Here is a 72089-nt window from a genome sequence, read left to right on the forward strand (position 1 = left end):
GAGCATTCATGGAGCACCCAATGGGTTTTAGCCTAATCCAATAAACCATGGATCATTAGCCCACTATATCAGAATAAATGATTTACACAATCAACCTAATATATTTAATTAGTCTCTTTTTTTATCACAAAATTAGTTCCAAATTAATTCTTGATCCATACTAATTAAATAATATGATTTCATATTAATATATTATAATGTATAATATATTAACCAATCATAAGTGTTCTTCTTCTCATTTTGTCTATCCAATTATCATGATATCATGCAACCCAAATGGACCATGCCAACCGGGTCAAGTACATACCAGAAATACTTATGGACTTAGACACTTTATCCAACATTATAATCAATCTCGGTCGAAGATTTGTTTCCCGATTTCTGATTTATGATGATTGACTACAATCGAACACATCAATTCAGTCCGGGCTTGGCCAAGCGCTTAAGATGTCATCACTCAATCATCGAAGGGCCCATATATATCGCTTTTATCCAATTTAGGCTAAAAGGAACGAATAAAATTCGACTCATATTCTTGCACTATTCACTCATAAAATCATGCACAACAAGACGTTTTATAACATCAAGTTATTGATTCATTTATGTATTATCAATGCATAACTGACTCGTAAACAACAACTCATATGTCTCCGTTTCAACAATATAAGATATCATCTTATCAAAATAACTCGTGATAAAATCCGTGAGGTAATTCTCTGAGCGTGGGTTAAACCGATACTCAAATTCCCATTTCAGGAGTACTCATGATCACTTTAGCAAACCAGTGCCATGTCTAAGCTCATAGACAATCTACAGTTAGATTCATGACAATCTTAATTCACTACTTACTTCCAAAAGTATGATCGGTTGTAGATGTTTGAATAACCTAGTTATTCGGGAAGTAAATGTAACGCCCCAAAAATAAAGACATAAATTTTTTGTTTTTAGATTGATAAAATGTTAGAACATTTCCTTCCCATAAAAATCAAGGTGAATTAATTTCTAGCATATCATCGACAAATCAGAGTACTTCACAGAAAATGGGAACATGAGGTGGGTGCTCTGCAATCATCACGAGCCTTTCCAATTGAAAACTAGAGTACATGAAACATAAACTGAAAACCGTAAGCACAAAGCTTAACGGTCTGCCAAAATACCGTATAACACACAACCACAAAATATTATGCAATATACATAGTGTTGCCATGGGCTCCCCCCATGGTCTTAACCTGGAATATCATGGGATCCCCCACATGGTCTGATAACCAAGGGTCATAAGCTCCCCCATGGTCTTTACCTAGAATGCCATGGGCTCCCCCACATAGTTTGATATCCAAGTGCCATGGGCTCCCCCCGGGGTCTTCCATGCAAGTATCACAGAGACAACTAGCATACCACATATCACATAAACAACTAGCATACCATATAACACATAATGGTCCGACATTAGTACCTTCGACCCATGGATATAGTGAGAAGACTCACCTCTGGATGGGTTTTGAGCATTCTAAAATTTCCTAAGTGTACATGCAACCCTAATAACCTTGGATCTATGTTTGTCTAATTATCATGCAAATTTGAATTCCAAGGTTATATTCCTATCTAGCATACATGGCGAACAATTTCTAACTTGAATGAAAGATAGAATAACTTACCTTGTTGTTGCTTGTGTTCCTTGAAACCTTGTGAGCCTAGCACCCCAAGTGTGATGCCTCAATGCTTCACACAACACCAAATGCGCTTGGAAATACTTTTGAGAGAACACACACTTCTTAAAATCGGCCTAGCCCTCTTGTTTCATATATGTAGCCGATTTTGGTGGAGAATTGGATTCTTATATAGTGTTGACACATCTAGGGTTACACCATGTAAACCCTAATGTGTCATGACTCTTCATTTCCATGACCCATGGGTTTGTAACTCCCATGGAGCATCCTATGGGTGGAACCTAACTTGATAATCCATGGAGCCTCTTAGCCCACTATACAAGATATGAATGATTTACATAATCAACCCATATATTTAGTTAGTTATCTTTTGATCACTTAATGAATTCTAAATTAATTCTTGATCAAACTAATTAAATAATATTATTAATATATTAGAACTTATAATATATTAATAATCTCCAAGTGTTATTTCTCTCATTTAGTCTATCCAATTGCATGGTGCCATGCAACCCAAATGGACCATGTCGGGTCGGGTCAAGTACTGACCAGAAATAGTTATGGACTTAGACACCTTATCCAACAGTTTCCCACTTGGATAAGTCTAATAACTATAACTCCAGTACTTCAGGAACCAACTGGCAATCGTAGCTCTTTCAAGGTCTTTCGGAACTGAGAAGATGTTGATACGCCATTTAAGATAAGTGATCATATAATCCTCTGTTCTAGATATCAGCCGGAAAAATACATGGAACAATGTCTTACTTATTGTCCAACAGTTTGTTTCTCGATTTCCGATTTGTTTGACAAAGAACTTAATTGAACACATCAACTTAGTTCTGACCGAGCCCGGTACATAGGTCAAAACAAAATCATCGAGGGGCCCAGATATCAACTTCTAATACAAGAAGGAACAGATAAACTTCGACTCATATGTTTGTTCTACCACTCATAAAATTATACACAAAAGCACGTTTTATAACATCGAGTTAATAATGCGTTTTCATACAATCAATGCATAACCAACTTGTAAGTAACAAACCATATCTCTAGGTTTGATGACTTATATGATATTACCGTATCACGATCACTCGAGATAAATTCCATGAAGTGATTCCAGTGAGCGTGGGTTGAGTCTAATGCTTAGAACTTATGAGCACTCATGATTGTTGTAGCCTTGTCCAACACCTTAGACCTCTGCAACCAATCATGACAGTCTTGATTCATACCTACTTCTGACATATGACCGACTGTGGAAGTTTGAATAATATGTTATACCAAACACCTTTTATTCATCATCTAATGTCAATTACACTTTACAAATTTCTAGGTTATCTAACTACTAAATCTAATATCATCCTTCAGCCCTATGCTCCGAGCATGCTGGAGATGCTTAACCCGAGTTAGTCACTTCGTGAGGGGATCTGTTAGGTTCTCATCTGATGATACCCTCTTTCCCACGAAGAGTCCTTCTTCTATCCGATGTCTGATAAAATGGTATTTTCTGTTGATGTGTCTGGATCTCCCGTGATCCCTTGGTTCCTTGGCTAAGGCAACAACGCTTTCACTATCACAGAAAATTTCCATTGGCTCTTTAATAGCTGGTACAACTCCAAGGTCTCCAATGAAGTTCTTCAGCCATATCGCCTCTTTTGCCGCCTCGCTAGCTTCAATATACTCTGATTCACAAGTTGAATCAGCCACTGTCTCTTGCTTGGAACTCTTCCAAGAAATTGCTCCTCCGTTTAAGGTAAAGACCCAGCCCGACTGAGAGCGGAAATTATCCCTATCAGTCTGGAAGCTAGCATCACTATACCCTACAATTCTCAAGTCATCACTACCACCGAGGGTAAGGACCCAGTCCTTAGTCCTCCGTAGGTACTTGAGGACATTCTTTACCGCAGTCCAGTGTGCCGTGCCAGGGTTCCCCTGATACCTTCTAACCATGCTTAGTGCAAAGGCTACATCAGGTCGAGTACACGTCATTTCATACATGATCGATCCTACAGCCGAAGCATAAGGTATTCGACTCATTTCTGCAATTTCATCATGAGTGCTAGGGCTTTGTGTCTTACTCAATCTGGCATTACTCTTGAAGGGTAACTCTCCTTTCTTGGAGTCATGCATGCTGAATCTCTTCAGCACCTTATCCAAGTAGGTACTCGGACTAAGTCCAATTAGTCTTTTACTCCGATCTCTCAAGATCCTTATCCCTAGAATATAGGCAGCTTCTCCTAGGTCCTTCATAGAGAAACACTTCCCAAGCCAGGACTTAACTTCCTGCAGAGTTGGGATGTCATTTCCTATGAGTAGTATGTCATCCACATACAATACCAAGAAGCTAACTATACTCCCACTAGCCTTTACATACACGCAAGACTCATCTTCACTTCTAGAAAAGCCAAATTCCTTGACCGTTTCATCAAAGCAAAGATTCCATCTGCGAGGTGCTTGCTTCAATCCATAAATGGATTTCTCAAGCTTACACACTTTATTAGGGTACTCGTTGCTGACAAAACCCTCTGGCTGACTCATGTAAACATCTTCAGCCAACTTTCCATTAAGGAAAGCGGTTTTGACATCCATTTGCCATATTTCATAGTCATGAAATGCAGCTATGGCTAACAGAACCCTAATAGACTTAATCTTGGCTACTGGAGAAAAGGTCTCATCATAGTCCACTCTAGGAATTTGAGAGAAGCCCTTTGAAACTAGTCGAGCCTTATAAGTGTGTACTTTACCATCCATGCCGGTCTTCTTCTTGAAGACCCATTTGCACCCTACTGTCTTACAACCTGGTACATTCTCAACCAAGTTCCAAACTTGATTGTCATACATGGACTGTATTTCGCCGTCCATTGCCTCTTTCCACTTGGCTGACTCAGGGCCTGCCATGGATTCCGTGTAACTGTTAGGTTCATCCAGACCTATCAGTGTCTCATCACTGATAAGTGTATCACCTTCTGCAGTAATGTGGAATCCATAGTAATGCTCAGGAGCATTCCTAACCCTTGTGGACCGCCTCAGAGGTACAAACTTGTCAATTGGCTCAATAGGAGTTTCCTCCTCAAGTTGAGTGCTAGAGTTTGAAGTTCCTTCACCGCTTGACTCTTGAATTTCTTCAAGATTAACTTGCCTCCCACTGTTTCCTTGGCTTATAAACTCTCTATCTCTCTAAAGAAAGCCCTCCTAGCTACAAAGACCACATTTTCACTAGGTCTGTAGAAGAGGTAACCAAAGGATTGCTGTGGGTAGCCAGTGAAAATACACCTCTCGCTTCGAGCTTATCATGAGTCTCGCGTCTCACGAAAGCCTCGCAACCCCAAATCTTGATGTAGTCTAGTTTAGGTACTTTACCAGTCCACATCTCATGAGGAGTTTTGGAAACTTTCTTTGTAGGGACTAGATTAAGGATATGGGTGGCAGTCTCTAAGGCATACCCCCAAAATGAGATTGGTAGCGAAGCTCGACTCATCATGGAACGAACCATATCCAACAAGGTTCGATTACGCCTCTCAACCACACCATTCAACTATGGTGTTCTGGGAGGTGTCAATTGTGAGACTATCCCACATTCCCTTAGATAGTCAAGGAACTCTGAACTAAGATACTCACCACCACGATCGGATCGAAGCATCTTAATGTTGCTGTCGAATTGATTCTCGACTTCCTGTTTAAACTCCTTAAACCTTTCGAAAGTCTCTGAATTATGCTTGATCAAGTAGACATATCCATATCTACTGTAATCATCAGTAAAAGTCAAATAATAACGATTAGCATCCCTTGTGGCATGTTTGAATGGTCCACAAACATCCGTGTGTACAAGGTCCAACAAACCTTCACCCCTCTCACACGAGCCTGTGAAGGGTGACTTTGTCATTTTTCCAAGTAAGCATGATTCGCAACTATCATCTGACTTTAGGTCAAATGACTCCAAGACTCCATCCTTTTGGAGTTGGCCTATGCGTTTCTTGCTTATATGTCCAAGACGACAATGCCATAATGATGCTTTATCCAAGTTATTATTAACAGAATCAATACACAATACATTATTTCCTAAGTTATCAACCACAGATACTGTTTCATACACGCCATCACAAGGTAATGTTTTAAAATAAAGAACATTATTAAAGAAAGCATTAATCGAACCAACTTCATTATCAAATGAAAAGGTGAAACCTTGTTTATCCAATGCATGAAAGGAAATAATGTTTCTTGCCATTTCTGGCGAATAACAACACTTATTCAAATCTAAACTAAACCTACTACTTAGCGATAAAGTATAAACTCCAATCTTGGTGACAGGTAAAGCATTCCTATTCCCCATGATTAGGTTTATTCTTCCTTGCTCCACATTCTCACTTCTTCTTAGTCCCTGCAATTCACAACAAATGTGAATACCACAATCGGTATCTAGGACCCAAGATTTAGAATGGGGTGAGTTATTAGAAATGATAGTGTAAATACCTGCATGGTTGGGTTTAACTTTCCCATCCTTCACATCTTGCTGGTATTTTGGCCAGTTCCGCTTCCAATGTGATTTTTCATGGTAATAGAAGCATTCAGCCTCTTTTGGGTCAGAAGAAGGAGTTACGAAACCTTTCTTGGTTCCACTTGAAGAAGAGCCATCCAGGGTCCGAGCCTTGGTACCCTTTGAAGAGCTCTTTCTCTTCTTCCCTCAACATTTCCTGATTGCCAAAACCGGACTAGAGTTTGGAGTAGGAGTGTTAACAACCAACTTCCCCTTAAGACCTGTTTCTGCAGTCTTGAGAAGTCCCTGAAGTTTGCTGAGTGTGACCTCTTCCTTATTCATGTGATATGTCATGCGGAATTAATCATAGCATGATGGTAAGGAGTGCAAAATGATATCTATTGCAAGCTCCTCAGGGAAGTTCACATTAAGCTTCAGCAATCAATCCACATACCTTTGCATTTTCTGCATGTGGCTCGTGACGGATTCCCCGTCCTTCATCATGGTTGTTATCATGGAGCAGATGATTTCATACCTTTCTTGTCGTGCACTTTGATGGTATCTTTCCATCAGATCTTGGTGCATTTCATAAGGGGAGAAATCCTCATAGGACTTTTGGAGTTTTGCTGTCATCGTGGCCATCATGATGCATGCCACCTTGGTAGCATCCCTTTCATGTGCCTGAAAGTCAGCGATCTCCTAGGGAGTTGCAGTGGTCTCATCAATCTCCTTAAGCTCCTTGTCAAGGACATATTTTTTATCCTCGTAGCGGGTAATCATCCTGATTTTTCTGATCCATTCATTGAAGTTGGATCCATCAAAAGTGAATTTCCCACACAAGTTCATAAGGGTAAAGGAGCCATTAGGATTAGAGCCAAAAGCAGCATTGTTTGATGACATTTGAAGGAAGAGGACAAGATTAGTTTAGATATTTAGAGAGTCCTTAATAAAACACCCAAATGTAAGATTAAGGCTAGGATCCAATCACAATATATTATAACTTAGAAGAGGTATGCCGTAATCCAAGCTATAACATATTTGAAAGGTAGGTGAATGATGATTCACCAATTTCCACCACGAAAACCGAAATATTAAATATTAGGTTTTTTGATTGGTTCTTAGAAATTCCTAGATTCTTTGAGATTCAATGAACTTTTCAAAGGCATGTTTCAGTCTCGAGTGTGCCCTCCAAGTTTTATGACTGGGATATCGAGGATCACAAAACGAGGTGTGAAGTAACCATGCAAATCACTTGGTACCCTTAAATTTTATCACTCAATCGATGTGCCGGTAAACCACACACGCTCCACTGATACTATAATAAACCTTAAGTCACCCTTTACCTACCTTGTTAAGTCCAAGTTAGTGTGTCGGTTAACCACACACGCTCCACCAACGACTTAAACAAAGTGTAAAGTGTAATTTCATAGATTAGCACCTTATTCACATTTTTCCTAAAGTAACTAAGATTGGGAATTTAATAAAACATTTAGTTACTTTATAATATTCATCATACTTTTATTGAGAATTTATAAGTCCTTGTCCTACCCGTTCGGCTAACGACCCTCCACCAGTCAAGCAAGCGGTGGGTGAGAGTGGACACCCATTAAGTTGCCATCTTATAGACAACAACCTTATACCCACCTTATAGACCAGCTTCGTGAATGAGGCATACTAGCGGTAAGATAACTTTAATCTTATATATATATATATATATATATATATATGTATGTATTTATATATATGTATATATATATATATATATATATTATTACTATTATTAACTTATAATATTATAAGTATAAGGGTAGAATTTTAACTTTCAAAATTCTAAGGGTTGGAACTAAAGTTTTAGCATGACTTTACTTGTTCCAAAACTTGAGGGCAAGTTTTGTAAACTTTCAAAACTTTTCATTTCTTGTAACTTATGAGTTTATTAGAGTAATAAAAATGAAGACTCTTCATTTTTCTAACTCTTGTGTTCTTTTAATGGTTTTAACTCAAGTGACTTTTGGTTTTCCATAACTTGAGGACAAGTTATGGACTCCATTAAAACACATTATGATCAAGAATTAAACTACCACATAGGTTACAAATAATTCTATGATCATCTAAACATCATAAGATCAAGAACATGAACATGAACACTTTCATGAATAAAAATTACACTTAAAACTTTGTAATTTTGATAACTAGTTGTTGTAAATGGATTAGCAAAGACATTACACCATCTAAAACAAGTTTTCAAGTACCAAAACAGTTTAGGGTAATGTTTCTAGTCCATTTCCAGCAACTAAAGTTGAAAATCTGCACTCTGTGGCTCCTACTCGCCGAGTGCATGAACCTACTCGGCGAGTAGGTTGAAGATACAAGTGAAATCGGCGAGTCTCCCCATGGACTCGACGAGTTCATCAGGCAGACATCAAGTTTTTCGACTTTTTTCAACTTTTAAGCACAAATAACAAACAAACAAGCCTAGGCTCTGATACCACTGATGGGTTTTGAGCATTCTAACACTTCCTAAGTGTACATGCAACCCTAATAACCTTGGATCTATGTTTGTCTAATTATCATGCAAAGTTGAATTCCAAGGTTATATTCCTATCTAGCATACATGGGGAAAAATTTCTAAATTGAATGAAAGATAAAATAACTTACCTTGTTGTTGCTTGTGTTCCTTGAAACCTTGTGAGCCTAGCACCCCAAGTGTGATGCCTCAAATGCTTCACACAACACCAAATGCGCTTGGAAAGACTATTGAGAGAACACACACTTCTTAAAATCGGCCTAGCCCTCTTGTTTCATATATGTAGCCGATTTTGGTGGAGAATGGGATTCTTATATAGTGTTGACACATCTAGGGTTACACCATGTAAACCCTAATGTGTCATGACTCTTCATTTCCATGACCCATGGGTTTGTAACTCCCATGGAGCATCCTATGGGTGGAACCCAACGTGATAATCCATGGAGCCTCTTAGCCCACTATACAAGATATGAATGATTTACATAATCAACCCATATATTTAATTAGTTATCTTTTGATCACTTAATTAATTCTAAATTAATTCTTGATCAAACTAATTAAATAATATTATTAACATATTAGAACTTATAATATATTAATAATCTCCAAGTGTTATTTCTCTCATTTAGTCTATCCAATTGCATGGTGCCATGCAACCCAAATGGACCATGTCGGGTTGGGTCAAGTACTGACCAGAAATAGTTATGGACTTAGACACCTTATCCAACACCTTGCACTACTGAAACATACACAAAACCATTGGTTGTTGGCTGACAGATCCTTAACTAACAATAACAAAATAATACAAAATTAACAGTTGTGTCCTAAACCATCATCATAACTTCAAATTTGGGGTAAAAAGACCATTTTACCCCAAACCTAGCGTTAACCAAAACTAAGGCCCAAACTACAATCTGAAAGGCCCATAAGACCAATTAACTAATTAATGGCTCAATTTTCCAAATTGGGCCCAAACCTCTACGTGGCCTTACCTTAAGGTCCAACCATCTTTTCTAGTCCAAAACAATTGGCATTCTGATGCCCCATTAGCCCATAACCATTCAAAGCCCAAACATGGTCCACTCATGGCCCAATTTTCCAAATTGGGCCTAAACCTATCTAACGGACCTTATCCTACAGCCCAATAATTTCCTTGGTCAAAAACCTGTTTTCCAGATGTCCATGAAGGCCCATAACAACTTAGTCCATGATATCACCCAACCCGAGGCCCACATTTGTGAAATCCATTCTGACTGAGTACGTGGTGCGTACTTAGCAGTATGTTGTGCGTACTTGCTGAATGGCTTGTACGCCCAACATACTCCCCTCTTAATCCTACTTTTTCCATTAAGCACATAATGCTTAGCCCATAAGTTCAAACCATAGATCTGTGTCCCAAATAGCGTCTAGACCCATAAAGTCATTGACTTGATGACTTTGCATACCCCAAATGAATCCAAACTGTCACACCCAGCTAAAGCGAAAACATAGGGCGTGGCAGTACAAAGGGTTTCATAGAAAAATTTGAAAGACAACACTAACCACATTATTAAAAAGGATTACAAATTTACAATGGGTTTGAATAATTTTTTTTAAAACAAATTACAATGTAAACTGAAATACAACACATGCAAATGCTCCTAAATGTGAAGTGTCCGTAAGTGCCACTTACTCGATGATTCCAGAAAGAGCATGTAAAACAAGCGTCAACTATAAAAATAGTTGGTGAGTACTCATAGATAAAAAAAATATCGGTTTCCTGAATCGAAATAAAAGTTTCGATAAAAGTTTCAATAAATAAAAGTATATTGTTAAAATGAGTAAATTAAGTTTGTATAAACAAAGTCCGTTGTCATCATGTGAGATAAAGTATGTTGCCCAAATGAGATGCAATGTTCATATTCTCATGGGAAATAAAGCTTACATAATTAGAAATATATTGCAAATGAGTAAATAAGTCTGCTTAAAAAAAGTTCGTTGTTGTAATGAGAAACAAAGTTCATTGCTATAATGAGAAACAAAGTTCATTGCTATAACTAATAAACAAGTTTATTGCCATAATAAATAACAATTTTGTATGTATATGAGCAACAAATGAGTTCACAACCAAGCCAATGACTGATACCCTATCAAGATCTATGCTTATCATTCCATAGATTATATTGTATCATGCACTTAAGAAATCGGGTGAGTAAGGAGTTGTCAATTCCTAATAGCGCTATCCATAATGACCATTGGCTCAAAGAGGTAATGGTTGGATTAATGTATAAAGTGAAGGGACTTAAGAATATAAGGACTCATGTTTCATGTTGCATAGACATACATAGAGAAATATAGAAAAATCTAGCAATCAAGTTTGATACAAACCAATTTAAATACAACGAACAAATAATAGTGTTTCATACATGCTTTTCCACCCCAAAACATAAAAACCAAAAATAGGGGACTGTTGAGTACTCACAATACATTGAGATGATGCAAATGTTGCCTTGAACTATGTTCCACTTGTACCACTACTGATTCCTAAAATTATGGTATTCGCTAGTGACTCTCTAATCGAAATCTAACTCTAGTATACTTACAACTACAATAGAATTATGCCAATATTGTGTCAAAATTTAATATTGTTAAGTTACAAAGATTTTTCTGAAATGGTGAAATTTTATAACTCATGCGATTAAGACAATTTTGGATATTAATTTCTAGATTTTTGTAATATTAATTGAGGGTATTTCAACACATTTAAATGTGCTTTAAGCTCCTAAAAATCCAAAATATTATCAAACAGTTTCCAAAATTTTGCAGACTTTTCGTTTTCATTCTAAACACGGTAGATGTCTTCCAGAATCTTTCCCTTGAATTTTTGATGCGATTAACTATTTTTCCAAATTTTTTATTCCTTCATAACAATATAAATTCATGAAAAATAGAATCCAGATGATAAATTCCCAAACTTTTTATAATACTGCCATTAGAAATACTTAATCTGCAAAAAAAATTTAAAAATACATTTCTAAACAGTTTAACCTAATTTTATGATTTTTGTGCATTTATTCTAATAAAAATTGAAATAAATAGAAAAAGCTTCCAAAATTGTCCAAATTTTTTTTTTATTACTATTGTTAGACATTCTTAAGCTGAGAAAAATATAAAAATGGATTTCTAAGCTATTTAACCGAATTTTATGATTTTTGTGTATTTATTCTAATAAAAATTGAAATAAATAGAAAACATTTTCCAAATTGCCCAAATTTTTAATAACACCGTTATTATATATATATATATATATATATATATATATATATATATATATATATATAGAAGCTGTGAAAAATATAAAAGATATTTTTCAATTAGTCTTTTTGTTTTTTTATCCTCTTTAATAATCATTAACTGGAGAATAGTTATTAAAGAGTTAAAGTAAATTGCCAAAAAAAAAAAAAAATTAAACTCCATTTATAGCGTACATATTCTGGGAAAAATATCAAAGGTGATTTGTTTATAGTGTAATCCAATTTTGTGGATTTAAATGTATTAAATCTTGGGAAAATAGAAAAAAAAATAGCATACAAAAGAGAAAAATCGTCAACGTGTTTATGTATCATCCTAATATATTATAAGGTGTTCTGGTAAATTTTCATTAATTTTGGATAAGCAAAACTACTTTTCCTGTTTTTAGTCCATTATCAAAATAAAAATCATGGAAAAATAGATATGCATTTTGAAAAATTCCCAAAATATTGTTCTTAGTCTCACACGTAAGGTAGGAGCTGCGAAAATTATTAGATACCCTTCTCACTTTCCCTAAAGTGGTTTTATGATTTATTGGAGCTAAACAAAAAGAAAATTCAAAACCATATTAATAGTTTCAAAAACTTATGAAACTTCATGAGAGGTCATTACTTATCTTATGGGTCATCAACGAATTTGTCTAGAATTTATAGACCTTAGAAAGTATTCTATATGAATTATTGCTCTATTTTCTTGCAATAATTATAAAAATTCGATAAAAATGAATTTTTTTTTTCTGGAAATTTATAGATCATCTTATTTTGTTGGTGGAAATCGGGGAAAATCGGATTTAATCAGAAAAAGAGTTTTAGATATTTATTTGGAAATAAATCCTTTATGAACATATTTGAAAGCCTTTAACAACAAACTTTGATCATCTAACATCTAAGCTTGAAGATCTTCACATGCATGTTGGTTTGAAACCCATTCATGTGCTTGAAGTGGTCAAAAATCGTTTTTGAAAGAAAACTTAGGGTGCATGTGATGATTTCCCACCAAAACGTGTAGAAAAGTGCATTTCCATGATTTTGACTTTGGTTTAGGTCATGGATCTTCACCATTTTGTAACATGCAAGATGTTTTTGGTGAAAATCTACCACCATCATCATCAAAACTGAAGTGAATGAACATGCACACAAATTTTCTAAGAGAAAGGTTTAGAAGAAGAAGGAAATGCAAGAAAATCGATGAAAACTTGAAGAAAATGAAAGAAAATCATGTTCTACCTTAATGAACACCACCAGATTGTAACATCCGGATTTCTAGGTAACATAAATTGAGTATTTATTTTGATTCAAGGAGACGGACTCAACGAGTTAACGCCTAAACTCTTTATTGAAAAATATTTTTGTATGTGACCTTGTATGTGACCATCACTGAAATAAGACGAACTGTTTTTGTATTATCTAACAAATATTATTAGTTATTTCAGGTTGCATGAATGCGTGATGAAAACGGAAAATACGAAAACGTGTGAAAGACGGAAAACACATAAACGAGAAATTTTAGTTGTGAGACTAAATAATTTCAACAATATATATATATATATATATATATATATACACACACACACACATATATGTGTGTACTATGTATATATGTATGTTGTATGTTGAAAAGTCAACAATTTGGAAGTAGTCAACAAGGAATAGTCAACAAAGTAATGGAAATGTGAAGAAAAACCCACACCCACATTTTTGCCTCCTACTCTACCACAACTTGCAGCCAACTCTTGCACTTAAACTCAAGTGCGTGAAGATATTTGTTCATTCATATATGTATACGTGAGTTTGTATGTATGATAGTGTGTGTTCATTTGTAATCTTGTAATACTTCTTACAGACACCCATTACTCCCAAGAACATCACCAATCTTCATCTTCTTCAAGAACAAAGACAAATCCCTGGAGAAAATGAAGAACACCAAGATCAAACAACATTGAAGTGAAGAACATCAAGATCATCAACAATGAAATAATGAACCCCATCAACCATCTTCATCTTCTTCATTGAAACTCAAGGTTCTTCATCTTCACTACCTTTGTTCATCACACGATACACCACCTAACACTTTCCTTACATCAAAACACCAAAACACAACCATGAAACACCCCAAAACCTTCTGCATCAAGATTAACCGCAAAACCATCAATATTCATCATCATCTTCATAGAAATTTCACCACCATCACCACCTTATATCAACCTCCTTCCAACCTCTAAACAACCTTGAAAACATCCTCAAAACACCAGAACACCGTTACCTTAGCCAAAACATCACAAACAAAACTTACCTTCAAATCACAAAAATCTCGAGGTTGACAGCTGCGTGAATACGGCCCGTGTTTAGCATGCCTTATATTAGAAACGCCCCGTGTACCCCTCTGTTTGCATCTGTACATCAACACACCCCGAGTTAAAAAAAGCCTAATATCAACACGCCCCGTGTTCAACATCATCATCAAGAAAACCCTCCAAAACTCACCTAAACCTTCCTATACGACCTGTGTCACTTGTGCCTTATCTTACACGACTCGTGTGCATGTTTTTACCCAAAAATACCTCAAATACAAATACATAAACTCATGTATTTTGTACCCTTTTGTAAACAACTTGTTTTACAAGAAACCGAGCTGTGAATGATCTCTTTGTTACTTATCAAACAATGAATTGATCTTTGAACAAATGTCGACCAGTCGTTCCAAGATTCCCAATATCGATTAGTCGTTCAAAGAGTCCCAATATAAACTAGTCGCTCCAAGAGTCCCAATATCGACCAGTCATTCCAAGAGTTCAAATATCGACCAGTCGTTCCATCAGTCCAGTTCAGTCAATTTATTGACGAACCTAGTTGATATATATATATATATATATATATATATATATGTATATACTTATATACTTTATTATAGCTTTATGTCATTTAAATATGTCATTTATATTATTATAGCTTTCAGTCATTCATAGCTTTTATATTTATACTTATTCCGCATATATTATTCTTATATATATCTACATCTTATATCTTTAACTTATATATCTATCACACTGTAACTGGTAACCGAGCCTGTTGTTGTGGTGATCAGATTTTTATATTTCCATCAATCGGTATCTGAGCTGATATAAAAGGAATAATTTTTCCAACAACTGGTATCGGAGCTTGTGTGATTTACCTTGAAATTTTTGTTGAAAAACATTTGGTTATAGCATTTATAAACCTTCCATAAGCATTTCTTTAAATATTTCATTTTAATATCACTTGATCAAAATCCTTTGAAAAAAAAATTTAAAAATGTCTTTGGCAAATTCCTCGAACATGAACTCTGTCTCCATTGCAACTACCTTAGGATCTGGTTCACGTGCACCCATACTTATTCCTAAAGAGTATAATTCGTGGGTTGGCCGTATGAATCTTCATCTTAACGCTATAAATGAAGATATATGGAAGTGTGTAGAAGGAACATATATTACTCCAGAAAATATGGCTACTCTTGCTACAAATCAAGCCACTCAAACCGAAATCATAAAAAAGTTGGAACTCCAAGCCAAAATGGAACTTATGTCTAGAATACCTCACAGTATTCTAAGTCAAATGAATGACATTATACTGTTAAACGCAAATAAAATTTGGGAAAGTTTGGAAAATTGATTTTGTGGAAAGAAAAGAATTATCGGAAACAAAAGAATATATGTTTTGAATGAATTCGATAATTTTAAAATGCTTTCATCAGAAACCATCCATGATGCTCTCAATAGGTTCAATCTTATTATGGTCAAAATGAACAATTTGGGTATCAAAAAGACACAACACGAGATAAGTCTAAAGTTTTTAAACAATCTTTTCGAAAGCTGGAAAATGGTTAAACTCATTATTCAGGGAAATCTAACTATTCATACAGAAACTATGTATAATTTTTATGGAGAACTTCAATCGTATGAATCATCGATTGACCCACCAACCACTACAGCTTTTGGAGGACCACTTGCTCTTGTGTCCACAACTTCACAAAACCAAATACCTTTCAATGATCAAAACTTTAATAATTTTAATCAGGCTACATCTTTTCAAAACCAACCTTCCAGTCTGATTCGAATGATGAAGCAGATTATCAACAACTGTGTGCATTGGTTGCAAACACAAATCTTCAGAGATTTCTCCCAAATCATGGTCAATCAAATCTTAGACCAAACTTTCAAAGCATACCATATTTTGGACAAAATAATCCAGGGTTTCAACCAAGATCTTCATTTGGACAAAACAACTCAGGTTTTCAACCTAAACCTTACTTTCGACAAAATTCTCAAAGATCTTCCTTCCATAATAACTCAAACCAAGGTTTTCAAAATCAGGGATTTCAAAACGATCCCAACTGTCACACCCCGAAAACCAAAGGCGGAAACATTTCCGGGGTTGACTCCACGTTGAGTGTCAAATCCAATGCACATAGTAAAACAGTAAACACAAAACATTACATTACATAATATTGTTTACATCTGTTTGAAAGAAAGGTTATACAAGTGTTATATACATATATCATATGGACAAAAGCAAAGACGAGTCTTCAGAACGCTCCATCTTCTCCAAAAGGTGGCGGTGTACCTGTCTAACGCTGACCTGAGAATACAAGCAGTTTGAAAATCAGCATAAAGCTGGTGAGTTCATAAGTGGTTTAGTTTTGAAAAGAACGAGTTTCCTTAGCTTTCTGAAAAAGTTGTTGTTCAAGAAAATCCCATGTTTTCTTATGAAAACAGTTTAGTTATCTTTTGTTACAAATTCAAAAACGGTTTGTTATGTCATTCCAGGAAAATCCCATATTCTCCTAATACTTTAGTTATTCGTTTGTTACTTTATTCGTATATGAGTGGTTATGCTACCCAAGGAAAATCCCATATTTTCCTATGTTTTGAGTTGTCTACTCGTTTCTAATTTCGTTACTAGTTGTTATGTTACTTCAGGAAAATCCCATATTTTCCTATGTATTGAGGTTGGTTCTTAAGTTTGATTTCGAAGTACTAATGATTACCATACTTGTAGTATTAGTTAAGTATTCTAAACTCTTAGTTATCCTACATTAGAATTTCTATTATCTACTAACTTAGTTGTATTTTCGAATATTTGGATTCACCAGAAACATACATTACAGTATTTTCGATTATTCTGATGATTTCCAAAAGACTACATTAGTTGTATTTTCGTATTTATGGCGACATTCTAAGGGGGATGTATTCGAAACTCAGTAGAGGTCCAGAGGCGTACTTTCACATTAAATTCGAAACTCTGGTGACACTCAAGGCGTACACTAACTGTATATTCGAAGTCTTGGTGTCATCCAAAGGCGTTATCTCACATTCGTAGTCCTATTTCTATTCGTATTCGTATTCGTTCTATCCTATTAGTTATATTCGTATTCGCATTCGTTCTATCCTATTTGTTATATTTGTATTCATATTCGTGTTCATATTCGTTCTATCCTATTTGTTATATTCATATTCGTATTCGTATTCGTATTCGTATTCGTATTCGTTCTATCCTATTTGTTATATTCATATTCGTATTCGTATTCGTATTTGTATTCGTACTATTTTATTGGTTATATTCGTATTCTATTCGTATTCGTATTCGTACTATCTTATTGGTTATATTTGTATCCGTATTCGTTTAGTTTTAATCTTAGTTATGATTAGTATGATTTCTTTTACAAAAAGTAATATAGTTTAAAACAATTTTTAAAGAAATCTGACTTTAGTCTAACTGTTTACCCTGCAAATTCGAATCATTAGTTATCACGATTTTCGATATTATAAACATACATAAAATGAGACATTGAACTGAAAATAAGTTTAAGGACAAGATTTCCTTGTACTTTTGCTTGTATTCCCCCCCTGAAAACATTTGAAAAACATTGAAAAACATTTGAAAAAGGTAGGGGTATGAACTCACCAGTTGAGAAACGCGTCAGTTTGGATCATAAACGTCAGTTTTGGGTTCGCGAACGCACAAGATTCCTAGGGATTATGAAATGATACACATTTGTATATAATTAGGACTTAATTAATTTATTTGCTAAGGACATACACTTCTAGTTGCGGAAACACCCCATTACAAGTGTTTGGAAGGACCCTAGTGGCATTTAAGGACTTGAATTACTAGGGAATGGAGTTTACTCTTAAAGAGTAAACTCCTTAGAGAGTTTACTGCCCTAAACACGCCATCCACATGAGTTCACGGCCGTCAACTCAAGGAGGGTGCTTTTGGATGCAAAATGGCTTAAAAACAATCAGGAATAAATGCTAGGCTTGGATTTTTGACTTTGGAATGGTTTAAAACTCACTTAGGGACCATTTATTGGAATTTACGGCAGTAAACATGGAGTTTACGGCCGTAAACTCCCCCATCACATCCAATCCTTAAAGCCTTTTGTCCTTAAACAATCACATGTGATTCCAATGATTTTTCCTAAGCGTTGAATGGATTTTTAGGGGACTTTTGGCATGGTTTTTGGAGTTTACGGCCCATGAACCCCCCTCATGGCCGTGAACTCCTTTGATGGGTGTTTTATTATGTTTTAAGGCTTCTAAATTGATGGTAGACATTTCTAGAATTTATCCTAAGGTTTAAGGTGTGTTTAAGTGGCATCTTAACACATTTAGAGGAGTTTAATCCTCATTTTAATGAGTTTACGGCCCAAGCATGTTCTTGGGTAGTAAACTCAAGTTTACTCCTCTAAATTGATGTTCAAGGTGTTCCAAGGCCAATTCCATAATTCTACAAGTCGTATCTAAGCCTTATTGGTGTTTTGGATGAGTTTAAGGGCATAAAAACCCCCATTTATATGTGTTTACGGCCCAATCATGCTACAGGGCTGTAAACACATGAACAAGGCTTGAAATCATGGTTTAAGGCATTCTAAGTTCATTCCATAAAGTCATCTAGCCATACCTAATGTCTAATTGTGGTTTGGAAGGGTTTTGTTGCTCCAAAAACCCCATTTATATGAGTTTACGGCCTAGGACTGTTCTAGGTCTGTAAACTCATGATAATGGTCCTAATCCATGCTTTAAACTCGAATTTGAAGGCTAGAGGGGTTGCATAACAAGTTACGGAAGGTACCTTGGTGATTAGCAGCCTTAAATTTGAGATTTAGACCCTTAAACTTGAATTTAGGAGAGAGGTTAGAGAGAGAGTAGAGAGATGAAGCAAAAGCTTCAAATGAAAGCTTGAACACGTTTAAATAGGTCCTAAAACTTGGACACAGAGGAATTCTACCCGATACCGGCATTAAACGGGGCTTTTGGTCGCACCCGATTAAGTTTCCGGAATTCGACGGGATAGAATTTAGAAATTTCAAATTAATGATTTTGGGCCATTTTCATTAGTTTTAAATGGATTTGAACACTTACGAGATTAAAGTAAACTTATAGTTTATATATCTTAACCCAAAAACGAAAACGGGACGAATCGATAAAGGCAGATTTTTACGCGCGGAACGGATTTCGGCGATGGACAACTTCGGGTTGTTACACCAACTCAGGTCATAAACACAATCCAAAAAACAGTTTTCAAAATCAAAACAGTGGTTTCCAAAATCAAGGTAACAACAATCAAAACAATGGCTTTCAAAACAACCAAAATTTTGGATTCCAACAAAACCATTCTCAGCCTTCCCAACAAACCAAACTCAAGCACCTGAAAGACTTCTGGTTAAGAGTCAGAAGGATGAAAGTGATGAAGAAGTGATCATTTGTCACAACTTCAAAGGAACAAATCACTATGCCAGAGAATGCTGAGCCAAAAGCAAAACCAAAATCAAAGACTTAGCATACTATGCTCAAAGAGCCGATGAACTGAAGAAACTGGAAAACCAAGAAAAACAAAGAGCATTGATGGAAATCCATGAACCAAGTGTGGAATATTGGCCAACTTCTGATGACGAAGCTGACAATGAAGAAGCACAATCAAACTTCTTCTTTGTAGCTGATGTTGACATACCTTCAAGAGCTCTCAATGTCATAGAACAGGTATGGTCTATGATCTCTGAACTTGGTTTTTCCAAAACAATTTTTGAGACCCACATAACCAAGATTGAGAAGAATCTTGAATCTGATCTCAAAACATATCATGACACAATGGTCAATTATGATATTTGCAAATCTGAGTTACAAACCTTGCAACGCAAATTTGGAGAATCAACAAGAACAAAAAGCAAATTGGAAAGAGACATTGAAAGAAAATCAGAAGATTATAATCACGTCTAGGAACAACTAAATCAGACCCTAATTCAGAAAAGGGATTTGGAACAAAAAACCCATTCAGTCATTTCTTCTGAAATAAAAGATGTTTTACAAATGGAAATCCTTCAGATGAAACAAGACTTTCAAGAATCAACTGACAAATACAATATTTTAAATAAAAAACCGATTGATTCTTTAAAACAAATCAATTCTTTTGAAACTGAGAATAAAAGACTGATATGGAATATGGATTCTATCAAAGTTGCTAGAAAACTAAGTGATGATATTTTCACCCAGGCAAACACCTTAGGAACTGGAAAAATTGATATGAATTACAGACCAGGAATTGGAAGAGAATCCTTTGAAATTGAACAAGCAAAACAGGAAAACATGACGAATTGTGAAAACTCTGAATCCACTCTACCAGATCTTTTCACATCTGTTAATAAGGAAGATTCAGATTACGAAACAGTTATCAACTGTATCCCAGATGATACTGCTTTCACTGTTTCCAAAATGTCTTTCAAAAGAGTTGTAAATTCTAAAACAGACTTTGTTAGTTCTTTAACATACCGAATCAAACATACCAACGGAACCACCAAAATCAAAAACCTTTTGAATGGAGAGAATTCCTCTTATGAAGATGGTAGTACTTCTATACCAAGTACTTTTCCTACAATGAGTTCATCAATTGATGGAAAAACTTCTCTGGGACAAAAATACTCCAAGAAACAACAAACAAGCAAAAAATCCATTCAAGTCACTAAAACCCCACCTATCAAGCGAAATGTTTTTGAGAACCAACCAAAGAAACCAGTTCAACCCTTAGTCATACCTCAAAAACAGGTTTCCAAACCAAAACCTTTTGAACACCGCTTTCAAGATATTACTTTTAATCATTCAAGGAACTATCAAAAACCATCACATCAGAAAGCTGTTGGATTAGTGTCTAAGTCCATAACTATTTTGGTATGTACTTGACCCGATGGTGCATGGTCCTTTTGGGTTGCCTTCACCAAAGCAACTTGATAGGATAAATTATGGAGAGAAAGGATTAAATATGATTTATTAATATGTTATGAGAATAATATATTAAAGGAGAAATCATATTGTTTAATTAATATTAGTCAATAATTAATTGGTAATTAAGTTTGTGACTAAAAGACATTAATTGAACTTAAGGGACTTGAACTGTCAATCATATGATTGTTGAATATTGAGCTAATGGACTCCATATTAAAGGGGTGGACAAATTCTATTGGGAAATCCATTAGAAATCGTCCTAGGCCTTTAAGGAAAGGAGTCCATGGGTTGCTTAGGGCTTCAACATCCAAATTAGGGTTTCCTTGTTAGATAACCCTAATAGCCTCACTATTTAAAGAACCCTTATGCCCCAAAAACGTGGTGAACTTGTTCTCTAGGGTTTCCACACGTTTTTGGGCAGCCTCCTTCTCTTCTCTTCTTTATCCTCTTGCTCTTGGTGTTTGTGATCCATTAGAGGAGTGACATTTGTGACTCTAAGCTTTCTATGGTCATTACAAGGAGGAATTGTGATTGTTATTACTACATAACAATCAAGGTATGATCTAAACCCTAATTCATATGTTATATTGATTATCATATACTAGATCTAGGGTTTATAGTCTTGGATGAATTGCATGTACAATAGAGAAACCAAGATCCAAGCATTAGGGTTTGTATAAGCACATATGATGTTCTTATAGCTAAAACCCATCAGTGGTATCAGAGCCTTGATTGGTTTCTATTGTATTGATGCATTGTGTGTTTATTCAAGTTGCAAAATCGTTTTTTGACATTCTGTCTGATGAACTCGGTGAGTACCACGGTGTACTTGGTGAGTAGGCCTCAACTCGGCGTGTCCAGTGTGGTACTTGGCGAGTTCGAGCGTCAGAAAGAGGGGATTTCGGGATTTCTTGCTGTTTTACTCATGGATACTTGCGTTATCTATTTTAGGTCATTAAAATCCGATTTTATACATATAATGAGTATATCCTTGATTAAACAAAAGATAATTACCAATTGATTAGATAATAACTTCCTTATATGATAAAGTTTGATTATTTGTATTAATTGGGTAACTTATTTTGCAAGAAATTGAAATTAGGTCAAATATAGATAATGATGAATTTAATTGTTTAATTTATATTATTTGTTATTTGATCCTTGTGTTATGAAAAGTTTCAATTTTCCCCTTTAGGTTTTATAGTTTAAATTTGAGCTCAAAAGTTTTGTTTTGAAATTTAAATAGTTGAAACCCTAATGTTTTAAAAAAGGTTTCAAAACTTGCCCTTAAGTTTTGGAATTTAAATTTTGATTACAAGTTTAATTTTGATGTATATTTAAATTCTAAACCCTAATGTTTTGAAATGTTTCAAAACTTGCCCTCAAGTTTTGGAATTTAAAGGTTGATTAAAAGTTTAATTTAGGAATGTTAAATTCTAAAACCCTAATATTGTTTTGAAAAGTTCAAATCACACCCTTATGGTTTTATTAATTAATTAAGGTGTATAATTAAAAGAGGTTTAATAAATCCATAAAGTATTATTTTAAAATTTAATTGAATTAAAAGTATAATTGTTAAATTTGACCACCTAGTATTTTAAAAGTGTAAAATACACCCTATACTATATATAACATTAAAAGTCTAACATTATATATATGTATGAGTAAAAGTCAGTCTTACCGTTAGTAGGCCTCATTCACGAAGCTGGTCTATAAGGGGTGTTTAAGGAAATTGCCTATAAAATGGCGATTGAATGGGTATCCACTCTTACCCACCGCACTCTTGACTAGTGGAGGGTCGTTAGCCGAACGGGTAGGATAGGACAAAATCTTCCATTATAAGTATAATGAAGTACAAAAGTAACTAAATGTTTTACAAATTCCCAATCTTAGTTACTTTAGGAAAAAGTGAATCGATGCAATTCCATGAAATTACACTTTGTACCCTTGCAAAGATGTTAGTGGAGCGTGTGTGGTTTACCGACACACTAAATGGTTCTAAGAAAAGGTAGAAAAGGGTGACTCAATGTTTGTCATAGTTCGGTGGAGCGAGTGTGGTTTACCGGCACATCGAATAGATGACTGTAACATGTGGGGGCACCATGTAAGTTTGCATGGTTATTCACACCCGCTTTGTGATCCTCGGTATTCTAGTCACAAACTAGAGGGGCATATCGAGATTTAAACATGCCTTTGAAAAGTTCAATGAATCTCAAAGGATCTAGGAGTTTTCAAAGCATTTGAAACTTAATTAGTCTTTCATTTTTTTTGGTGGAAAATTAGTTAATCGTCATTCACTTACCTTTAAATGTTCTGCAATTTGGGTTACGACATCCCTCACCCGAGTTGTGGAATATTGTGTAGGGTCCTAGCTTTAATATCTCATTTGGGTGATTTATTAAGGACTCAATCAATCAACTAACTTGAATTTGTTTTTCTCCCGTTTTGTAGATGTCAGAGTACGACAACTATGGTCTTCCGAAATCCCATGGAGCAAGCTTTCCACATGAAGATGATATTCCACGATTCGATCGAGGAACAATAAATCATACTTCACTTCCTCCACCTCCTCCAATTATTCTCCCTAACCCACAAGATCGAAGAATTGAAAGGTTCAATGTCACTAAATCCCTATTGGAAATGAAAAATGAAGATGGTAAACCCGTGTGTGCCCACGTTCTAGGAATGAAATCACACATCGATAGGTTAATAATGTTGGGTGCGTCATTCCCTGATAAGTTGGCTGTGAACTGGGTTCTGCAGTCACTTCATAAATCATATAATGAGTTCAAAAGAAAGTATTATATGATGGATCATGACGATAACCTCATTGACCTAACTTACATGCTCATTGCTGCTGCATCATAAATGATCTGGCAAAGAAATGGAGCATATTTGTTGGGAAAGTCAACCAACCATGCTTCCGAGGACGTTCTAGGAGAATCGACATGCGTTTGCTGCCAAGAGAAAGGGCGTTGGATACAAGTTTGCCCTAGGAGCCTGAAGAGTCCAGAAGATGGGAGAGTCAAAGAGTATGGCTGCACTTCAGGTAAAATCCACTATCTGACTCCATTAAGTTCCTATTCGTTGATTCTTTATACATGATGTGATAAGATTACATTTGAATGTTTTGCAGGATCAGTGAAAGGAGAGGAAGCTTGATGAAAGAGCAAGATGAATCTAATCACAAAGAAATGGATCTCTATCGCATGGATTTGAAGATTAGATTTTGAGCTTAGAAAGTTATGATAGAGTTGTCAGAAAATTTTCTTTTTGACTACATAATTTTCAGTTGATTTTGCATTGTAAGGACAAATGTTTTTCGTTGCTTTTATGAATAAAATAAATTTTGGTTTGACTCATTTGTTTATTTATTTCTTTCCTTGCAATGAAATCGTTATGAAAAATTGATGTTCGTATATTTGTACAACAAGTGGATGTGATTCTCAATTATGTTGTTTGTGGAAATGTCAAGAATTTACCAAATAGGGAGAGTTTCTCATCACCCAAGGTTCAATCGGACATAAACTTGCAATCATGCAACTTGGTTGCACGATGAATGAGAAATTCCATATTTGGAAATTAGACTAATTCATTGACAAAGTGTCAAGTCAAGGACTAGGAGATCGAGTACAAAAAGTTGTGTGTTGATCAAGTCCACCATAAGAATAACAAAGATATTCGTCATGATTTACTAAAAGTTTAGTAAATGTGATTATACTTACAAGATTAAGTGTAATTCTGAATTGATTGAAATGTTTAAATCAATAGCAGAACGAATAAGAAGAATCAAGTAGGCAGAAAGATAAAAGTTTCTCTATTCTAAGAAGAAGAGAAAGTACCTTTATGCTTTATGATATGTCTTAATGATTAAGAACCATAACTCAATTAATCCTCTAAGTAAATCTTAGTACAATTGTATGTCTAAGAAGAGGAATCAAGAATTGAAGAAATGGTTAAATCAAGAAGTCAATCATATTTCATTCCAAAACAATTCTTAGAGAGAAAGGATTAAATATGATTTATTAATATATTATGAGAATAATATATTAAAGGAGAAATCATATTGTTTAATTAATATTAGTCAAGAATTAATTGGTAATTAAGTTTGTGACTAAAAGACATTAATTGAACTTAATGGACTTGAACTGTCAATTGTATGATAGTTGAATATTGAGCTAATGGACTTCATATTAAAGGGGTGGACGAATTCTATGGGGAAATCCATTAGAAATTGTCCTAGGCCTTTAAGGAAAGGAGTCCATGGGTTGCATAGGGCTTAAGCATCCAAATTAGGGTTTCCTTGTTAGATAACCCTAATAGCCTTACTATTTAAAGAACCCTTATGCCCCAAAAACGTGGTGAACTTGTTGTCTAGGGTTACCACACGTTTTCGGGCAGCCTCATGCTTTTCTCTTCTTCATCCTCTTGCTCTTGGTGTTTGTGAGCCATTAGAGGAGTGACATTTGTGACTCTAAGCTTTCTAAAGTCATTACAAGGAGGAATTGTGATTGTTATTACTACATAACAATCAAGGTATGATCTAAACCCTAATTCATATGTTATATTGATTATCATATACAAGATCTAGGGTTTATAGTCTTGGATGATTTGCATGTACAATAGAGAAACCTAGATCCAAGCATTAGGGTTTGTATGAGCACATAGGATGTTCTTATAGCCAAAACCCATCAAAAGCTTCAAACCATCATCATCAAAAAGCTTTTCAAAACCACTCATCACATCCTAGATATGAAGAAAACTTTTCAATCAAACCTTCACATCTAGGATATCTTTCACCAAATCACAGATCTTATCTACCCACAGATTTTCAAAAACAAATCACATTTTGGGTGAACTTGATAAATCAAATCAAACCTCAACCATTCCATCCTCATAAACCAAACTCTTACAACAACGCGAGGTTAAATGCTAGAAATTCATTAAGCAAAGAATCCAAAATAACAACTAACAAACCAGGACCCATTCAGATTTGGGTACCTAAACCTTCTGTCTGATTGCAGGTACTTAATGCTGGAGAACCCAATGATGATACATGGTATATTGATTGTGGCTGCTCCAAGCAAATGACAGGAAACCGGAACTACTTACGTGAATTCAAACCTATACAAACCAATCAAGATGTTACCTTCGGCAACAACATGACAGCAAAAATCAAGGGTTATGGAAACATAACAAATGCTAATTTCACCATAAAGAAAGTTGCTTTTGTAGATGACCTGAAACACAACCTCATCGGTGTTTCTCAACTATGTGATAACAATCTTGAAGTTCTGTTTACCAAACAACGAAGCTTGATCATGGACGCCAAAAACAAAGATGTTATAGTTGATTCTAAACCGTGCCAGAAATATGTATCCACTTGACATGGATCTTATCTATGGTAAACCCGATATATGTCTTCTATCTAAAGCCCCAGCAGATATTAGTTGGTTCTGGCACCGCCACCTTTCCCATGTAAACTTTGGGTACATCAACAAATTGATTGGTGATGATCTTGATCGAGGGCTAACACTTCTGAAGCATGATAACGAAACTCTTTGTGTCGCATGTGAAAAAGAAAACTTTCCTAATCCATTCACAAAAGCATCTCAGAATCTAGTGTATCTGAGCCACTAGAATTGTTGCATATAGACCATTGTGGCCCTGCCAAAACCCAAACCATACAAGGGAAGAAGTATATTCTTGTTGTCGTTGATGGTTTCTCGCGTTTTACTTGGGTCTTTTTCTCAAGACTAAAATCATAAGCACCCGAAGATGTGATAAACTTCATTAAACAAATCGAACTCAAGCTCAAATGACCTGTTCGAAGAATCCGAATTGATAATGGTTTAGTGTTCAAAAACAAAACTCTAGATTCATTTCTCAAAGACAAAGGAATTGAAAATAACTTCTTAGCCCCATACACTCCACAACAGAACGGTATTGTCGAAAGAAGGAACCAAACTCTATGTGAAGCTGCAAGATCAATGCTTATCTTCACTGATCTGCCACAATACTTCTGGACAGACGCAATAGCCACAACTTGCTACACTCAAAATCGTTCCTTAATCCATAAAAATCTTCATAAAACACCATATGAAGTCATCAACAATCGAAAACCAAACATCAAATTTTTCCATATTTTTGGTTGTCGATGCTTCGTAATGAACAATAAAGATCACCTTTCAAAATTTGAATCAAGGTCAGACGAAGGAATTTTCCTTGGTTACTCGTTTTCTTCAGCTGCTTATCGAGTACTGAACAAACGTACTAGAGTAATTGAAGAAAGTACCGATGTTCATTTTGATGAATTTTATATCAGGAAATTGGATCGTGAACATTTTGGTTAAAAAATGATTGAAAATATTTTTCAATATCCAATTCAACAATCCTCTTCTCCTGACATAGACATTGAAATCAATCTTTATTTACTTTTTGAACAACCAAAAACCGCTTACAATTCTGAACTTCTGACTACTTCAATTAACCCTACAGAAACACCCAGTGAAGTTATTCCACAAACAAACCAAAATGATGCAATTCAATTCGAGAGGGAACCACCAACACATACTTCCTCTTTGGAAGAAACACCAAATCCTCCTTTGAACACCCCGTTCCCAAATAGCCATAATAATCCAGATGCATCATTTATGGGGGAACCTTCAAAGCTATTCCAAGATGAAACACCCGGAGAAGAACAATGGGATACTGAAACTCCAATTATTATAACAGAAGAGAATCGCTTAATAAAGTGGACCAGAAATCATCCAACAAACCAAATCATCAGAGATCCCAACTTAGGCATTCAGACTAGAGCCGCATCCACAAATGAAAGTTTATTTGGAGCCTTCCTATCCGTGACTGAACCCAAAACCATACATTTTGCTATAAATGATCCAGACTGGTTAAAAGGTATGCAAGAAGAGCTAAAAGAATTTGAAAGAAACGACGTATGGAATCTTGTTCCTACCCCACCCGATGTTACTGTTATAGGTTCAAGATGGGTATACAGAAACAAGACTGACGATCAAGGAGTCATTTGTCGAAACAAGGCATGTCCTGTAGTCAAAGGATATTCACAACAAGAAGGAATCAACTATGATGAAACCTATGCTCCAGTTGCTAGAATTGAAGCAATTCACATCTTTCTTTCATATGCTGCACATAAGAACTTCAAAGTATTCCAAATGGACGTTAAATGTGCATTCCTACATAGAGAGATAGAACGTGAAGTATACATCCAACAACCACCAGGTTTCGAAGATCCCAAACTTCCAAATCACAGCTTTAAATTGCAGAAATCTATCTATGGCTTGAAACAAGCACACCGAAGAATCATGTTTTAAAAGAGGTTCAATCGATCAAACCCTCTTTCGTAAAATATTTAATAAACATCTGTTAATCGTACAAATATATGTTGATGGCATTATTTTCTGTTCTACTGATGAATCGTTAAGTGTTAAGTTTGCAGATCTAATGAAGAGAAAATTTGAAATGAGCATGATTGGGGAGATGACTACTTTTCCCGGACTTCAAATCAAACAGTCAACTGATGGCATTTTCATCAACCAAGAGAATTATATCAAAAACCTACTCACTCTCTTTTCAATGGACAAATCGAATACCGCAAAAACCCCAATGGAATTTGGACACAAAATCGATGCAGACTTAAATGGCAAACCCGTTGATGAGAAAAGATATCGTGGAATGATTGGATCACTCTTATACCTCATTGGAAGCAGACCTAATATCATGTTTTCTACATGTGTTTGTGCCAGATACCAAGCAAATCCTATGGATTCCCATGTATTTGTTGTGAAACGCATCATCAAATACCTTAAAGGCACTCCCAAACTTGGCTTTTGGTATCCAGCTACATCCAATTTTCAACTGAACATTTTCACCAACTCAGATTATGGAGGATGCAAGCTAGATAGGAAGAGTACATCTGGTAGCTATCAACTCCTAGGAGGTAGACTAGTGAGTTGGACTTTAAAGAAACAAACTTGTGTGTCCACATTAACAGCAACAGCTGAATACGTCGCTGCCACCAGCTGTTGTTCACAAGTCATATTGATGCAAACTCAACTATGTGACTATAGCTTCCAAATCTCACAAATTCCCATATTTTGTGACTCAACCAGTGCAATTGCCATTTTTCACAATCCCGTTAACCATTCCATTGATGGGTTTTAGCCATATGAACTTTCCTATGTGCGCATGCAAAACCCTAATGCTTGGATCTAGGTTTCTCTAATTAAACATGCTTTGAATCCAAGACTTCTAATGACTATTTAGGTATAAGAACAATACAAAATCAGATCTAGAAGTTTAACTTTGAATCTCTTGTTTTGATCTTGTTGTCTTGGAGCACTAGAGTCACAATTGTCACTCCTCTAATGGCTTACAAACACCAACTAGCAAGGAGGATGATTTGAGAGAGAGGAGAGGGATTAGAAATCGGCCAGGGGTTCTTTGCTTTAGCATAGGTGCCGATTTCCCTTGCCCTAAGGGTCTATTTATACTTGTAAGGCTCCTAGGGTTTCACCCTTAAACCCTAGTTGGATAATGTTTCCTTAAAGCAATCCAAATCCTTTCCTTAGATAAGCCTTGGACGAATTTGAGGCTATCCCAAGCCCTAGAATTCGTCCATCCTCTATCCAATAAGGATTTACAGCCCAAAGTGAAACTATCAAACAATTGACAGTTTATACCCTCTTATTTAATTAATCTCTTTAAGTCACCAAATTAATACTAATTAATTTATGACTTATATTAATCAAATAACAATATTATTATTCCTTATATTATTCTCATAATATTAATAATATCTATTCTCTCATAATAAATCATCCTGTCAAGTTGCTATGGTGAAGGCAACCCAAAAGGACCATGCACACTCGGGTCAAATACTTGCCTAATATAGTTGCAGCCTTAGACACTATCCCAACAGTCTCCCACTTGGATAAGTCTAGTAACTATATGCACAAGTACAATTTGATTTGCAATCGTAGCTCTCAAAGACACTGTCAAACTCTGATCTAATCAATCTTGTCCTTAAGATAAGGGATCGTACAGTCCTCTGTAAGATATCATGCTGACAATTCTATGGAATGATTAGTCTAGCATTTTGGTTTCTCGATCTACGATTTATTTGACATAGAACTTAATCGAACACATCAATTCAGTTCTGACTGGGCCCGACACATAAGTCAAATCAAATCATCGAGCGGCCGAGATATCGCTTGTACCTTCTTAGGATAAAAATTACAGATAAAATTCGACTTATATGCATTTACTTATTCATTAATCAACTATACACAACAATGCGTTTTCACATTATCAATGTACAACCAATTAACAAATAACAAACCATATATCTAGGTTTTAAGACTATATGATATTATCGTCTTGCGATCACCCTTTTATATCATATTCCATAAGGTGATTCCAATGCTCAAAACCAGTTCTTAAGCACTCATGAACGTCGCATCAATCTTTTGCTATGTCTAATACCATTTAGACAATCTACGCACCAATTCACGACAATCTTCATTCATATCCACTTCCAACATATGAACGATTGGGGACAATTTGAATAATTCGATTATTCTTAATAAATTCAATTATTCTGGAAGTCAAAACATGCAAAAATGAAACAATAGTTAAACAATTAACATAAGACACTAGCATTACTCATAAATAAAACTCCTTTATTTAATCATCAAATGTTAATTACATTTATCTATTACACATTTCTAATACTATCTAATCTATGCTAATATCATCCTTCAACCAATACTCCTAGCATGCTGCAAGTGCTTAACCCTACTCAATCCCTTCGTAAGCGGATCTGATGGGTTATCCTCCGATGATATCCTCTTCACTACGAGTTGTCCTTCTTCTACACGATGTCTAATAAAGTGATATTTTCTGTCAATATGTCGAGATCTACCATGATCCCTTGGTTCCTTGGTCAAGGCAACCGCTCCTTCATTATCACAGAAAATCTCCATGGGCTCCTTTATGGCAGGTACAAGTCCAAGGACACCGATGAAGTTCTTCAACAATATAGCCTCCTTCGACGCTTCGCTCGCTGCAATGTACTCTGATTCGCACGTTGAATCAGCTACGGTTTCTTGTTTGGAACTTTTCCAAGTCACTGCTCCTCCATTCAGGGTAAAGACCCAGCCCGACTACGAACGGTAGCTGTCCCTGTCGGTCTGAAAGCTGGCGTCACTATACCCTCGCACCTTCAAGTCATCACTCCCTCCGAGGACTAAGAACCATTCCCTCGTCCTCCGAAGGTACTTAAGGATATTTTTCACCGCAATCCAATGGGCTCTGCCTGGGTTCCCTTGATATCTGCTAACCATGCTCAAAGCAAAGGCTACATCAGGGCGAGTACAATTCATAGCTTACATGATTGAGCCAACTGCGGAAGCGTATGACACTCGGCTCATTTATGCTATTTCAGCTTCGGTACTCGGACTTTGAGTCTTACTCAACTTGGCATTACTTTGTATCGGTAATTCTCCCTTCTTCGAGTTTTCCATACTAAAACGTTTTAGTACCTACTCTAAGTAAGTGTTCTGACTAAGTCCTATTAGTCTCTTACTTCTCTCTCTTACTATCCTTATTCCCAAAATGTAAGAAGCCTCTCCGAGGTCCTTCATAGCGAAGCACTTCCCGAGCCAGGACTTAACCTCCTGCAGAGTCGGGATGTCGTTTCCTATGAGTAATATGTCGTCAACATATAGAACGAGGAAGCTTACTATACTCCCACTGGCTTTGACATATACACACGATTCATTTTCGCTTCGTACAAATCCAAACTCTTTGACTTTCTCATCGAAGCAAAGATTCCATCTGCGAGATGCTTGCTTAAGTCCATAAATGGACTTCTCAAGCTTACACACTCTATTCGTATGCTTCAGATCCACAAACCCCTCTGGCTGAGCCATGTAAGCATCCTCATCCAACTTTCCGTTAAGGAAAGCGGTCTTGACATCCATTTGCCAAATCTCATAATCATTAAATGCGACAATAGCAAGCATCACTCTAATAGATTTTATCTTCGCAACTGGTGAGAAGATCTCATCATAGTCAAATCCGGGAGTTTAAGTGAAGCCCTTCGCAACCAATCGCGCTTTATATGTGTGTACATTTCCATCCACGCCGGTCTTCTTCTTGAAGATCCATTTACAGCCAACGATCTTACGTCCGGGCACATTATCAACCATATTCCAAACATGGTTATCATACATGGATTGGATCTTGTTATCCATTGCCTCTTTCCATTTCGCAGACTTCGGGCCTGCCATGGCTTCCTTATAGCTATTAGGTTCATCAAGGTTTATTAGTGTACCATCACTAATATACGTGTCCCCTTCTGTAGTAATATGAAAACCATAAAACTGGGGTTCAACTCTAACTCTTTCGGAACGTCTAAGAGGTAAGGACTCGTCAATCGGTTCAACCGGAGTTTCCTCCTCGGGTTGAGTGCCAGCGGTAGAGGTTCCTTCATCTATCGACTCTTGAATCTCCTCAAGCTCGATTTGCCTCCCACTATCCCCTTGGCCTATGAGTTCTCGCTCTTGGAAAACTCCTCTCCTTGCAACGAAGACAAGATTTTCCTTCGGTCTATAGAATAGATATCCAAAGGATTTCTGCGGGAAACCGATGAAAATACATCGCTCACTACGAGGTTCGAGCTTGTCGTGAGTATCTCGTCTTACGAAAGCCTCGCAACCCCAAACCTTGATATGTGCTAACGAGGGAGCTTTCCCTGTCCACATCTCGTGAGGTGTTTTGGCAACCTTCTTAGTAGGGACTCGGTTAAGGATATGGGCAGCAGTCTCTAAGGCATACCCCAAAAAAGAGATTGATAGTGAAGCACGACTCATCATAGAGCGAACCATATCCAATAAGGTTCGATTACGCCTTTCTGCCATAGCATTCCACTGCGGTGTCCTAGGAGGCGTCAATTGTAAAACTATTCATTTTCCAACCCAATTGATTCTCCACTTCATTCTTGAACTCTTTGAACTTTTCAAAAGTTTCCGACTTTTGCTTGATTAAATAGATATACCCATATCTACTATAGCCATCGGTAAAAGTCACGTAGAAGCGGTTCCCATCCTTCGTGGTTGATCTAAACAGTCCACATACATCGGTATGTATTAGGTCATATAGACCCTCACCCCTTTCACACGTACTTGTGAAGGGTGAGTTAGTCATCTTTCCAAGTAAGCACGTGTCATCTTCCCTAAGGTCGAATGACTCCAACACTCCATCCTTTTGGAGTTGGGCTATGCGCTTCTTGTTGACATGTCCAAGACGACAATGCCACAAGGATGCTCTATCCATACTATTGGAAGAATCTATGTTTAAAACATCATTTCTTAAGTTATCAACAATCATAACAGTTTCATAAATTCCATTACATGGTATAGCTTCAAAATAAAAGACACCATTTAGATAAGCCAAAATAGAACCATTCTCATTATTAAAAGAAAATCTAAAACCTTGTCTAAACAAACCAAGAAATGAAATGATGTTTCTAGCCATTTCTGGCGAATAGCAACAATTGTTCAAATCTAAACTTAAACCATTTCTAAGCACTAAAGAATACACTCCAATCTTGGTTACAGGCGACGATCTTCTGTTCCCCATGATTAGATTTATTCTTCCAGCCTCCACATCCCTATTTCTTCTTATTCCCTGCACATTAGAACAAATGTGGTAACCACAACCGGTATCAAGAACCCAAGAAATAACATGAGATGAATCGTTAGGTTTAATTGTGTATATACCTGCGAAAGACGGTTTGATCTTTCCTTCCTTGATGGCTTCCATGTACATTGGGTTAGGGCAGGGCTTAGCAGGATCAATTTTGGTCCCACTAGAAGAGGCACCATCTCGGGCTTTAACCTTACGATAGTTCTTAGACGAAGCCTTCCTCTTCTTTCCCTTTCCTTGTCCAATAGCCAAGACAGGAGCAGCGGGTGGATTAGGAGTTGGTGCAACAGACTTGTCCTTGAAGTTGCTCTCAGCGACCCTTAAGAGACCTTGGAGTTTGCTTAGGGTGACCTCCTCTTTGTTCATGTGGTAGGTCATCCTAAATTGATTGTAGCTTGGAGGCAAAGAGTGAAGCACCATGTCGATCGCCAAGTCTTCCCCAAAGTCAACATTTAACTAGCGAAGACGGTCGACATACCGTTGCATCTTTTGCAGGTGCACGGTAAGAGACTCTCCATGACCCATCTTAACGGAAATCATGTTAGTGAAAATCTCATAACGCTCTTGTCTCGTGTTTTGGTGGTATCTCTCCAATAAGTCTTGATGCATCTCATACGGGTACATGTCCTCATAGGACTTTTGGAATTCGTTGTTCATAGTGGCTATCATGATGCAATGTACCTTCGTTGCATCTCGCTCCTGAGTTACAAAAGCGGTCATTTCAGCCGGAGTAGCGATTTCAGGGTTGATTTTCTCGAGCTTCTAATCGAGGACTTACTCCTTATCCTCATAGCGAGAAATAGTGCGAATGTATCTTATCCATTCGCTAAAGTTAGTTCCACCATGGGACTCGTAGAGTTCATGACACAGAAACACAAAATTCGAATTTTGCAAACAAGATTCAAACAAACAAACAATAATTTAGTAGAAACCAATCTAGGCTCTGATACCACTTATGGGTTTTAGCCATAAGAACATTCCTATGTGCGCATGCAAAACCCTAATGCTTGGATCTAGGTTTCTCAAATTAAACATGCTTTGAATCCAAGACTTCTAATGACTATTTAGGTATAAGAACAATACAAAATCAGATCTAGAATTTTACCTTTGAATCTCTTGTTTTGATCTTGTTGTCTTGGAGCTCTAGAGTCACAATTGTCACTCCTCTAATGGCTTACAAACACCAACTAGCAAGGAAGATGATTTGAGAGAGAGGAGAGGGATTAGAAATCGGTCAGGGGTTCTTTGCTTTAGCAGAGGTGCCGATTTCCCTTGCCCTAGGGTCTATTTATACTTGTAAGGCTCCTAGGGTTTCACCCTTAAACCCTAGTTGGATAATGTTTCCTTAAAGCAATCCAAATCCTTTCCTTAGATAAGCCTTGGACGAATTTGAGGCTATCCCAAGCCCTTGAATTCGTCCATCCTCTATCCAATAAGGATTTATAGCCCAAGGTGAAACTATCAAACAATTGACAGTTTATACCCTCTTATTTAATTAATCTCTTTAAGTCACCAAATTAATACTAATTAATTTATGACTTATATTAATCAAATAACAATATTATTATTCCTTATATTATTCTCATAATATTAATAATATCTATTCTCTCATAATAAATCATCCTGTGAAGTTGCTATGGTGAAAGCAACCCAAAAGGACCATGCATAATCGGGTCAAATACTTGCCTAATATAGTTGCAGCCTTAGACAGTATTCCAACATCCATGACAAAGCACATCGCCATTTGATATCACTATATCAAAGACAACATCCAAAAGGGTCATATAGAACTACACTTCATCAACTCCGAAGATCAAATTGCCGATGTCCTCATTAAGGCACTCGATGAAATAAAGTTTCAATACTTCCTAGGCCATCTAGGAATGTTTGTACAAAACTGTGTTTACTTTCATTCAAAAAGAAAATTCAAAAACAATTAAAAATTACTTTCTTTTTAAAAATACCAAAAACATTCAAATAACTAAAAAACATCCAAAAACATTAAGAAAAACAAATCTTCAAAAATACAATAAAAGACTTACCATAATAACCTTTTATAGAACCTTGTGATTAATCGTCTCTTGACTTAATTTTCAGATGCTTATGCTCGATGAAGATTTTAAGTCATAATGATTTTCAATTGGAGTGAAGGTTCCAATCTCATACTTTTCATAATGTATATAACTTTATTTCCTTCAATTTTATTTTATTATTGATGATTTTAAAAAGGGACATAAGGTTAGGAGGTTCAAATGAAAACAAAAACCCATGTGAGAATTTGTGCCTCATCAATCTGTATCACTGTGGAATTCATTTCCTGTGAGCTTAGGTGTGTCACTATTGCTTATAAGGTATATCCGATTACACCTTGTCACGTTCTCATTTTTTCTTATATACCAAAATGATCAGGGACGATACATTCATTTCCTACATACTAGAAAAACTGTCTTTTATGCCACCAATCCCCACCTAGATATAAGCCAACCAAAAATGAACTCTCGAGATTTCGTGATCATCAACAAGAAAGGATGAAACAAAAAGGATTTCAACAATCACTTATCAAAGAAAAAAAAAGATCTATCCACATCCAGTCTTCAAAGACAAATCTAGACAAAGACGAATCAACAAGAAAGCCAAATCATTCACCGAAGAAATAACATACAAAACAAAATACTCTACATTTTGTATTTTTCAAACAAACTTTTCAACCAAATAGTTATTTCAAAACAAACATCAAAAGATCCTTGATCTGTTTTTAACCGTTTTTCACAAAAGAAGATATCTTAATCCCGCAAGATAGAAACTCTCAAAAACCCAATTTTCTCAAATGTAGCAAATTCTCGATGCTAAAACAATATATCCTTTTTAAATCGATATTGATCAACAAAAAAGATACCATCAAATAACTGTTGGGTTATGAGCATTCTAACACTCCTAAGTGTACATGCAACCCTAAATACCTTGGATCTATGTTTTCTCTATTATACATGCAAGTAAGAACTTCCAAGGTATTATCCTAATATAGCATACAAAACAATGAATGTAACAAGATAGAATACATACCTCTTGATGTAGAAAGTCTTCATGAAGCTTGAGTGCCTAGTGCCCCAAGTGTGACACCTCAAATGGTTCACACAACACCAAATACACATGGAATGACTTGAGAGAATTCTACACTTCATGAAAATCGGCTAGCCCTTTCTTACTATCTCTAGTGCCGATTTTTCCCAAGAATGTGATCTTTATATAGTGTTACAATTAGGGTAAACTCTTAATTGTCATGGCTTTCCATTTCCTTGGATCCATGGGTTCAAATACACCATGGAGCATCCATGAACCATCCTATGGGTTTTAGCCCAACTTGATTATCCATGGAGCATTAGCCCACTATACAAGTATGGATGATTTACACAATCAACCCATATATTTAATTAGTCTTCTTTTGATCACTTAATTAATCCTAGATTAATTCTTGATCAATACTAATTAAATAATCTCATTATTCTTATTATTAATATACTAGAACTTATAATATATTAATAACCATAAGTGTCTTATTTCTCTCATTTAGTCTATCCAAGTGCAACCCAAATGGACCATGCCGGGTCGGGTCAAGTCTTACCAATTATAGTTATGGACTTAGACATTAATCCAATAGTCTCCCACTTGGATAAGTCTAAAACTATTATTGCGTATGACTTCAGGAACCAACTGGCAATCGTAGCTCTCAAAAGCTTCTGTCGAACTCTGACCTTTGTCAATGACTTGTCCATTAGATAAGGGATCATATATTCCTCCATTCTAGATATCATATGGACTGAGACATGGATTATAATCAGTCTCTCTGTCCATTTGTTGTTTCCCGATTTCCGATTTATGACGACTGGCTAATTGAACGAATCAAATCAGTCCTGGCCCGGCCGAGCACTTCCATTTGTCATCATCAAATCATCGAGGGCCCACAGATATCGCTTTTATCCCGAAGGTAAAAGGAACGGATAAACTTCGACTCATATGGCTTGTTCTACTACTTGTTGAATCATATACAAAGGCACGTTTTATAGCACCGAGTTACCAAATGCATTTTCGTGCAATCAATGTACAACCAACTCATAGTAACAACTCATATCTCTAGGTTTGAAGAATATAAGATATTATCGTCTCATGATCACTCGTGATTAAAATCCATGAAGTGATTCCAATGAGCGCGGGTTGAATCCAATACTCAGAACTTATGAGCACTCATGAGTGTTGTAGCCCTTTGTCCAACACCTTAGACCTCTACAAGCCAACCCATGACAGTCTTAATTCATATCTACTTCCAACATATGACCGACTGTGGATGGTTTGAATAACTTAGTCATTCCGGAAGAATAACCTAGTTTATTCGGGAAGTCAAAACATGCAAAATGAAACACAATAATAATTGAATCCAATAGACACCTTTTATTTATCACCATATGATTACGCATTATTCATTGTATATTGTTTCAGCTATCAACTTTATTCTTGAATTTAAAACAATAGTTGTCCCATGCTCCAAGCATGTACACTATGTTTTCTTAAACACTAGTCATGCCACACACCAAGTATGCATACTATGTTTGTCTATGATCTTTACTTTGTGAACTAGATCAATTGAACATAATTTCAATGATTCTCTTTTCACACTCCCAAATCCTTACTGCAAATACAAGAATTCCAAATTCATGTCATTTACTGAAATCTGTTAGATTCTAATCTTATATGCATTGATCCTCTTGTAATGACTATGCACAAAGTCATAAAGACTTGACAACAAACATTACAGAGCATTCCAAAGGAGATCATCTCCTTGGAAACATCCTTCTTGCATTAAGTTTCCTAATCTTAAACAGATTGAAAATTCAAACTTTGAAACATTTCCAGATTCCATTTTGACTATCACTTCTGAACAAGAGTTGCCTCCTTACAGATTATGTCAATATGGTCCTTCTAGAATTATCACTATACTTCCAACTGTCCTTGAGCAACCAATCTTTGGTAAACCATAGATTGTTCTCGACAATGGTTTAATCCTTTTAGTCATATCTAGTTCTAAACCTTTTCCCTTCTTAATGCCCTAGGCATTTGGAAAATTTTAGAAAGGATGAATATAGCACATGTAATCGATCCTATATCCGAAGCATATGGGACACGATTCATGATGTCTCACATAAAGACTAAACCAGTCTTTTGCTATAACATTTCCATTTCTATTTGCCAAGTTCTCATAATTCAGATTATGAAAAGGGATGCCATAATCATAATCGAATTTTAGAACGCAAATAATGGACCCGTATACAGAATTTCCTTATGTTGAGCCATTCCAACATGAAATTCATATATATCCTTGACTAAATGATTAAAACCTCACGATCTAAGCTTATAGATTTGAGATGAAGTATAATTTCCTCTCCCTTAATTATAGCAAAACAACTTTTTCCCAATTGAAACTTTTGTTTTCTATAATTAACATTGCTAACTTGCAATACTTATCATAATTATCATGCTCCCACTAACATGATGATTATTAGCATAAGACTTATGCTCCCACTAGCTTTGACATGTACCCAGAAATCAGCTGGACTTCTTGAAATCAATACTTCATTGAATTTCTTACCAAAGTTCAGATTTCTGATACTAGATTGTTTTGATAAAACTTTATCAAAATCATACATCTTCCCTTAGATAGCACACTTGTGTGTCTAAACAATTATGAAGAGGTATGCCGTAATCATAATGGTTAGACCTTTTTGCCACTTCTCATAAGTCCAGGTTAGTGTGCCGGAGAGAAACCTTATGACACTTAGATTTATATGGTGTATGAGTTCCTACCCAAATGAATTTGTCAAAACCATAATCACAAGACAAAGATAATGACAAATCCAAAACCATATGGATTGAACTCAATCTTAATTTCTTGCCACCTGGCAGCTCAAGGGCCTGCCATTGCTTCCAAGTAGTTGTGCAACCAATTGAGAACTCTAAGAACTCATATGCAAAGCCAACTTTAACTGGAATGGGCACAGATATGTCAACACGATAGGTTATAAACCTCAAGTCGTGTGCTAGGGAAGACCTTCAGGTTTTGTTCTTGATTAGTTCTTGAGACTTTCAAGACCTTTAAGACTCCCACTGTCCTCTTGACCTATAAGACTCCCTTGTCAAATATCCAAGAGATAGTGTGGATTCTAATCAAGATAAACACTTCACACAATTGGCCTAAGTTGGTCTTTATTTTATCCAAAACATCACAACTTACCAATTTCAAATGTACAAGAGTAGAAAACTTTTACTCTTACATTTGACAAGTGTTTTAACCTTCTTTTGAGACATGTCACTCAAGTTACAATCTTGGAGTATGACTCTAAGACTTGTATTGGAACGAAGTATGACTCATCTTCTTGATTTAACCACTTCAACAATTCAAGTTCCTCTTCTTGGTCATAAGAATGCACTAAGATTTCCTTAGAGAACTAATTGTGCTATGGTTTCTTAATCATTAAGATGATCACAAAATTGATACTAAAGTACTCTCCCATCTTTTCAGATTTGAGAAACTTTTATCCTTCTGCCATTTTGATTCTTCTTATTCGCTCTGCCATACATTGGAACCTTTTTCCAATGTCTCAGAATTACACTTAAGCTTGTAAGTATAATCACATTTACCGTGCTTTAGTAAACTATGACGAATAGTTTTATCAAAATCTTTTTGTGGTGGACTTGACCAGTGCACAAGAATGTGTACTCGATCCCTTAGTCCTTTACTTGACTCACACATCTATGTGAACAAGTAATTAGTCTTAATTTTCCAAAACTTGAAAGTTCTCATTCATCATGCTATACAACTTGCATGATTCCAAGTTCCGGTCCCAATTGAGACTTGGGTGATGAGAATCTTTCCTTATTTGGTAAATATAGACATTACCACAAATGAAAGAATCACTTTCATATTTCCACTCTTGCTATTAATGGAATCATATAAGCAACAATTTTTCCTCAAATGCCATTGTAAGGATATTTTAAAATAAATAAAATAAAAAATTTTCTTTTATTTTAAAACTTTGCGGAAAAACTTATCCTTACAATCCATATGAAAACTTGTTGTTATCTATTCCTAAGCAATATCTCATAACTCCTAAGAAGTAGCTCAAGAATCCGATCTTCAAACTATGCGATAGAAATCCATCTAAGCCATCAGATTCAGCATATTCTTTCTTTAAGTTTCTTCACTTTTCTTTGATTCTTAAAACATCACCATGTGACCTAGTCACATCATGTATCAAGAATCTCATAATAGAAACTTAACAGAGTTAGATAGTGGACTTACCTGAAGTAGAGTCAAACTTATTGACTTTAACATCCTTAGGTAAATTTTGGCAGCTTCGCAACCAATGCCCCTTTCTTTGGCAATACAAACATATGGACCCTTTGATAATGGTACACGAGACTATCACAGACTTAGCTTTTCTCTTTACCATTTGGTCAACCGAGTTGACTATGGCCGATCCCTTTCCATTGGGAAGAGAATGCTTTACTGGATATCCAATGTCATCATTGTCAATGTGCATAATGTTTTAGGAAGTTGATCTTAGCAAATAGATAAGATCATTAAGGGTCTTGTCATAGTCTGTTTCATAGGTGTCCCAAGGGAACTCACTATGTGACTTAGAAAGTGGTTGAACCACCAACTTTCTCAAGACTTTGACACCCAACTCTCCCGGCTTGTCAATATGTGACTACATCTCCAAGATGTGAACACACCTAGACCTTGCCTTGCCAATAGGGCTTGAGTGACCTTAAACATTTCAAGAACTTGTGGGTTGGGGAGAATAATTAGAGGAGGTGAATGAAGTATGATTTCCAAGGGACATCATCTTCATTAGGAAACCTTGTTTCAAGAGATTTGGGAAGATCATAGGTGTCTAAACCAGACATCTTTTGGGAGATATTCAAGATAGTTGATTTAAAGTCCTTAATATGACACCCAATATGAAATACTAAGGCTAGGACCCAACAAACTATTTTATAACTTAGAAGTGGTATGCCGTAATCCAAGCTATAAAATATTTGAAGGTAGGTGAATGACGATTCACCAATTTCGACCAAGATAAACGAAATGTATTATTAGGTTTTAATTGGTTTTGAAACTCCTAGATCTTTGAGATTCATTGAACTTTTCAAAGGCATGTTTCAATCTCGAGTGTGCCCTTCAGGTTTTGTGACTGGGATGCCGAGGATCACAAAACAAGGTGTGAAGTAACCATGCAAATTACTTGATACCCTTAAGTGTTTACCCCTTAATCGATGTGCCGGTTAACCACACACGCTCCATCGATACTATGATAAATATTAAGTCACCCTTTACCTACCTTGTTAAGTCCAAGTTAGTGTGCCGGTTAACCACACACGCTCCACTAACGACTTAGACAAAGTGTAAAGTGTAATTTCATGGGTTAGCACCTTATTCACATTTTTCCTAAGTAACTAAGATTGGGTATTATTAAGAGTTTAGTTACTTAGTATTATCATTAATAGTTTTAATGAAGGAAGAATTCTAGTCCTGTCAAACCCGTTCGGCTAACGACCCTCCACCAGTCAAGCAAGCGGTGGGTGAGAGTGGACACCCATTAAGTTGCCATTTTATAGGCAACAACCTTATACCCACCTTATAGACCGGCTTCGTGAATGAGGCGTACTAGCGGTAAGACTGACTTTACTCTTATACATATATATATTATTAACTTATAATATTATAAAGTATAAGGGTTGAATTTTAACTTTTAAAATTCTAAGGGCTAACTTGGAATTAAAGTATTCATAAGTGAAAACTTTACAAATTCCAAAACTTGAGGGCAAGTTTTGAAACTATTCAAAACTAATTAATTCCATAACTTATGTGTTTAAAGTAGTTTTAATCCAAAAACTCTTCAAGTTCCATAACTTGAGGACAAGTTATGGAAGACTTTAAACTAATAAAAGAACTAAATTTTTCTTTATTTTATAACTTATGGATTTAATTATGGTTACATATTTTTTCTTTAATGAAGTGACTCTTGAACTTCCATAACTTGAGGACAAGTTATGGAGTCATAAAAAATTATTCAATGACACAAGACTCTTCATTTTGTAACCATTGCCAACTTTTATGAGTTTTATGAGTCTTTAATGTGACTCTTCATGTAACTTGAGGACAAGTTACACAAACACATTTTATACTCAACTCTTAGATTAAAATGGATTGAAAACAACTATTTCAATTAACTTTTCTATCAATCTAAGCAACTCATAAGAACAAGATAATTCAAATCAAACTTTTTCATGTAATTAGTCTAAACCTTAAACTAATACAAAACATGAATCTATTGACAATTATCTTTGAAAATGGATTAGCATGAACATTACCACATCAAAACCAAGTTTATAAGTTCAAAAACAACTTAGGGTAATGTTCCTAGTCCATTTCTAGCCAAAAAACTCGAAAATATGCTGTCTGGGGGTCCAACTCGTCGAGTGCATGAACCAACTCGGCGAGTTGGATCGAATTGATCACATTTTAGGCATGGACTCGCCGAGTCTGATGATCAGACAACAACAAATTCGTTTTTTCAGCTTCTATTGCAGGTATAACAAGAAAACAAGCCTAGGCTCTGATACCACTCTTAGGTTATGAGCATTCTAACACTCCTAAATGTACATGCAACCCTAAATACCTTGGATCTATTTTTTCTGTATTATACATGCAAATAAGAACTTCCAAGGTATTATCCTAATCTAGCATACAAAACAATGAATGTAACAAGATATAATACATACCTCTTGATGTAGAAAGTCTTCATGAAGATTGAGTGCCTAGTGCCCCAAGTGTGACACCTCAAATGGTTCACACAACACCAAATACACATGGAATGACTTGAGAGAATTCTACACTTCATGAAAATCGGCTAGCCCTTTCTTACTATCTCTAGTGCCGATTTTTCCCAAGAATGTGATCTTTATATAGTGTTACAATTAGGGTAAACTCTTAATTGTCATGGCTTTCCATTTCCTTGGATCCATGGGTTCAAATACACCATGGAGAATCCATGAACCATCCTATGGGTTTTAGCCCAACTTGATTATCCATGGAGCATTAGCCCACTATACAAGTGTGGATGATTTACACAATCAACCCATATATTTAATTAGTCTTCTTTTGATCACTTAATTAATCCTAGATTAATTCTTGATAAATACTAATTAAATAATCTCATTATTCTTATTATTAATATACTAGAACTTATAATATATTAATAACCATAAGTGTCTTATTTCTCTCATTTAGTCTATCCAAGTGCATGATGCCATGCAACCCAAATGGACCATGCCGGGTCGGGTCTAGTCTTACCAATTATAGTTATGGACTTAGACATTAATCCAACAGTCTCCCACTTGGATAAGTCTAAAACTATTATTGCGTATGACTTCAGGAATCAACTGGCAATCATAGCTCTCAAAAGCTTCTGTCGAACTCTGACCTTGTCGATGAACTCTGACCTTTGTCAATGACTTGTCCATTAGATAAGGGATCATATATTCCTCCATTCTAGATATCATATGCCTAACCTTTGATAACCGAACCCGAGACTTTGATTCGGAAACAAATTTCTTAAAATCTTTTACATAAGATATGTTAAACCAAGTCACAAACTTTCAAATCAATTACTATGGTTTTATATATATCTTATCTATTGACAAATCTTTTATCTCGAATCTTCAAAAGTTAAACTGTCAATGTGATTATATCATACCTGTCCTTATTTCAGCAATGATCACATAGTGGAAATTGTTGAAAAACGTTTTTGTATGTGACATTGTATGTGACCATCACTGAAATAAGAAGAACTAATTTTGTATTATCTAACAAATATTATCAGTTATTTCAGGTTGCATGAATGCGTGATGAAAACAGAAAATATGAAAACGTGCGAAAGACGGAAAACGCATAAACGAGAAAATTTAGCTGTGCGACTAAACAGTTTTAACAATATATATATATATATATATATATATATATATATATATATATATATATATATATATATATACACACACACACACACACATACATATATATGTACTGTGTATATATATATATATGTATGTATATATGTATGTTGTATGTTGAAAAGTCAACAATGTGGAAGTAGTCAACAAGGAATAGTCAAAAAAGCATTGGAAATGTGAATCAAAATCCACACCCATGTTTTTGCCTCCTACTCTACCACAACTTGCAGCCAACTCTTTCACTTAAACTCAAGTGCATGATGATATTTATTCATTCTTATATGTATATGTGAGTTTCTATGTATGAGAATGTGTGTTCATTTGTAATCTTTTAACACTTCTTACAAACACCAATTACTCCCATGAGCATCACTAATCTTCATCTTCTTCAAGAACAAAGTCAAATCCCTGGAGAAAATTAAGAACACCAAGATCAAACAACAATGAAGTGAAGAAAATCAAGATCATCAACAATGAAATGAAGAACACCATCAACCATCTTCATCTTCTTCATTGAAACTCAAAGTTCTTCATCTTCTCTACCTTTGTTCATCACACCATACACCACCAAACACTTTCCTTACATCAAAACACCAAAACACAACCATGAAACACCCCAAAACCTTCTGCATCAAGATCAACCACAAAACCCATCACTATTCATCATCATCTTCATAGAAATTTCACCACCATGAACACCATATATCAACTTCCTTCCAACCTCTAAACAACCTCAAAACACCATAACACCATTACCTTATCCGAAACATCACAAACAAAACTTACCTTCAAATCTCAAAAATCCCGAAATTGACAACTGCATGAACACGGCTCGTGTTCAGCATACCTTATATTAGACACGCCTCGTGTACCCCTCTGTTTGCATCTGTACAACAACACACCTTGTGTTAAAAACAAGCCTAAAGTCAACACGCCCCATGTTCAACATCATCATCAAGAAAACCCTTCAAAACTCTCCTAAACCTTCCTACACAACCTGTGTCACTTGTGCCTTATCTTACACGACCTGTGTGCATGTTTTTACCCAAAAATACCTCAAATACAAATACATAAACTCATGTATTTTGTACCCTTTTGTAAACAACTTGTTTTACAAAAAACCGAGCTTTGAATGCACTCTTTGTTACTTATCAAACACAGAATTCATCTTTGAACAAATATCGACCAGTCGTTCCAAGAGTACCAATATCGATTAAGCATTCAAAGAGTCCCAATATAGACCAGTCGCTCCAAGAGTCCCAATATCGACCAGTCATTCCAAGATTTCAAATATCGACCAGTCGTTTCATCAGTCCAGTTCAATCAATTTATTGACGAACCTACTTGATATATATTTATATACTTATATACTTTATTATAGCTTTATGTCATTTCAATATAGTCATTTATATTATTTATAGCTTTACGTCATTTAAATACAATCATTTATATTATTATAGCTTTCAGTCATTTATAGCTTTCATATTTATACTTATTCCGCATTTATTATTCTTATATATATCTACATCTTATATCTTTAACTTATATATCTGTCACACTGTAACTGGTAACCGAGCCTGTTGTTGTGGTGATCAGATTTTTAGATTTCCAACAATTGGTATCTGAGCTGATATAAAAGGAATAATTTTTCCAACACTCGTCGAGTAGGATCGCAACTGCTGACTAGGATTAATGTATGGACTCGACGAGTTAGAGAGTCGACTCGACGACTTCGCGTTGTGGACAGAAACCCTAAATCCTCGGGCATAAACCCTATTTAAAGGTCCTTATGGCCTTCATTTGTGGCCACACACCCTTGAGAAACCCTAAATGAACCAGAGAGCATAGAGAAATGAGCTAATTTCATCACCATTAGTGCATTCTTGCAAGAATGAGAGAAGGGATTCAAGATAGGCTAATTGAGGAGCTCAGAACTACCTTTACTTCTTCAAAGGTTGTTGTTGAGGTATGAATCCATGCCTACTTAGTGTGTATAGTAGATCTCTTGAATCTAGGGTTTCTCTACCCTTTCTTTAGTTGGAATATGGAGCATGTGAAGTCCTATTGAGGAATAGACTTCAGATCTGGACCTTGAGAGGTTCAGCATGTCCCAACAACCAAGCTTTATGCTGTTACATGAGAACATTGAGCCTAGGATTTCATTTTAGAGCTATTTCATCAAAAAGATCCATATGTGCGATGCATTAACTTAAAGTTCAGATCTTTACGTGATTTTTGGGTGTTAGCAGGCCGTATCTATAAGTTAGAGAAACAGATCTAACCTCGGGAGATCAAATGAGTGTTGCCATGGAAGAAACTCGCCGAGTTCGTGAGAGGACTCGACGAGTCGGATCGAGTTGCCCCGCGATTCGTGATCAGTGGTAACCCGTCGAGTGAAAGGTTAACTTGACGAGTCTAGTAAGGCCTTAAGAGGATTTAGAGGACACGCATGGACTCGTCGAGTCACCTTAGTGCACTCAGAGTCTGGTCAAAGTTGGACCATTGACTGGATTTGACTTCTGTTGACCTTAGGGATTGTTCAAGAATTCGACGTTGGACCATTAGAGGGGTAAAATGGTCTTTTCCCCTTCTGAGAGGACATAGGGAGGAGCTAATCTAGTCTTTGAGAGCCATATTAATTAGAGATAATTACTTATGTGATTAGGCAGAGGCTAGATCAATGATTCGAGTTCGAGACTTTCCAAGATTACCTGAGGTGAGTCTTCTCATTATACAATGGTACATATGTGCATACCAGAGGGTCTTATGTGCTATGTGTATGATTGAGATTATGTGCATTGTGTTACGTGTATGTTATGTGTTATATAGACCGTACCGGAGGGTCCAATGACTTACGAGGCCAGACGGTCCTCGATTAGACCGCACTAGAGGGTCCAACGATTTAGACCGGACCGAAGAGTCCAACGGTTTAGACGGGACTGAAGGGTCCAACGATTTAGACTGGACCGAAGGGTCCAACAAGCTAGACCAAACCGAAGGGTCTAAGGAGCTATGGGACTGGAGGGTCCCGCTGAGACACATCGACCGGAGGGTCGTACCGAGTTATAGCATTGAGTAGCGTATGTGTTGTATGTGGTATTTTGGGGTACTCACTAAGCATTTATGCTTACCGTGTTATGTGATATGTTTTTCAGGTACTAGTGAGGATCGCAGGAAGGCGCCGGCATGATCTGTACACACTGATGGAGTTTTATGTATTCGAGATCCTAGGATATGTTTTACTACGATAACATGTGATACATATTGAGTTTTGAGATTACTTTATGAGACATGTTGTGTTTGAAAAATGAAAAATCGCTTTGAAAATTTACGTCATTTCAAGTTGGTATCAGAGCCTTGGTTTGAGGGATTCAGATGCACCTTCAGGCGTATCTGAACTCAAACTGAGGATTTGAGAATGTTTTTCATGATAGAAACAATTTATCTAAAAAGAGAAAAAGATTTTCAAGAAAAGCAGAACGGAGCAGTGTGTACGATCAGCCAACGCACGAACGGTGATTTCCCAAAATACCCTTACATTATGTGTTATGAGATATTATGTGATATGCTATGCATGCTAGCGTAGGCTTGGTATTCATATCTAGGACTAGGGTGGCCTGATTTTTGATGCCTTAGCTTAGGAGATTACTGCTACTATGAGTTACTTTGAGAGTGAGTAGGTAGCAGCGAGGAGCTTATGGGCGGTCTACTGGAGATTAGCCTGTGTGTAGCGAGATATAGAGTACTTGTGATCTGGGATCTTAGGAGGAGGACTTGGGGTGAGTAGTATTGTGCTTTGGAAGGTAGTATAGGGCCCGTACTACTGGAAACACCAGATCAGTGAGCATTCCAAGTAAAAATCCTTAGGGTACTAAGGAACAAGTGGGGTTGAGTATCGATTGCGAGTATACTCAAGCGACTCTATAGTTCTTTTGTGTTATGTTCAGAGACATCATTGTTGGGATGCGCCACACTCCAGAGACCAACGATGTTAGCGATGATGAGATTCATAGGATGATTCATGATGAGGTGGCTGCAGCCATTCGAGCTAAGATACCAAATATGTTTGGGTATATCAAGACCACGTTGATTGAGACATTTGACGAGCAGTACACTGCTATTCCCGATGTTGCTGTTGATGCGGCCACTACTGTCGTTGCAGCTGCTAGGCTACAGGGGGTGACTCGTTGCTATACCGGGAGTTCAGCAACACGAAGCCACCAGAGTTTGATGGGACTCAGGATCCGATAGCCGCGATGATATGGATCTCTGACATTGAGGGATGCTTTCTACACAGGTTCTTGTTCGGAGCATCTGAGAGTACGGTTCGTGCTGAACCAGCTTTGCTTGGGAGCGAAGGATTGGTGGATGTTTGTGACGGTAGACTTCACTCCTGCAGAGATTACAGTGGTGACCTAGGATAGTTTCACCACCATGTTCCTATATGAGTATGTTCCCTCGGTGGATAGGGAATGGTTAACACTGGAGTTCTTATCCCTCAAGCAGGGGAGAGAGTCTATGACTGTGATTACACGATTGTTTCATGAGAGAGCATTGTTTTGCCCTGAGAACGTGTCTACCGAACAGGATCGTATGAGCCAATATCTGAGCATTCTGAGGAGAGATATTCATGAGTTCATGGCGAACTCGAGATACCGGACATTTGCCAAGCTCCAAGGAAATGCTCGGAAGAGGGAGATTGAGCTAGAGACTTAGGCCAGGGAGGATGCCGAGTCTCGGAGGAGGGAAAGGCGGCCGACACAGTGTCAGTAGGCAGCCAAGCGGGCAAAGCCCGTTGATTCGAGATCTGGAGGTCTAAAGGGCCGCACTTGCAGGAAGTGCGACAAGAGCCATGAGGGAGTGTGCAGGGCAAGGGTATGCTACAAGTGTCGCAAGGAGGGGCATTTCGCGAGGGATTGCCCCAAGGGGTTTGTAGTTTGCTTTCACTGCAACCAGACTTGCGATCGGAAGGCTAAGTGCCCACAGCTACTTCAGGGATCAGCACAGGGATCTGCTGTTGGATAAGGTGTCTAAGTCCATAACTATTTCGGGCTTGTACTTGACCCGACCCGGCATGGTCCATTTGGGTTGCATGGCACCATGCAATTGGATAGACTAAATGAGAGAAATAACACTTGGAGATTATTAATATATTATAAGTTCTAATATATTAATAATATTATTTAATTAGTTTATCAAAGAATTAATTTGGAATTAATTAAGTGATCAAAGGATAACTAATTAAATATATGGGTTGATTATGCAAATCATTCATATCTTGTATAGTGGGCTAAGAGGCTCCATGGATTATCAAGTTGGGTTCTAACCATAGGATGCTCCATGGATGCTCCATGGGAGTTACAAACCCATGGGTCATGGAAATGAAGAGTCATGACACATTAGGGTTTACATGGTGTAACCCTAGATGTGTCAACACTATATAAGGATCCCATTCTCCACCAAAATGGGCTAGACAAAGAAACTAGAGGGCTTGGCCGATTTTGAGAAGTGTGTGTTATCTCAAGAGTCTTTCCAAGAGCATTTGGTGTTGTGTGAAGCATTTGAGGCATCACACTTGGGGTGCTAGGCTCACAAGGTTTCAAGGAAGACAAGCAACAACAAGGTAAGTTATTCTATCTATGATTCAAGTTAAAATTGTTCCCCATGTATGCTAGATAGCAATATAACCTTGGAATGCAACTTTGCATGATAATTAGACAAACATAGATCCAAGGTTATTAGGGTTGCATGTACACTTAGGAAGTGTTAGAATGCTCAAAACCCATCAGTGATATCAGAGCCTAGGCTTGTTTGTTTGTTATTTGTGCTTAAAAGTTGAAGAAAGTCGAAAATCTTGCTGTCTGACTGATGGACTCGGCGAGTCCATGGGGAGGACTCGTCGAGTTCATGTGTATCTTCAACCTACACGGCGAGTAGGTTTATGCACTCGGCGAGTAGGGTCGACAGAGTGCAGAATTTTGACTTGAGTTGCTGGAAATGGATTAGAATCATTACCCTAAAATGTTTTGGTACTTGAAAACTTGTTTTAGAAGGTGTAATGTCTTTTCTAACTCATTTACAACAACTAGTTATCAAGATTACAAAGATTAAATGTGATTTTGATTCTTGAAAGTGTTCATATTCATATTCTTGTTCTTATGATGTTTAGATGATCATAGGAATTATTTGTAACCTATGTGGTAGATTAATTCATGATCATAATGTGTTTTAATGGAGTCCATTACTTGTCCTCAAGTTATGGAAAACCAAAAGTCTCTTGGATTAAAAACCATTAAAAGAACACAAGAGTTAGGAAAAACGAAAAATCCTCATTTTATTACTCTATTAAACTCATAAGTTACAAGAAATGAAAAGTTTTGAAAGTTTACAAAACTTGCCCTCAAGTTTTGGAACAAGTAAAGTTAAGTTAAAACTTTAGTTCCAATCCCTAGAATTTTAAAAGTTAAAATTCAACCCTTATACTTATATTATTATGATTTAATAATTATATATATGTATAAGAACAAAGTCGTCTTACCGCTAGTACGCCTCATTCACGAAGCCGGTCTATAAGGTGGGTATAAGGTTGTTGCCTATAAAATGGTGACTTAATGGGTGTCCACTCTCACCCACCGCTTGCTTGATCGGTGGAGGGTCGTTAGCCGAACGGTTAAGACAAGGACTTATTAATTCTCATTCAAAGTATGATGAATATTATAAAGTAACTAAATGTTTTATTAAATTCCCAATCTTAGTTACTTTAGGAAAAATGTGAATAAGGTGCTATTCCATGAAATTACACTTTACACTTTGATTAAGTCGTTGGTGGAGCGTGTGTGGTTAACCGGCACACTAACTTGGACTTAACAAGGTAGGTAAAGGGTGACTTAGGGTTTATTATAGTATCGATGGAGCGTGTGTGGTTAACCGGCACATCGATTGAGTGATAAACTTTAAGGGTACCAAGTGATTTGCATGGTTACTTCACACCTCGTTTTGTGATCCTCGGTATCCCAGTCACAAAACTTGGAGGGCACACTCGAGATTGAAACATGCCTTTGAAAAGTTCATTGAATCTCAAAGAATCTAGGAATTTCTAAGAACCATTCAAAAACCTAATACTAAAATATTGCGGTTTTCGTGGTGGAAATTGGTGAATCGTCATTCACCTACCTTCCAAATATGATATAGCTTAGATTACGGCATACCTCTTCTAAGTTATATTATATTGTGATTGGATCCTAGCCTTAATACTACATTTGGGTGTTTTATTAAGGACTCTCTTATATCTAAACTAATCTTGTCCTCTTTCCTTCAGATGTCTTTCAACAATGCTTCTGGCTCTAATCCTAATGGCTCCTTTACCCTTATGAACTTGTGTGGGAAAGTCACCTTTTATGGATCCAACTTCAATGAGTGGATCAGAAACATCAGGATGATTACTCGCTACGAGGACAAAGAATATGTCCTTGACAAGGAGCTTAAGGAGATTGATGAGTCCACTGCAACTCCTCAGGAGATCGCTGAATTTCGGGCACATGAAAGGGATGCTACGAAAGTGGCTTGCATCATGACGGCCACGATGACAGCGGAACTCCAAAAGTCTTATGAGGATTTCTACCCTTATGACATGCACCAAGATTTGATGGAAAGATACCATCAAAGTGCAAGACAAGAGAGGTATGAAATCATCTGCTCCATGATAACAACCATGATGAAGGACGGGGAATCCGTGACGAGCCACATGCAGAAAATGCAAAGGTATGTGGATCGTTTGCTGAAGCTTAATGTGAACTTCCCGGAGGATCTTGCAATAGATATTATTTTGCATTCCTTACCATCGTGCTATGATCAATTCTGCATGACATATCACATGAACAAGGAAGAAGTCACCCTCAGCAAACTTCAGGGACTTCTCAAGACCGCAGAATCAGGTCTTAAGGGGAAGTCGGTTGCTATCACTCCTACTCAAAACTCTACTCCGGTTTTGGCAATTGGGAAGAATCGATGGAGGAAGAGAAAGAGATCCTCGAAGGGTACCAAGGCTTGGACCCTTGATGGCTCTTCTTCAAGTGGAACCAAGAAAGGTTTCATTACTCCTTCTTCTGACCCAAAAGAGGCTGAATGCTTCTATTGCCATGAAAAAGCTCATTGGAAGCGGAACTGCCCAAAATACCAGCAAGATGTGAAGGATGGGAAAGTTAAACCCAACCATGTAGGTATTTACACTATCATTTCTAATAACTCACCCCATTCTAATTCTTGGGTCCTTGATACCGGGTGTGGTATTCACATTTGTTGTGACTTGCAGGGACTAAGAAGAAGTGAGGATGTGGAGCAAGGAAGGATAAACTTGATCATGGGGAATAGGAAAGCTATACCTGTTACCAAGATTGGAGTTTATACTTTATCGCTAAGTAGTGGGTTTAGTTTAGATCTGAATAAGTGTTGTTATTCGCCAGGAATGGCAAGAAATATTATTTCCTTTCATGCTTTGTAGGGTTTACCTTTTCATTTAATAATGAAGTTGGTTATATTGATGCTTTCTTTAATAATGTTCCTTATTTTAAAGCATTACCTTGTGATGGTGTGTATGAAGCTGTATCTGTTGTAGATAACTTAGGAAATAATGTTTTGTGTATTGATTCTACTAATAATAACTTGGATAAAGCATCATTATGGCATTGTCGTCTTGGACATATAAGCAAGAAGCGCATAGGCCAACTCCAAAAGGATGGAGTCTTGGAGTCGTTTGACCTAAAGTCAGATGATAGTTGCGAATCATGCTTACTTGGAAAAATAACAAAGTCACCCTTCACAGGTTCGTGTGAAAGGGGTGAAGGTTTGTTGGACCTTATACACACGGATATGTGTGGACCATTCAAACATGCCACAAGGGATGCTAATCGTTATTATTTGACTTTTACTGATGATTATAGTAGATATGGATATGTCTACTTGATCAAGCATAAGTCAGAGAGTTTCGAGAGGTTTAAGGAATTTAAACAGGAAGTCGAGAATCAATTGGGCAGGAACATTAAGATGCTTCGATCCGATCGTGGTGGTGAGTATCTTAGTTCAGAGTTCCTCGACTATCTAAGGGAATGTGGGATAGTCTCACAATTGACACCTCCCAGGACACCACAGTTGAATGGTGTGGCTGAGAGGCGTAATCGAACCTTGCTAGATATGGTTCGTTCCATGATGAGTCGAGCTACGCTACCAATCTCATTCTGGGGGTATGCCTTAGAGACTGCCGCCCATATTCTTAATCTAGTCCCTACAAAGAAAGTTGCCAAAACTCCTCACGAGATGTGGACTGGTAAAGTACCTAAACTAGACCACATCAAGATTTGGGGTTGCGAGGCTTTCGTGAGACGCGAGACTCATGATAAGCTCGAACCTCGAAGCGAGAGGTGTATTTTCATCGGTTACCCACAGCGATCCTTTGGTTACCTCTTCTACAGTCCTAGTGACAATGTGGTCTTTGTAGCAAGAAGAGGTGTCTTTCGAGAAAGAGAGTTTATAAGCCAAGGAGACAGTGGGAGGCAAATTGATCTTGAAGAAATTCAAGAATCAAGCGGTGAAGGAACTTCAAACTCTAGCCCTCAACTTGAGGAGGAAACTCCTGTTGAGCTAATTGACAAATATGTACCTCTGAGATGTTCCACGAGAGTTAGGAGTGCACCTGAGCATTACTATGGATTCCATATTACTGCAGAAGGTGAGACACTTATTAGTGATGAGACACTAGTAAGTCAAGATGACCCTAACAGCTACGAGGAAGCCATGGCAGGCCCCGAGTCTGCTAAATGGAAAGAGGCTATGGATAGCGAGATACAATCCATGTATGACAATCAAGTTTGGAACTTGGTTGAAAATGTACCAGGTCGTAAGACAGTAGGGTGCAAATGGGTCTTCAAGAAGAAGACCGACATGGATGGTAAAGTACACACTTATAAGGCTAGACTGGTTGCAAAGGGCTTCTCTCAAATTCCTGGAGTGGATTATGATGAGACCTTTTCTCCGGTAGCCAAGATTAAGTCTATTCGGGTTCTGTTAGCCATAGCTGCATTTCATGACTATGAAATATGGCAGATGGATGTCAAAACCGCTTTCCTTAATGGAAAGTTGGCTGAAGATGTTTACATGAGTCAGCCAGAGGGTTTTGTCAGCAACGAGTGCCCTAATAGAGTGTGTAAGCTTGAGAAATCCATTTATGAATTGAAGCAAGCACCTCGCAGATGGAATCTTTGCTTTGATGAAAAGGTCAAGGAATTTGGCTTTTCTAGAAGTGAAGATGAATCTTGTGTGTATGTCAAGGCTAGTGGGAGTATAGTTAGCTTTTTGGTATTGTATGTGGATGACATACTACTCATAGGAAACGACATTCCAACCCTGCAGGAAGTAAAGTCCTGGCTTGGGAAGTGTTTCGCTATGAAGGACCTTGGTGAAGCTGCCTATATTCTAGGGATAAGAATCTTGAGAGATCGGAGTAAAAGACTAATTGGACTTAGTCAGAGTACCTACTTGGATAAGATGCTGAAGAGATTCAACATGCAGGATTCCAAGAAAGGAGAGTTACCCATCCAGAGTAACACCAGATTGAGTAAGACACAAAGCCCTAACACTGAGGCTGAGATAGCAGAAATGAGTCGAACACCTTACGCTTCGGCTGTAGGATCGATCATGTATGCTATGACGTGTACTCGACCCGATGTAGCTTTTGCCTTGAGCATGGTTAGCAGGTATCAGGCGAACCCTGGCAAGGCACACTGGACTGCGGTAAAGAATATCCTCAAGTACCTACGAAGGACTAAGGACTGGGTCCTTACCCTCGGTGGGAGTGATGACTTGAGAGTTGTTGGGTATAGTGATGCTAGCTTCCAGACTGATAGGGATAAATTCCGCTCTCAGTCGGGCTGGGTCTTTACCCTAAACGGAGGAACAATTTCTTGGAAGAGTTCCAAGCAAGAGACAGTGGCAGATTCTACTTGTGAATCAGAGTATATTGCAGCTAGTGAAGCAGCAAAGGAGGCGATATGGTTGAAGAACTTCATTGGAGACCTTGGAGTTGTACCAGCTATTAAAGAGCCAATGGAAATTTTTTGTGATAGTGAAAGTGTTGTTGCCTTAGCCAAGGAACCAAGGGATCACGGGAGATCCAGACACATCGACAGAAAATACCATTTCATCAAACATCGGATCGAAGAAGGACTCCTCGTGGCAAAGAGGGTATCATCGGATGAGAACCCAGCAGATCCCCTCACGAAGGGACTGAGTAGGGTTAAGCATCTTCAGCATGCTCGGAGCATAGGGCTGAAGGATGATATAAGTTTTAGTAGTTAGATAACCCGGAAATTTGTAAAGTGTAATTGACATTTGATGATGAATAAAAGGTGTTTTATTTATGAGTAAAGTGTTGCTATCTCTTGTCAATCGTTTACTATATTTCTTTTGCATGTTTTGACTTCCAGAATAATTTTGTTTGGTATAAGATATTATTCAAACCTCCACATTCAGTCATATGTTGGAAGTAGATATGAATCAAGACTGTCATGTTTGGTTGTAGAGGTCTTGGACAAGGCTACAACAATCATGAGTGCTCATAAGTTCTGAGCATTGGACTCAACCCACGCTCACTGGAATCACTTCATGGAATTTTATCTCGAGTGATCGTGAGACGGTAATATCATATAAGTCTTCAAACCTAGAGATATGATTTGTTACTTACAAGTTGGTTATGCATTGACTGTACGAAAACCGCATTGGTAACTCGATGTTATAAAACGTACTTTTGTGTGTAATTCAGTAAGTGGTAGAACAAACATATGAGTCGAAGTTTATCTGTTCCTTCTTGGATTAGAAGCTGGTATCTGGGCCCCTCGATGATTTTGTTTTGACCCATGTACCGGGCCCGGTCAGAACTAAGTTGATGTGTTCAACTAAGTTCTATGTCAAACAAATCGGAAATCGGGAAACAAATGATGGACAATAAGCAAGACAATGTTCCATGTATTTGTCCGGCTGATATCTAGAACAGAGGATTATATGATCACTTATCTTAAATGGCGTATCATCATCTTCTCAGTTCCGAGAGACCTTGAAAGAGCTACGATTGCCGGTCGGTTCCTGAAGTACTAGAGATATAGTTATTAGACTTATCCAAGTGGGAGACTGTTGGAAAAGGTGTCTAAGTCCATAACTATTTCGGGCTTGTACTTGACCCGACCCGGCATGGTCCATTTGGGTTGCATGGCACCATGCAATTGGATAGACTAAATGAGAGAAATAACACTTGGAGATTATTAATATATTATAAGTTCTAATATATTAATAATATTATTTAATTAGTTGATCAAAGAATTAATTTGGAATTAATTAAGTGATCAAAGGATAACTAATTAAATATATGGGTTGATTATGCAAATCATTCATATCTTGTATAGTGGGCTAAGAGGCTCCATGGATTATCAAGTTGGGTTCTACCCATAGGATGCTCCATGGATGCTCCATGGGAGTTACAAACCCATGGGTCATGGAAATGAAGAGTCATGACACATTAGGGTTTACATGGTGTAACCCTAGATGTGTCAACACTATATAAGGATCCCATTCTCCACCAAAATGGGCTAGACAAAGAAACTAGAGGGCTTGGCCGATTTTGAGAAGTGTGTGTTATCTCAAGAGTCTTTCCAAGAGCATTTGGTGTTGTGTGAAGCATTTGAGGCATCACACTTGGGGTGCTAGGCTCACAAGGTTTCAAGGAACAAAAGCAACAACAAGGTAAGTTATTCTATCTATGATTCAAGTTAAAATTGTTCCCCATGTATGCTAGATAGGAATATAACCTTGGAATGCAACTTTGCATGATAATTAGACAAACATAGATCCAAGGTTATTAGGGTTGCATGTACACTTAGGAAGTGTTAGAATGCTCAAAACCCATCATCTGCACCTGCTGCTAGAGCTACAGAGGCCTGGCCAGCGAAGGCTGAGGCATCGAAGGCTCACGGGAGATCCTTTCCGTTGACAGCGGAGGAGGTCCGCGCAGTACCCGATTTTGTGGCCGGTACTTTTCTTGTGAGTTCTATACCTGCTTTGGTGTTGTTTAGCTTGGGTGCGAGTCGATCTTTCGTGTCATTAGCATTTAGCCAACACATTAGTATCCGACGAGAGGTGTTGAGTCGACCTCTACAAGTTTCTATAGCTGACGAGCGAGCGGTTTATGCTACTAATGTGATTCGAGGATGTGTACTCGAAGTTTTCGGTGTTGAGTTCCTGATAGACCTGGTACCGAATGCAATGGGGGATGTCTGTGTCATCATGGGCATGGACTGGTTGAGCCGAGTTGGAGCTGTTATCGATTGTGAGCGTCAGTTGGTGACCACTCGAGACCCTAGTGGGGGAGTGCTTATGGTGTATGGCGAGGGTACCGAATCTGGGTTAGCATTTTGTTTGGTTGACAGCGCGAGACAGAGTCTACGTCAGGGCTGTAGAAGGTTTGTAGCCTATGTGATGGATACACGAGTTGCCACATAGAGGCCAAGTTCTGTCGGTGAGGTACCGATTGTGCGAGAGTTTCTGGATGTTTTCCCCGAGGAGTTTCTGGGTGTGCCTCCCGAGAGGCTGGTCGAGTTCTTCATCGATTTGGTTCTGGGGGCAGCGCTTATATCCAAGGCACCCTATCGCCTCGCGCCACTGGAGATGTAGGAGTTATCCTCACCACTTCAGGAGCTGTTGGGGAAAGGATTCATCCGACCGAGTAGCTCGCCGTGGGGAGCGCCGATCCTTTTTGTCAAGAAAAAGGATGGTTCACACCGGATGTGCATTGATTACCGGATGTTGAACAAGTTAAGGGTCAAGAACCGTTATCCATTACCGAGGATCGACGATCTGTTTGATCAGTTGCAGGGTGCATCTTGGTTTTCCAAGATAGATTTGAGGTCTGGATATCACCAGATGAGAGTGCGCGATGAGGACATCCAGAAGACGGTGTTTAGGACTTGTTATGGGCATTATGAATTCATGGTGATGCCTTTTGGGCTCACCAATGCACCAACGACGTTCATGGACCTCATGAACCAAGTATGCAGACCGATGTTGGATGGATCGGTGATTGTGTTCATCGATGATATTCTAGTGTATTCGAGGTCCAGAGAGCAACATGATGAGCATCTGAGGGAGATCCTTGGAGTATTGAGATCAGAGAGGCTATATGCCAAACTCTCTAAGTGTGATTTCTGGTTATGAGAGGTCCAGTTCTTGGGACATCTCGTTAATCAAAATGGGATATTGGTCGATCCGGCCAAGATTGAGGTCGTTATGAGTTGGGAGGTGTCGAGGTCCCCCACCGAGATCAGGAGTTTTCAGGGGTTGGCCGACTATTATCGGGGACTTATCAGAGATTTCTCCAAGATTGTCGTTCCCCTCACCAGATTCACCCGGAAGGGCGTTGCTTTCACTAGGGGTCCCGAGCAGCAGACCTCATTTGAGACACTTCGTCAGAGATTATACGAAGCACCGGTGTTAGCCCTTCCGGAGGGAATGGAGGATTTTGCAGTGTACTGTGACACGTCTATATTGGGGTTGCGTGCGGTGCTTATGCAGAGAGAGCACGTGATAGCTTACGCATCAAGGCAGCTGAAGCCTCATGAGACGAGGTATCCCACCCACGATTTGGAGTTGGGGGAAGTGGTGGTCGCCCTCAAGATGTGGCACCATTATTTGTATGGGGTTCGGTGTACCATATACACAGACCACAAGAGTTTGAAGTATCTGAATGATCAACACAACTTGAATATACACCAGAGGAGATGGTTGGATGTGGTAAAGTATTATGATTGTGAGATCCTATACCACCCGAGTAAGGCTAACGTAGTAGTCGATGCTCTGAGCCGCAGGGCGGAGAGTGCCTCGATTCGAGATATATGTATGAGGATGATGCTGATGACTCTGGTATTCGATACCATTTGAGAGGCCCAGGCAGAGGTTGTGACACCGGAGAACCGCAAGAGGGAGCGGGTGATTGGACATGTATCCGAGTTTGTGACGGATAGCCAAGGGATTATGACCTTTCGTGGTCGGATTTAGGTGCCGTATACGGGCGGGGCACGTAGCACTTTGATGGAGGAGGCGCACATATTGAGATTCTCGATCCATCCCAGGGCCACTAAGATGTATTTGGACCTGAAGAGAGATTATTGTTGGCCCTGTATGAAGAGGGATGTTGTATGGGTAGTAGAGAGGTGCTTGACCTGTCGTCGGGTTAAGGCTGAGCACCAGCGTCCGCATGGCACATTGCAGCCATTAGAGGTTCCGTGGTGGAAGTGGGAACAAATTTCGATGGATTTTATCACCAAATTGTCGAGGACCGCGAGAGGTGTTGATGCAATTTGGGTGATTGTGGATCGGCTGATGAAGAGCGCTTCCTTCCTTGCTATCAGTGAGAGCTCTTCTACAGAGAGGCTAGGAAAGATATATGTGAGCGAGGTGGTGTCACGACATGGAGTGCCGATCTCGATTGTGTCAAATCGAGATGTACATTTCACCTCCAGATTCTGGAAGAAGTTCCATTAGGATTTGGGTACCAGATTTCACTTTAGTACTACTTACCACCCCCAGACAGATGGACAGAGTGAGCGAACGATTCAGACGCTTGAGAACATGCTTCGTGCGTGTGTTATAGAGTTCGGGGGAACTTGGGACACATACCTCAAGGGTTTTGAGCATTCTAACACTCCTAAGTGTACATGCAACCCTAAATACCTTGGATATATGTTTTCTCTATTATACATGCAAATATGAACATCCAAGGTATTATCCTAATCTAGCATACAAAACAATGAATATAACAAGACAGAATACATACCTCTTTAATGTAGAATGTCTTCATGAAGCTTGAGTGCCTAGTGCCCCAAGTGTGACACCTCAAATGGTTCACACAACATCAATTGCTTTTGGAATAATCTTGAGAGAAATGTAGAACACTTGAAATCGGCTATCCCTTCTCTAGCATGATACTAGTGCCGTTTTTGGTCAAGAATAAGATGGATATATAGTTAGGGTTACACCCTGTAAACCCTAATTGACATGTCCTTTCGTTTCCATGATCCATGGGTACAAAAATACCATGGAGCATCCATGGAGCATCATATGGGTTTTAGCCCAACTAGATAATCCATGGAGCATTAGCCCACTATATAAGTATGGATGATTTACACAATCAACCCATATATTTAATTATTCTTCTTTTGATCACTTAATTAATCCTAGATTAATTCTTGATTAATACTAATTAAATAATCTTATTAATATATTAGAACTTATAATATATTAACTAACCTTAAGTGTTCTTTCTCTCATTATAGTCTATCCAAATGCACAATGCCATGCAACCCAAAAGGACCATGCCGGGTCGGGTCAAGTCTTACGAATTATAGGTATGGATTTAGACATTAATCCAATAGTCTCCCACTTGGATAAGTCTAAAACTATTATGGCGTATGACTTTAGGAACCAACTGGCAATCGTAGATCTCAAAAGCTTCTGTCAAACTCTGACCTTGTCGATAAACTCTAATCTTTGTCAATGACTTGTCCATTAGATAAGGGATCATATATTCCTCCATTCTAGATATCATATGGACTAAGACATGGATTATAATCATTCTCTCTGTCCATTTATTGTTTTCCGATTTCCGATTTATGACGACTGACTAATTGAACAAATCAAATAAGTCCAGGCCTGGCCGAGCACTTCCATTTGTCATCGTCAAATCATCGAGGGGCTCACAGATATCGCTTTTATCTTGAAGGTAAAAGGAATGGATAAACTTCGACTCATATGGCTTGTTCTACTACTTGTTGAATCATACACACAGACACGTTTTATAACACCGAGTTACCCAATGCATTTTCGTGCAATCAATGTACAACCAACTCATTGAAACAACTCATATCTCTAGGTTTAAAGAATATAAGATATTATCGTCTCATGATCACTTGTTATAAAATCTGTGAAGTGATTCCAACGAGCGCGGGTTGAATCCAATACTCAGAACTTATTAGCACTCATGAGTGTTATAGCCCTTTGTCCAACATCTTAGACCTCTACAAGCCAACCCATGACAGTCTTAATTCATATCTACTACCAACATATGACCGATTGTGGATGGTTTGAATAACTTAGTCATTCCGGAAGAATAACCTAGTTTATTCTGGAAGTCAAAACATGCAAAATGAAACACAAGAATAACTGAATCCAATATGGTATCAAAACCTATGAACATAAATAAAACACCTTTTATTTATCACCATATGATTACACATTATTTATTGTATATTGTTTCAGCTATCAACTTTACTCTTGAATTTAAAACAATAGTTGTCCCATGCTCCAAGCATGTACACTATGTTTTCTAAACACTAGTCATGCCATACACCAAGTATGCATACTATGTTTGTCTATAATCTTTACTTTGTGAATTAGATCAATTGAGCATAACTCCAATGATCCTCATTTCACACTCCCGAATCCTTACTGCAAATGCAAGAATTCCAAATTCATGCCATTACTGAAATCTGTTAGTTTCTAAAGTTATATGCATTGATTCTCTTGTAATGATTATGCACAAAGTCAGAAAGACTTGACAACAACCATTATAGAGCATTCCAAAGGAGATCAGCTCCTTGGAAACATCCTTCTTGCATTAAGTTTCCTAATCTTACACAGAATGAATAATTTCTAACTTTGAAACATTTCCAGATTCCATTTTGACTATCACTTCTGAACAAGAGTTGCCTCCTTATAGATTATGTCAATATGGTCCTTCCAGAATTATCACTATACTTCCAATTGTCCTTGAGAAACCAATCTTTGGTAAACCATAGATTGTCCTCGACAATTGTTTATTCCTTTTAGTTATATCCAGTTCTAAACCGTTTCCCTTCTTAATGCCCCAGACATTTGGAAAATTTTTAGAAAGGATGAATATAACACATGTAATCGATCCTATATCCGAAGCATATGGGACACGATTCATGATGTCTCACATAAAGACTAAACCAGTCTTTTGCTATAACATTTCCATTTCTATTTGCCAAGTTCTCATAATTCAGATTATGAAAAGGAATTCCGTAATCATAATCGAATTTTAGAACGCAAATAATGGAACCATATACATAATTTCCTTATGTTGAGCCATTCCAACAAGAAATTCATATATATATATATATATATATATATATATATATATTTAATGAAAGGAGAATTCTAGTCCTTGTCCCACCCGTTCGGCTAATGACCCTCCACCGGTCAAGGAAACGGTGGGTGAGAGTGGACACCCATTAAACTACGATTTTATAGGCAGTAACCTTATAGCCCCGTATAGACCGGCTTTGTGAATGAGCCCTACTAATGGTAAGACTGACTTTAATCTTATACATACATATATATATATATATATATATATATATATATATATATATATATATATATATATATATATATATTATGAACTTATAATATTATAAAGTATAAGGGTTGAGTTTTAACTTTTAAAATTCTAAGGGCAAACTTGGAATTAAAGTATTCATAATTGAAAACTTTTCAAATTCCAAAACTTATGTGTTTAAAGTAGTTTTAATTAAAAAACTCTTCATGTTCCATAACTTGAGGAAAAGTTATGGAAGTCTTTAAATTATAAAAGAATATAACTTTTTCTTTATTTTGTAACTTATGGAATTAGTTAAAGTTACATATTTTATTACTTAATGAAGTGACTGTTGAACCTCCATAACTTGAGGACAAGACTCTTCATTTTTTGTAACCATTGCCAACTTGTATGAGTTTTATGAAACTTAAATGTGACTTTTCATCTAACTTGAGGACAAGTTACAAAAACACATTTGAGAATCAACTCTTAGATTAAAATGTATTGAAAACAACAATTTCACATAACTTCCTATTAATCTAAGAAACTCATAAGAACAAGATAATTCAAATCAAAGTTTTTCATGTAATTAGTCTAAACCTTAAACTAATACAAAACATGAATATATTGACAATTATCTTTGAAATTGGATTAGCATGAACATTACCACATCAAAAACAAGTTTATAAGTCCAAAAACATCTTAGGGTAATGTTCCTAGTCCAATTCCAGCCAAAAAAGTCGAATATATGCTGTCTAGGGCTCCAAATCGTCGAATGCATACACCAACTCGGCGAGTTGGATGCATTTTGCCTTGGACTCGGCGAGTCTGCTGGGCAGACAGCATCAAAAATCGATTTTTCAGCAACTTTTGCAAGTATAACAAGAAAAAAAGCGTAGGCTCTAATACCACTGAAGGGTTTTGAGCATTATAACAATCCTAAGTGTACATGCAACCCAAAATACCTTGGATCTATGTTTTCTCTATTAGACATGCAAATATGAACATACAAGGTATTATCCTAATCTAGCATACAAAACAATGAATATAACAAGATAGAATACATACCTCTTTGATGTAGAATGTCTTCATGAAGCTTGAGTACCTAGTGCCGCAAGTGTGACACCTCAAATGGTTCACACAACATCAATTGCTTTTGGAATAACCTTGAGAGAAATGTAGAACACTTGAAATCGGCTAGGCCTTCTTTAGCATGATACTAGTGTCGTTTTTGGTCAAGAATAAGATGCATATATAGTTAGGGTTACACCATGTAAACCCTAATTAACATCACCTTACATTTCCATGATCCATGGGTACAAAAACCCCATAGAGCATCCACGGAGCATCATATGGGTTTTTGCCCAACTGGATAATCCATGGAGCATTAGCCCACTATATAAGTATGGATGATTTACACAATCAACCCATATATTTAATTAGTCTTCTTTTGATCACTTAATTAATCCTAGATTAATTCTTGATCAATAGTAATTAGATAATCTTATTAATATATTGGAACTTATAATTGATGGGTTTGAGCCATAAGAACTTTCCTATGTGCACATGCAAACCGTAATTGCTTGGATCTAGGTTTCTCTAATTGAACATGCATTCTTTCCAAGACTTTCAAAGCTAGATCTAATGTAAACAATTTTATCTAATCATATGAATTAGGATCTAGAATAATACCTTGGATTAGTTGCTTGATACTTCTTCTTCTTGGAGCTTAGAGTCACAATTGTCACTCCTCTAATGGCTTACAAACACCAACTAGCAACAAGATGATTTGAGAGAGAGAGAGAGAGAGGAGGGTGAGAAATCAGCCCTAGGGTTTCTTGCCTTGCATGAGTGCCGATTTCCCTCACCCTAGGGATCTATTTATACTATGGGATACTAGGGTTTCACCTTTAACCCTAATTGAATAACTTAGGCCCTATGCAATCCAAGATCCTTCTAGATATTAGGCTTGGACAAATTTAAGGTTCCCAAACCATAAATTTCATCCACCCTTATATCCATAAGGATACATAGCCCAAAACACAACTATCACACATTTCACAGTTTATGCCCCTTTATTCAATTAACCTCTTTAAGCCACCAAATTAATTCTTAATTAATATATGACTTATATTAATCAAATAACATTATTAATCCTTTAATATTTTATTATGATAATATATTAACAGTAATATTTCTTCTCTCTTAACAAATCATCCTGTCAAGTTGCTATGGTGAAGGCAACCCAAAAGGACCATGCACAACCGGGTCAAGTACTTACCAAATATAGTTTCAGCCATAGACACGAATCCAACAATAATATATTAACCAACTTCAAGTGTTATTTCTCTCATTATAGTCTATCCAAATGCATGATGCCATGCAACCCAAATGGACCATGCCGGGTCGGGTCAAGTCTTACCAATTATATAATTATGGACTTAGACATTAATCCAACAATACCTACCTTTGGCTGAGTTTTCTTACAACAACAGCCACCATTCGAGCATTTGTATGCCTCGTTTTTAGCTTTTGCGTAGGAGGAGGTGTCGGACTCCCATTTGTTGGGGAGAGGTAGGATAACGAGTGATGGGTAGCACTGAGATAATGCTTAAGACGACTGAGCAGATACATCAGGTTAGACAGAGGTTACTAACAACCCAAAGCCACAAAAAGAGTTATGCGGATAGGCGGTGATCCGAACTCGAGTTCTAGGTTGGAGATTTCATACTCCGGAAGGTATCTCCTTGGAAAGGAGTCATCCGATTCAGGAAGAGGGGCAAGCTAAGGCCCCGATACATTGGTCCATTCGGGGTGACTGTGAGGGTGGGTAAGTTAGCATACCGTCTGGAGCTACCCGAGAAGTTGAGTTAGATCCATGACACCTTCCACGTATCACAATTGAGGAAGTGCATAGCCGATGAGACGACAGTTGTGCCGCTAGAGGATATTCAGGTGGATGCGATTCTGAATTACATTGAGAGGCTGATCGCGATCTTGGATCGGAAGATCAAGGTTTTGAGGAACAAGGAGGTGCCTCTGGTTCAGGTCCAGTGGCAACATCGGAAGGGGTCCGAGCTGACTTGGGAGCCGGAGATGGAGATGCGGGAGAAGCATCCAGAGTTGTTTGCAGAGCGAGACTTCGAGGTAGAAGTCAACGAGAGCGACTCGACGAGTTGACGCCTAAACTTGTCGAGTAGGATCGCGACTGCTGACTAGGATTAATGAATGGACTCGACAAGTCGGAGAGTCGACTCGACGTGTCCGCTCTGTGGATAGAAACCCTATATCGTTTGGTTTGAGTCCTATTTAAAGGTCCTTATGTCCTTCATTTGTAGCCACACACCCTTCAGAAACCCTAAACGAACCAGAGAGCATAGAGAGTGAAGGAATGAGCTAATTTCATCACCATTAGTGCACTCTTGCAAGAAGGAGAGAAGGGATTAAAGCTAGACTGATTGAGGAGCTCAGACCTATCAATACTTCTTCAAAGGTTGTTGTTGAGATATGAATCCATGCCTATTTCATGTATATAGTAGATCTCTTGAATCTAGAATTTCTCTTCCCTTTCTTTAGTTGGAATATGGAGCATGTGAAGTCCCATTGAGGAATAGACTTCAGATCTGGACCTTGAGAGGTCCAGAGTGTTGCAACAACCATGCTTTATGTTGTTACATGAGAACATTGAGCCTAGGATTTCATTTTTAGAGTTATTTCATCAAAAAGAGCCATATGTGCGATGCATGAACGTAAAGTTCAGACCTTTACGTGATTTTTGGGAGTTAGAAGGCCAGATCTTTAAGTTAGAGAAACAGATCTGTAACAACGTAAATTTTCACAAAATAACATCAACATATTGTTTCAAATGTATTTATCACAAAACATCTCCCCAGAATCCAAAACATAAACTCCACAAGTTTGTAAGGATCATGTCGGCGCCTTCCTGCGCTCATCACTGGTACCTGAAACACATCACACAACAACCGTAAGCGTAAATGCTTAGTGAGTTCCCCCAAAATACCACATACAACACATACGCCACTCAAGGCTATAATACAACCCTCCGGTCGATGTGTCTCAGCGGGACCCTCCAATCTAGTAGCTCGTTGGACCCTCTAGTCCGGTCATAGCTCTTTGGGCCCTCCGGCCCGGTCTGAATCGTTGGACCCTTTGGTCCGGTCTATAACAACATACGACATACACATAGCACATAATCTCATACATAACACATGAGACCCTCTTGTCTACACAATATACCACTCTAGGTAAGTATAGTGAGAAGACTCACCTCGATGTCTCGGTAAATATCTGTCTCGGAATAAATGTGGTCTAGCCTCCGCATAATCACACAAAGTAATAAACTCATTAATACAACGGTACTCAACCCTAAAGGTCAATAATGTCAACGGTCAACTTTGACCGGACTCGGCGAGTGCACTAGGGGAACTCAGCGAGTCTCTACGTGTCCACTAACTCTCTTGGATCCTCTCTTGACACGCCGAGTACTTCTCTGACTCGATGAGTTCCACCTGGCATGAATCACGGGGCCACCACGACTCAACTCGCCGAGTCTCAAGAACAAATCGGCGAGTTCCAACTTGTCTCAGTCCCCCTGACTCTCCCTGACTCACTGAGTCGACCCCTCAACTCGACAAGACCACTCGCTGAGTGGTTACGGCAAACTTCATGCTACTCGCCGGCTCTGTTCTTCAGACTCGGTGAGTTCACGCCATGCATAAACTCAAACTCACTTCTGAGGTCAGATCTGTTCCATACAATCATAGATCTGGCCACCCCAAGCATGATAATCACGTAAAGTCGAAACCTTGGTGCTCAAACAACAACTATTTGCTCCTATATGATGTTTTAGCCCCATATCTCATAACCCTTGGTCAAAACTCCCATGAATCCTCATAAAGCTTAAGGAATAAAGCTTCTCTGGAAAGTAGGGTTTCATTACACAGCGTGGACGCGCCGAGTCCAGACGCGAACCCGCGTGCAAAACCGCGATCTTACTCGGCGAGTTTAGACTCCAACTCGCCGAGTCTCCTCGCATCATTCAAAAATTAAAAGAATATAAATAATACCTGGGAATCCGGGTGTTACAATTCTCCCCCACTAGAATCAGACTTCGCCCTCGAAGTCTCACTCTGCAAATAACTCCAGATGTTGCTCACGCATCTCGCGCTCCGGCTCCCAAGTTAACTCTGACCCTTTCCGATGCTGCCACTGGACCTGCACCAGTGGCACCTCTTTATTCCTCAGGACCTTGATCTTCCGATCTCTGATCGCCACCGGTCTCTCCGCGTAATTCAACCTGAATATCTTCTAGTGGCACTACTGCGACTCGTCGGCTACGCACTTTCGCAACTGCGACACGTGGAAACTGTCATGAATCTGACCCAACTCTTCTGGCAACTCCAAACGATAGGCTACCCTGCCTACCCTCGCGACCACCCTGAAAGGGCCAATATATCGGGGCCCTAACTTGCCCCTCTTCCTGAATCGAATCACTCCTTTCCAAGGAGAGACCTTCAGGAGCACAAAGTCGCCGACCTGAAACTCTAGCTCGGACCGGCGTCTGTCCGCATCGCTTTTCTGACGACTCTGAGCGGTCAACAACCTCTGTCTGACCTGCTGGATCTGCTCTGTCGTCTAAAGCACGATCTCAGTACTACCCATCACGCGCTGCCCTACTTCTCCCCAGCAGATAGGGGTCCGACACCTCCTCCCATCTCAAAGGGCGGCATGCCAATGCTCGAATGATGGCTATTGTTGTAAGCGAACTCCCACAAGGGCAAAAATGTGTCCCAACTTCCGCCAAAATCCAACACACATGCTCGGAGCATGTCCTCGAGCGTCTGAATCGTCCGCTCACTCTGCCCGTCGGTCTGGGGGTGGTACGCAATACTAAAATGCAATTTCGTTCCCAATTCCTCATGAAACTTCTTCCAGAATCTGGAAGTGAAACGTACATCTTGAACTAAGACAATCAAAATCGGCACTCCATGTCGTGACACCACCTCTCTCACGTACATCTCCGCCAACTTCTCCACGGAAGAGCTCTCACTTATGGCCAAGAAATGAGCACTCTTTGTCAACCTATCGACAATCACCCAAATTGTATCGACACCCCTCGCGGTTCTTGGCAATTTGGTGATGAAGTCCATGGTAATCTGTTCCTATTTCCACTCGAGAATCTCTAATGGCTGCAACTTACCATGTGGACGCTGTTGCTCGGCCTTAACCCTGCGACAGGTCAAACATCTCTCTACAAACCATGCGACATCCCTCTTCATACTGGGCCACCAATAATCCTTTTTCAGGTCCAAAAACATCTTAGTGGACCCGGAATGGATCGAGAATTTTGATTGATGAGCCTCCTCCATCAAAATGGTATGCATCCCGCCCACGGACGGTACCCAAATCTGACCCTAAAATGTCATAAGCCCCCGGCTATCGGTAACGAACTCCGATACCAGCCCGACAACTCGTTCCCTCTTTTGGCTCTCAGGCTGCACAGCCTCAGCCTGGGCCCCTCCAATAGCATCCAAAACCGGGGTCATCACTGTCAATCTCAAACATACATCTCGCAATGGGGCGCTCTCCGCCCTACGGCTCAGTGCATCGGCTACAACATTAGCCTTGCCCAGGTGGCACAGGATATCACAATCATAATCCTTGACCACATCCAACCACCTCCTCTGTCGCATATTCAGGCTGGGCTGATCCATGAAATACTTCAAGCTCTTGTGGTCCGTGTATATCGTACATCGAACCCCATACAAGTAGTGTCTCCAACTCTTGAGAGCGAACACTACCGCCCCCAACTCCAAATAATGTGTGGGATATCTCGACTCGTGAGGCATAAGCTGCCTCGATGCACATGCTATCACATGCCCTCTCTGCATAAGTACCTCTCCAAATCTGGATATCGATGCGTCACAATAAACCACAAAATCCTCCATCCCTTCCGGAAGGGCTAGCACTGGGGCTTCGCATAACTTCCTGCGAAGTGTCTCGAACGAGGTCTGGTGCTCTAGACCCCAAGAAAACGCAACACCCTTCCGAGTCAATATGGTGAGGGGCACATCGATCTTGGAGAAATCCTTAATAAATCTCCAATAATAGTCGGCGAATCCCAAAAAACTCCTGATCTCGGTGGGTGATCTCGGCACCTCCCACCTCATAACCGCCTCGATCTTGGCCGGGTTGACTAAAATCCCCTTCTGGTTAATGAGATGCCCCAAAAATTGGATCTCTCGTAACCAGAACTCACATTTGGAGAACTTGGCACAAAGCCTCTCCGATCTCAAAACTCCGAGGATCTCCTTCAAATCCTCCTCATGCTGCTCTCTGGATCTCGAATACACCAGAATGTCATCGATGAACACGATCACCGGGCGATCCAATATTGGTCTACACACCCTGTTCATGAGATCCATGAACACCGCTGTTGTGTTGGTGAGTCATGCCCATAACGAGTTCGTAATGCCCATAACGAGTCCGGAAGGTTGTCTTATGTACATGCTCCTCCCGCACCCTCACCTAATGATACCCAGACCTCAAATCAATCTTGGAGAACCAAGATGCTCCCTGCAGCTGATCAAACAAATCATCGATCCTTGGCAACGGGTAACGGTTCATGACTGTTAGCTTATTCAGCTCACGATAATCAATGCACATCCGGAGAGAGCCATCCTTTTTCTTGACAAAAAGGATAGGCGCTCCCCAAGGCGAACTGCTCGGCCTGATAAACCCCTTCCCCAGCAGTTCTTGAAGCTGCGAGGACAACTCCTGCATCTCCGGAGGTGCAAGGCTATACGGCGCCTTAGCGATAGGCGCAACTCCTGGAACCAACTCAATACCGAACTCTACCTGCCTCTCCGGAGGCACACCCGGCAAGTCCTCTGGAAACACATCCGGAAACTCACGCACTATCGGAACCTCATCAACTGACCTCGGTCTCTCAATATCAGCCCTCGCATCAATCACATATGCCACAAAACCCCTACAGCCCTGATGTAGACTCTGTCTCGCTCTGGCGGCCGAACAAAATGCTGACCCTGAACGTGTACCCTCGTCGTACACCGAAAGAACTTCCCCACTAGGGTCTCAAATCGACACCAATTGTCGCTTGCAGTCTATCACGGCTCCATAACGGCTCAGCCAATCCATACCCACTATCACACACACGTCCCCCATCGCGATCGGGACCAAATGGAACGGAAACAACACACCAAAGATCTCAAGGACACATCCTCTAATCACATCCGAAGCATACACAGCTCACGCATCAACTATGGAAACTCGTAGAGGCCGATCCAATGCCTCCCGACGGGTACTAATATGTTGACTAAATGCTATGGAAACAAACGACCGACTCGTACCCGAGTCAAATAACAGCAATGCAGGCACAGAATTCACAAGAAAAGTACCTACGCATGTGATCATATAAGCATAAAATCTCAACTCAAATAAAATATGAAAAGAAAATACATACCAGCCACAACATCAGGCGCTGCGTGGACCTCCTCTACGGTCAACTGCAACGCTCTCCCACGAGCCCTCGGGGCCTCGACCTTCACTGGCCGAGTCTCGGTAACCCTAGCAGTAGGCACAGATCCCTGTGCTGA

At 38.1% G+C, this 72089-nt stretch overlaps 1 protein-coding gene across 1 annotated transcript; it reads left to right on the forward strand.

Moving 5' to 3' along the window:
- Nucleotides 1–28706: 28706 nt before the first annotated feature.
- Nucleotides 28707–29408, forward strand: LOC145068223 (secreted RxLR effector protein 161-like). Its single transcript, XM_079015190.1, has one exon. The coding sequence runs from the start codon at nucleotides 28707–28709 to the stop codon at nucleotides 29406–29408; it is 702 nt and encodes a 233-aa protein (XP_078871316.1).
- The last annotated feature ends 42681 nt before the right edge of the window (nucleotides 29409–72089 follow it).

Source organism: Lactuca serriola, chromosome 8 (genome assembly GCF_051521515.1).
Source record: "Lactuca serriola cultivar US96UC23 chromosome 8, Lser_US96UC23_V15, whole genome shotgun sequence".
Classification (NCBI taxonomy): domain Eukaryota; kingdom Viridiplantae; phylum Streptophyta; class Magnoliopsida; order Asterales; family Asteraceae; genus Lactuca; species Lactuca serriola.

Bases quoted from the DNA above. Each gene is read 5' to 3' on its own strand.
- LOC145068223 (XM_079015190.1), top strand. From the start codon at position 28,707: ATGAGCATGATTGGGGAGATGACTACTTTTCCCGGACTTCAAATCAAA.